The 72,089-nt window shown below is 37.5% G+C and overlaps 3 protein-coding genes across 8 annotated transcripts; all 3 read left to right on the top strand.

Moving 5' to 3' along the window:
- Positions 1–17,801: 17,801 nt before the first annotated feature.
- On the top strand, positions 17,802–26,367 carry LOC103436086 (methionine aminopeptidase 1A). 5 transcript variants are annotated; one of them, XR_011582754.1, is made up of 25 exons: positions 17,802–18,013; positions 18,465–18,515; positions 18,755–18,919; positions 19,131–19,206; positions 19,326–19,373; positions 19,526–19,570; positions 19,861–19,960; positions 20,186–20,237; positions 20,332–20,373; positions 20,786–20,847; positions 20,931–21,029; positions 21,502–21,575; positions 21,659–21,728; positions 21,815–21,880; positions 21,974–22,062; positions 22,582–22,718; positions 23,570–23,621; positions 23,716–23,757; positions 24,160–24,221; positions 24,305–24,435; positions 24,871–24,952; positions 25,036–25,105; positions 25,192–25,257; positions 25,351–25,439; positions 25,960–26,367. XR_011582754.1 is itself a non-coding variant. In XM_029105636.2 (16 exons), exons 1-16 carry the CDS (start codon positions 17,943–17,945, stop codon positions 22,657–22,659), a joined length of 1,188 nt encoding a protein of 395 aa, XP_028961469.2. In that variant the 5' UTR covers positions 17,802–17,942; the 3' UTR covers positions 22,660–23,026. The 5 variants fall into 5 exon arrangements, 1 of the variants encoding a protein (XP_028961469.2); XR_011582757.1 differs by lacking the exons at positions 24,160–24,221; positions 24,305–24,435; positions 24,871–24,952; ... (2 more) ...; positions 25,351–25,439; positions 25,960–26,367 and having other exon boundaries at positions 23,570–23,625; XR_011582755.1 differs by lacking the exons at positions 23,570–23,621; positions 23,716–23,757; positions 24,160–24,221; ... (4 more) ...; positions 25,351–25,439; positions 25,960–26,367 and adding an exon at positions 23,245–23,376.
- LOC103409258 (methionine aminopeptidase 1A-like) lies at positions 22,884–26,367 on the top strand. Of its 2 annotated transcripts, XM_070824695.1 has the most exons (10): positions 22,884–23,012; positions 23,570–23,621; positions 23,716–23,757; positions 24,160–24,221; positions 24,305–24,403; positions 24,879–24,952; positions 25,036–25,105; positions 25,192–25,257; positions 25,351–25,439; positions 25,960–26,367. In XM_070824695.1, exons 1-10 carry the CDS (start codon positions 23,003–23,005, stop codon positions 26,035–26,037), a joined length of 642 nt encoding a protein of 213 aa, XP_070680796.1. In that variant the 5' UTR covers positions 22,884–23,002; the 3' UTR covers positions 26,038–26,367. The 2 variants fall into 2 exon arrangements, with proteins under 2 accessions (XP_070680796.1, XP_070680797.1); XM_070824696.1 differs by lacking the exon at positions 22,884–23,012 and having other exon boundaries at positions 23,352–23,625.
- Positions 26,368–40,082: 13,715 nt separating this feature from the next.
- LOC139197718 (uncharacterized mitochondrial protein AtMg00820-like) lies at positions 40,083–40,769 on the top strand. The gene has a single exon (XM_070825670.1). The coding sequence runs from the start codon at positions 40,083–40,085 to the stop codon at positions 40,767–40,769; it is 687 nt and encodes a 228-aa protein (XP_070681771.1).
- The last annotated feature ends 31,320 nt before the right edge of the window (positions 40,770–72,089 follow it).

The raw sequence follows: 72,089 nt of genomic DNA on the forward strand, positions 1-72,089 counted from the left end.
ACGGGTTTGCCGAAAACTGGGCAAACTTTAAATCATTATAACTTTCTCATTTCTCAACCAGATCACACGATCCAAATGTGAAAATTCATCTACACATCATGAGGAATCGATTTATACCTGTTTTGAGTCCAGAAGATGGCTGAAAATTGTTTGACTCACGCCTAGAAGTCTCGACCCAAAACCTTGTTCTTCAAACTCGAGGTTAGGATTCGTTTTCAATGAAACAAAACTCAAAAATGGGTTTATAGTGGTGAAGACATGCTGATAATGGTGGTTTTGGTGTTCAACAAGCCAAATTTTTTTTGTGATGATGGTGGTTTGTTTCACGGGGAGAAAGGGAGAGCCGAAAGACAGAGTGAGAGAACTCTAGAGAACTCTAGTGAGAAAAAGAGAGCGAGAGAGAAAAGGGAGGAGAGAGAGTTCCAAAATTTTTGGGTGCCCACGTGGCACTCACCCAATGGTTAGACAAAAATATCACATGTCCAATTAATTATCAATTTACCAAAATATCCTCGACGTTCAAAACCTTATAAAATCTTTATTATAATTCTGAATCACATGCTGTTTGCGCCCACGCGTTCATATCAATGAGTACTATCCAAATATATAAAGATAAGTGAAAAAAATACTTAGGGATCAAATATGCTGTAAATATAAAAGTGTCGAAACGAAGAATATGAAATATGGAATACGTAATTTTAAATAGTGAAATCTGGGAACGGGATTTCACATATTTCCCCCTTACAAAAATTTCGTCCTTGAAATTTCCATTGTCATCCCTCAAAGCAAAAGGTACGCTAACTCTTGCCACGCTAAGAACCTCCCTGTGATGTCGTAGCTTCATTAATTTGAGGTCCAACTCCCTGCTGATTGACTTTAGGTCGTCGACCTCTCTGAAGAATAGACCTCTGCTGACCTGAGCCTAAAGGTGCTCTCAATGACTTACCCTGAACCGAATGTGCAACTGGACCACTAACACTGGCTGTCGTTGCGCTTGTATCAATACCTGCCGCCTTTGGGCACTCGCTCATGAAATGACCAACCTGGCCACATTGAAAACATATCAAAGTCTCATCTCTGCGTCGACCGCTATGTCGACGTTCACAGTGTGAGCAAACTCGAGATATGGTAGTTTGAGACTGCGTCTGTGATCCTACCCCAGAAGAACCATGGGATCTACACATACGAAAGAGACTGTGATGACTCAACCCAGTAGAACGATGAAAATCTCTCCCAAAAATAGCTGGAGCGTCACCTCGTACAAATCCACGATGTACTCCGTGAGTAAAGCCATAAGATCCACCAAACATAAATTCAACGCGTCGTCGGGCCTCACCCGAAAATGTATCAGATGTCTGACCCTCTAACCGGGTCCTCTTCTTCTGATCCTTACTCGCTTGTGCATCACGCTCCTCATTAATCTCTGCAGTGCGTGCTAAATCAATCTCCTGGGCGAATGGACATAATCCCTGGACAGATAACATATTCCTGATACTAAGCTTAAATCCCCGAATAAGTTTTTTCATTTTTTTTATCTTCAGGAAGAGGCTGAGAAAATCGATTAAGTCTACCACATACTCAGCAACCGTATCTTTGCCCTGCTCGATAGTAGCAAACTCCGCCTCGAGCTCGTCAAGACTCTGGGAAATACTGCTTGTAAAATGCCGTTTGAAAATGATCCCAAGTAATAGATCCACCGGCTGCCAATACAGGACGAATGATCTGCCACCACTCGTAAGCTTCGCCCGTCAACATATACGCAACAAGATCTACTTGCTCCTTAGATGAACAACGTAAAACCGTGAAAATCCTGACTATCTTATTCATGCAAGACTCAGCCGCCCACGGATCAGTAGAATCATCGAATGAAGGAGGCTTGTGAGTGCGAAACTCTCTATACAAAGACTTCCCACTAGCAAAAGTCGCAAGAATGTGAGCTTGCATAAGCTGAGCCAAATCATCAATTGCCCAAAAAGCACCATCGGGTCCCCTATAGTCGTGGTTAGCCTCCTAATCAGTACTAGGAGCTCCGTCATCATCGGGAACATTATCCTCAATCGATTGGGTAAAACCATGTGGAGTCGTCATCGTACGTCTGAAGAATAAAATAATTTAACGTAAGTGAATAAGTAAGACTTGGGACGAACCCACACTGCTTACGTAAAGGTCTAGCTACCCATAACCTACCCAAGGTTTCCTCACTCTAAGGTAAAGGTTTAGGCATTTAATACCTAAGCTCTGATACCACCAAAAGTTGTCATGCCCTGATCCCGACATACGTCCAGGATCGACGCGTGACGGAATACTGTAGGGGGGATGCCAGGAAATAAAACTGAAATATTGAACTGAAAATAATAATAATCACATATGTTTAAGGAAAAATATAGGGGTAACCTAACACTCCAAACTCTTATAACTCTGTCTGCTACCCCAAAGCTCCTCGTATCTAATAATACCTGCACAATCGCCCCTACATCATTAGAATGGTGCACTGGGTAAACAACAACCCAGATAAGCCGCAAAGCTCATGTGAGTGACAATAATTTGTCCAACGGCTCATCTGAAACAAATCACAAAAACTCACAACCTTAAACTCATACAACATAATGAAAAGTAGAGCTAAAGCGACACAGTTCGGCCGAAGCCTACATCTCTGAGGCTATCTCAATCCAAATTCAATCCGAAGAATCAACAAAGTAATTAATCGGGTTTCTGACCTCTCAACGGAACCATAACACCAGTCAGGATTTCAGAATAATCAACAGAACCATAATACCAAACGGTATTCCGGACCACTCAACGGAATCGCGGAGTAAAAGGGATTCCGGACCTCTCAACGAAATTTGAGTGGATACGATTCAGGACCACTCAATGGAATCGCAGAGTACAATGGATATCAGGCCACTCAATGAAATCCAAGCTGGATACGATTCCTGACCACTCAACGGAATCGCGGATCATGAGGGATTCCGGACCACTCAACAGAATCTTGACAAAGTAGGGGACCGGACCACTCAACGGAACCCCAGCATAAACCCAGTTTCGAATCACTTAAGAAAACCGAGCGGAAGGCGAACAACCATAATGTACAATAGCTCAAAGAAATGAAACAAGGCACAAGTTACTCAATTTACAAAAGCTCAACGAAGTGAAACAAGGCACAAATACTAAATTTAGAGCGAATCAATGAAGCGGGAAATGAAACAATATCGAAGCAACAATTCCCCATCACAATAGGTTAACGGTCCACTACTAGCCCTCACATTTCATCACAACATGCCAATCATACAAATCAAACTATATCAATGGCTAAGTATTAAAAATAACAATTCAATAGAAAACATATTTATAAAACCAAGTCATATCCACGCAGGATAACAATTACGAAAACAGGGTAATCACCAATATCACATATATTAAAGTCACTCACCTGGAGTCCGCACTAACGTACCCTAGCACAAGAATTGACAAGAATTGAGACGTCACGCACTATCGTCGCCTAAAACAAAGTACAAGTCCACATTTAGATTCCTTCAATAATTCACATACTCAAAAACTCCCATGTCTCCCACAACAATATTTAATGAGAATCAAATTGTCGTTCAAAGGTAGAGTCCATGATCCTACGTCACTTGCTCCGTAAGATCCAACCACTAGTTTTCAATTCGTAAGTTCCTAAGGTCCTTAAATGTTACGTACTATAATGTATCAAAGTTTGGTGACGATCCAACGGTCGGATCATCGATTGCTATAATGTTCAAGTGGCGGACCTTAACGAAATTTCGTTGGATTCTGTAGATTTTCTGGGCAATCTTTAGAACTCTATATCTCACTCGTTTCTCACCCAAATTCTATCCATAATATACCAAAACGAAGCTAGAGAAGTGTAGAACAAGATTATACCTTCTTGGAGTCCAAATGGTGGCCGGAGTGGCTGGAAAATGGCCTGAAAGACGGCTGTCCGCGGGAAAACTGGTAACTCGCAGGATTTTCTGGGCAAACTTTAAACATCCATAACTTTATCAATACTCAACCAAATCGAGTGATTCCAAAAAACAAATCATAGCTTGGAACGAGAAGAACAGATTGGTACCTTTTCCGACGGCTAACTCGCCGTGATTTGGCAGAAAAGTGATCTGGAAGGTCACGGGTTCGCCAGAAGCTGGGCAACCTTTAAATCGTCATAACTTTCTCATTTCTCAACCAAATCACACGATCCAAACATGAAAATTCATCTACACATCATGTGGAATCGATTTATACATGTTTTGAGTCCATAAGATGGTTGAAAATTGTCTGACTCACTCCTAGAAGTCTCGGCCCAAAACCTTGTTCTTCGAACTCGAGGTTAGGATTCGTTTTCAATGAAACAAAACTCAAAACTGGGTTTATGGTGGTGAAGACATGTAGATAATGGTGGTTTGTTTCACGGGGAGAAAAGGAGAGCCGAGAGAGAGAGTGAGAGAACTCTAGAGAGAAAGAGAGAATGGGAAAGAAAAGGGAGGAGAGAGAGTTCCAAAATTTTTGGGTGCCCACGTGGCACTCACCCAATGGTTAGACAAACATATTACATGTCCAATTAATTATCAATATACCAAAATATCCTCGACGTTCAAAACCTTATAAAATCTTCATTATAATTCCGAATCACATGCCGTTTGCGCCCACGCGTTCATATCGATGAGTACTATCCAAATATATAAAGATAAGTGAAAAAAAATACGTAGGGATCAAATATTCTGTAAATATAAAAGTGTCGAAACTAAGAATACGAAATACGAAATACGAAATACGTAATTTTAAACAGTGGAATCCGGGAACGGGATTTCACAAGTACGATGTTGATTAGAGTTGTTGAATGGCTATGGTATGACTATATTGATGTTATATGCTCATCATTGCAGCACCCAGTACTAGTGCTCACCTAGGGCCAGGGCCATTCTTTCACGTGTATGTTCGTATCCACACTGCACGCTTGCCTTGGATCCAAGTAGGTGCCAGTCATGTCATACATGTTGCAATAGGAAACTCCAACATCTTGTCGTACAGGTCACAATAGGCAACTCCGACTCGTATATGACCACGAATAGCGCAAATCTTCACATGATTGTAACACTAGAGCGTATATTATGATTACACCCAGTCCTGTCGTACAGGTTGCATTAGGCAACTCCGACTTGTGTGTTAGCATAAATTGATGAGCATTAGTTCAGTCCTACAAGGTGCATTAGGCGACTCCAACTTGTGTGCTAGTATAGATCAATGAGCATCCGATTTTATTATGCTACTATTGAGATGTTATGATTGGCATATTTCTTGAATTATTGTTGACTTGCATTTGATTTCATACTTATACGTAGTATGATTTTCTGGAAACTATACTATTTTTACGGTGAGGGGTTATAATGTTTTCAAAAGGTTTTCATTAAAACTTTATTTTCAAGTCCACTCACCCTTGTTTTTTGCCCCTCCAGGTTTTAGCTGCTGAACTTTTGTATCGATGAGGATTCTTGGTAAATCTCAGTATAAGTGGCTACCTTTGAGGGTATAATTCTTATCCTATCTTATTGTACTTTACTTATGCTCTGACATCACGTGTGAAATAGGTTCATTCCTGCTCATCGCGCACTCTTGTATTTAGGCACTTTTAGGTTTTAATTTATTCACATTTTCGATATCACTACACTTTATGGCTTTGTCACATTCCAAGTGTTGCCCAACACAACTCGATTCGGTGTCCTAGTGGACATTTGGGGTCGGGGTGTGTCAAATTAGATGGAAATGTCTTTAATTGGCTAATAGAGATAAACACAAGGACTAAATTTGCCATATTAAAATACAAAGACTAAATTGACCCAATGATTAAAACACAGGGACCATTTCAACTTTAAGCCTTGCCCTAAGGATATCTCAATTTGCTAGATTTTTTTTGCTCAATTTTGCTGGAATTTTCGGTCCATTGGGATTAAGCAATTCCAAGTCCTCTCAGACACACCCCGACCGAGATCAAGGCATGCTGGCCGTCACGTGAGAGTGACGTAGCCATGTGCACAGTGCGGAAGCAATAAAGATAAGAATTATACGAATAATTAAAAACCAATTTACTAGAGTGCACTACTAAACAGAACATGATAAGAGTTAGTTACCAGTAAACACTCCTAATCAGAGCATAAAGTCTAGGTGCAATCCAGTAGGACAAGTACTAATTATACAGTACCAGGAATGTCCTACTATTATTTAGATAAGTCAGAACTGCCGACATCCTCAAGCCACCAACAACAAGCTTACTTAAAACTTGGAGGGGCGCAAAACAGAAAACGTGAGTGGGCAAAAACAATTGTTTTACAAAATCATTTCATTTATCAACATATCTAACCACTCGCTGTAAAACATGTATAATTTTCCCAGAATCAAGATATAAGCATATACATATACATATACATATATATATATATATATATATATATATATATATATATCTGAAATCATAACAATTCAATTCATGCTTCACATAATCGTATTCATATGTATGCCATGCCAAAATATAACAAAGTAAACAATCCAGGTAAGAATGATTTCATAGAAATATGATATGTTAGCTGGAACCCCTGTGGTAGTCTGTACGACTGAATTTATAGCTCAAAAGTAAATCTAGTCGGAGTTACTACAATGACCTATATGGCAATATACTGCATTTAAGTCGGAACCACTAAAAAGGGGTATGTACGACAAGATTGGGTGTAATATAATTATGCTCAATTCTATTCTTTCATAATAGTCGGGCGATAAATCCCTAGTCACCTACGAGTCGGAACCATAAATAAGGTCTGTACGACAAGACTGTGCACTTAAGTTGGATCCAATATGAGCATATAGTGCGGAAGGTGACATAAATAAACAGGCATGTACTTCATATCTCTGGCTAAATCACAATCACCCTAGGTGCAGTTTTATAAGCTCAACATTATTCAATCACATATCACATCATCGATGATTCACATAATCAAACATAACTTACCTGAACTTACATGTGCCTCCACAACACCACATTTGTATATATATGCAGCCATGAAATGCATATTCATAATATAAAAGCATTTGGCATATTATTTCAAAGCATACATTACTTAAAAAATGCATTTCTGGGAAATATATCAAGTATATAAATATATACTGAAAACAAGAGCCCACTCACTGGTATGTCGAAGGGTCGTAGGCCCCGAGTCGCCCGTGGATACGCTCGTCCTTGGGATAAGTCTCACTTATATGCGAATTAACTATAAAAACGTTATTTTAAAGCACATATACAAAACTAGCTAATAACTTCTCATACAAAGCTCAATTTTGGTATTTGAATATACCAACGCGACCTACACAACCTCACGAACATCGTGATATTTTTAGAGTAATTTTTCTGTGCCTTACGCGCCCTTATGCGCCGGGGAGGGTACGGCCTCACGCGCCCTCACGCGCATCACCTTCAACCTCTAGACGTCGGAATAGTGTCACCGGCGCCGGATTCTGGCCAGACCTGCAACTACCTATTTCTCGCTCATTTTTGCACCATTTTCACGCAATTTATACCAAAATTAAGCTCTTAACTTGTAGAACACAATCATACTAATTTAAAGTTCTAAAAGTCACAGGATCTCACTGGAGAATTCCAAGAAAAACTGGCCAAACTTCGTCCACACGATCCCGACGTCCAAAAACTTCAAACGAAGCATTCCGAGCTTCCTTAGGACCTCACTAAGCTTCCTACAAGCTTCAAATTCCCAAAAAATCCATAATTACGTGTGCATGAACAATGCACAAATCGGGGGTTATGAAAAACTAGGGTTTTCGAAGGTATCCTTACCTGAAATGGGTACCAATCGACTCGTCTGAGCTTCACGAGCACAATGGTGCCAACTTTGACCATGATCCATGAAGTTTCAAGGGTTTTGGGTGATTGTTCGTACGATTTCGAAGGAGAGAGAGAGAGTGAGAGTCTGAGAGAGATGAGAGGGTACGGGGGAGAGAAAAGAGAGAGTGTGTGTGTGTGGCCTAGGATTGGTCAACCACAAAAAATACCATAACTTAATCCTAATTAGTTCCAAACAATTAGGATTTAAGAATATTGACCCAAAACCACACTTAAACCACATTACACAACAAACGTCCAAGGGTATTTTCGTCAATTCACGCCGTCGATAATTATATATTTGGGACGGGCTGTGACACTCTCTCTAAACACTAATAATGAAAAAAAAAATTTATAGCCTACAGTAATAAGTTGAATCGCTGTTTTCTTTATCATCATCTCTATTTTTAATAAAAATTATTTTCAAAGTAATAATTATTTTTTTAAAATTTGTTTTTATCCACATGGTCTTCTTCTTGTCCCTTTTTAAGTGTTTAATGATTTATAATTTTTTATATAATTATAAAGTTTTTCTTTGTTACTTTTAAGTAATTGATAAGGATAAATTAGTAAATTTGTAAGTAAAATTTTGACTCAAGGGGTTATATGAAAGAGAATTAAAACCTAAGGGGGTATTTATGTAATGTCTCAAACGTGAGGGGGTTTTGTGAAAACTCGATAAACCTCAGGAAATCTTAGTGTAATTAACCCGTAGAATATAACTTAATAATTATCTCTCAAATTTTTGGCATTAAATAATAATAATTTTGTTTAAAGAAGGATAGATTTCAGGAGCTTTGTATATTATTTTTGGAACAAATTGATAGATTAAAGGCAATTCCTGTAATTTTCAATTCAGAAAAAAGAGACAGTTTAAACGTGGAACCAAAATTATATGGACTAGTTTAATTAAAAGTATAACAGCTAGGAATGTGTTGGTCTAACATGTTTAAAAATCAAGTGCCTATATCAAAATGTCTCTATTTTCTTATTGGTTTTATTTGACGATTGTAATTGTATTATGTTTTTCTTGCTTTGGGTATGTAGGGGATGTGCTTTTAGGGAACTTTCATGAAAAAGTTTTGGACTAAGTTTATTTTAACAAAAAATCATGTTATAACTTTATTTAATGAAAAATACCTAAATTTTAATGAAAAAATCTTAAATTTTAATAAAAAGGACAAAAGAACTTAAATTTTGAAAAAGACATAATTTTAATATTAAAAATTTAAAAAAAAAAACTGACCGCGCATCCTCACACATCCTGTTTATGAAACTTCACGGTACTATACTATTGATGAAACTTACAACATTGTTTATGAAACTTAGTACACTGTTTATGAAACTTAATGGTACTACACTGTGTATATATGTATATTATTTCTTTTGTCTTAAGTAGGTACGAGTGAAATCTACATATATCACTTATATATATATATATTATTTATTATATACATGAAAATACACCTTACGAGATTATAGTATCAGACGTGTGTTTATGTTATCTTGCTTTAAAAATGGGTGTCATCGTTGTTACAATTAGCTAATTCATACATAATATAATATGTATATGTATGTTCATGTACTTTTTCTTATTTAGTTATGTTTAGTGGGTGGGGGTGGGGATATATATATATATATTGTTCTTGTCATATCCCAACCCGGGCCCCCACCACATCACGGGCTCGACTTCACCGTAGCACGATATTGTCCGTTTTGGGCCCCGACCACGCCCTCACGGTTTTGTTTCTGGGAACTCACACGAGAACTTCCCAGCGCATATATATATAATTATATATATATATAGAGAGCTTCAGAACTGAAACGAGAAGGTGAAACTACCATGAGTATTTGATAGAGTTCGGAATATAGAGTAGAAGGTTTTTATATATAAGGGAAATGAGTAAGAATCTGCAAACTGAGAGATGGCTTGTAGTGTTCAATCAACAGCATGCTATTTATAGAGGAACTCCAGTTACCGCGATAGTTGTGTGTAATTGAGGTGTTGGTAAGGGACACTGCTTGTTTGCTTTGGACTCCAAGTAGGGGAAATAAGGCAGACATTTACAGAAATTGATTTTATTAAATTTCGTGAAGTGTTATAATATTCTTGATCTTTTTGGTTGATTTATATGTTTGAGTTTAATTGGCTAATTGCTTCAGTTAAGTGTTTACTTGTTATTGGTTATGGAATTATTGTTGGAATGCTATTCGTTGAGAATATACTGTGAAATATGTGAAAGGTAAAATGACATCATTTGTGCATCATTCATATTGATGTGGTTGGATTTTCAGTGTTCAAATTGGAAGTATGGAAATGAGGGTAGTTGGAAAGGATCTTTTGTGTAGTTGAATATATTCATTGTGAAACCAGTTCCAGGCGAGCCCGATGTGCACAGTAGAATAGGATATCGACGGGAATTGTCGATGTGGGTGATTTGGGCTGGAGATCAATGAATTAGATAAGATGACTAGCAAAAGGGGTTTATGAACTTGGGATATCGTATGGGGGTTGGTTTCTGTAATGGAACATTCGAACCACCTCTGCGGGGGTAAAATGCATGGTATGGGACGTGCAAGTCTGCGTGTTTTATTATATTAATTAACATGGGTAGCCGAAGAGGTTCAATTGCATTCATGCATTATTTTATCAATAATGATTTGATATTCGGCTATATGATTTCATGACACATAATTTAATATTGTCAATTTACTGTGATAAGGTTATGTCCCTACTGAGCGACGGTGGTTGTTGCTCACCCCTAACCTATTATTTTACTGATGAGTTATTTGGCAACACTGGTGATAGACGAACTAAGGTTGTGTTAGACGAGGGATCTAAGAGTGTTGATTTATTATTTATGTACACCTTGTAAGAATTTTGGAGTTATTTTTAATAAGAGGAGTTTATTTTCCAACCCGTGTCAATTTGTATTTATTTATTGAGCTTTTAACTCACGTTTCGGATTCGGGTTCGAGTTTTATTACCGACTCCGGGTCTGGGGTGTGACAGAAATCCTGCTCTCGCCCAAACTCGCTTAACTTCGGATTTCAGATGGAACCCGAAGCCAGTGATCTCCCAAAAGGCCTCGTGCTAGGTAGAGATGGGAATATACATATAAGGCTTACATGATCCACTCCCCTGGGTGATATGGGATGTTACAATTATTATCCTTAAATAAAATTATTAGATGATTTTTTGTTAAAATGCAAAAGTTTTGAAACCTTTTTCATAAATTTTCCTTAATTGTATTATGTTTTCGCTTCGGGTATGTAGGGGATGTGCTTTCAGGGTTATTGTTTCTTTCAATTGTTCTAAATGAAGAAAGTTAGGCTAACCGGGTCTTAATTGTATTTGTAGAGATTCTATGTAAAATTTTGATTCAATTCCCTCAAAATCTCTTGGGAGAGGTGAGATTTGTGGATGCTTAAAATACACTACAAAATCTCTCAAATTCCCTCTAATTCCTCAACTTTGTAAATTCTTTAAAATCAAATTCTAATTGAATACACCTGGAATGTTATAAACTTCTTTAAAATCTTAATGGAATACACCCGGATTTCTAAGGATTTTAATAAACTATCTTAAAATCTTGATTGAATACGCATTAAATTTCAGAGAATCACTTAAATTCCTGATTGAATACCCCTATATTCATTAAAAGAATTAAAATCCCTCAAAAACTCAATTGAATACACCACCCTAAAACTCAAATTTTAGTTTCTAAACCTATCCTAATTTGCTCCAACACTTGGGCCACATATGAGTTTTAACCCAAAACTCATTGTTAGGGCAAATTTAGGCCAGAACTTTCCCTGGGTTAGTGGCTAGCTCACCATATATGTGTATTTTGTTTGTTTTATATTTATAAATTCATTGAATTCAACAGCTACGATCTTATGATCAAATACAACGGTAAAAAAAAGATTCAATTGTCCAAATTTAAATCAATGGCTAAAATAATAAAAAAAAATTCTTTTATGTGCTTCATATTCTTTCATAGTGTTCCACGAGTTTCATAGTGTCGGTTTAATGATTTTTTAATATTTATCGGAATCTAAATATTTTTAGGTTAAAATGCTTATAAATTAAATTAGGATAGTCTACATAATTATCCTAAATTTATTCTTTAATAATGTCAGGCTAAAAATTTATCCTAAATGGGTTGGAGCAGAAAAACTGCTTATTGTTGTGGCTTATTTTATTAACAGGGACAGAAAGGGCCGGCAGCATAGAGAGAGATGTGTTTGTAGGGTTGTGTAGAGGATGTGTTATCCCCCAATACAGTACCTTTATTTATAGTAATAAGGGAGGGAATAATCCTTCTCGTCCAAGGAATACAAGTCCTAATAGGAAGAATAACTATAATCAAATCTAATGACACACCCCGACCCTAAAATCAGGGTGTGCTGGCCGTCACGTGGGTGTGACGTAACCAAAAGTGCGATGCGGAAGCAAAAAGGTAAAAGAAATACGAAGGAATAAAAACCAACTACTAGCAATAATATCCAACTAACGTGCTAGAGAGAGTTTAAGTGTGAAATACACACAATCAGAGCATAAGTACTAGGTGCAGTCAAGTAGGACCATTACTAAATTACAACACCCGAAGGTGAGTCCTACATTTAAGTAGTCTATCAGAACGCCGTGGAAATCCTAGTGAGCCACCAACATTGCTAACTAGAACCTGGATGGGCGCAAAACAAGATTTAGTGGGTCAGTAAAACAAAGCTTTTCGAAAATATTTCAATTAACAACACTTCTAACCCCTCGCTGTAAAACCTGTATACTTTCCCAAAAAATAGTATATATATAACCATATATAATAGCAAATAACTCAAATCACAAGTCTTTAACACTTTTCAGGAAATATGCCATGCTATGCTTCAAAACATAATAAGGATGCAACAATATAACAGGTGAAATAAGGAATCAACTGGAGACCCTGCAACTGTCATGTACAGTTAATTCTATAGCTCAATATCCAATCCAACCGGAGTCACCAATTGTGACCTGTACGGCGTTACTCTGCACATAAATCGGAACTACCTGAAGTAGTATGTACGACAAAAATGGTGTAAGACTCTAGTGCTTCTCTCATCAACAGCTGTATAATAATCTAAAGTCACCTACAAGTCGGAGCCACCTTTAATGGTCTGTACGACATGTCGGAACCACCTCTAATGGTCTGTACGACATGCACCTACTTGGATCCAAGGTGAGCATGTGGTGCAGGGTGAATAATATAAGCACTAACACCAGGGGTGCAGGTTATGGGCTCTAAACACAATTCAAATCATCAATAAATCACATGAACAACATAAAACTCACCTGATACTCACCTGTGTGTCCACAACACCATTTCATATATATGCATCAAATACTAATTCATATTCATATATTAAGTATGCATGGCTTTTTAAAACATACTTTCATTTAAATTCAATTTCTGGGAAAAGTTAGTAGTATATAGGTATATACGGAAAATAACTGCCCACTCACTGGTATGTCGAATGGTCGTAACCCCCATGACGCCCTTAAATGCGCTCGTCCTCGGGATAGGTATCACCTATATGCGAAACAACTATAAAAACGTTATTTTAAAGCACATAACCAACAATACGTAATAACTTCTCATACGATGCTCAATTTGGGTATATGAATATACCACAGTGACCTGCTCGACGTCGAGGTATTTTTAGAAAAAAATTTCAACGCAGCACGCGCCCCCACGTGCCGGGAGAGGCACGGTGCTACGCGCCCCCACGCGTGTCATCCCCTACCTCCAGATGCCGGAAAATCTCGCCGGCGCAGGAAACTGGGCAGACCTGCAATCACCATTTTCTCACTCGATTTTGCACCATTTTTCACGAAATTTTCACCAAAACTTCACAAATTTCGAGAGGAAGAAGGCTATACCTTTTAAAACTTCCAAATCCTTCGAAAACTCGTCGGGATAATTCACCAAAACCGGCCACCTTCGAACTAGGACTTCCCGACGTCCAAAACTTCCAAACGAACGTCCCCGAGCTTCGTGGGAACCTCCTTAAGCTCACTGTGAGCTTAAAATTCCCTGAAATACAATGTTTTACGTGTGCATGAACAATGCACATTTTCGGGGTTAGGGTTTCACGATGATTTCGAAGGTCATAAGTTCTAAAATTAGTATGTTTGAACTCAGGGACTCAAGATGAGTTCGATTCTTACCTTAGAACCTTCGATCTGTGAAGAAATGGCATAGAACAAGCTTGTCCGTACGTGCACAGTGACAAGGTGCAGAAAAACCGAGAGAGAGAAGGGAGAGAAAGTCCACGGGAGAGAGAGAAAAGGCAGGTTTAAGTGTGTGTGGTCCACATTAAACCCTAACCACACAATTGAAAACATAACCTAAGTTCCAAATTAAATTTTCCACAAACTTAGGAAGGACAATATTAATCAAATGTACAAGTCACACACACACCTTAGAAATCTTTAGGGACAATTCCGTCTTTTCACATCAACGATAAATGTAAATTCCGGGACGGGCTGTGACATCTAATCTAGGATTTACACAATCACATTTAAATACAAAGTTTATAACACTTATGGCTTAAAACATAAATTTTCTGAATTAAAAATTTTAAATTTGAACCAAAAGATTGGAGATAGTTTTGACTAAAAAAAAAATCAATACACAAAATATATCACCTGACTACGTTATTTTTCCAAAAAAAATAAAAGTGAAATTTTATTTGAACCCTAAAAACTTCTTTCCATACCCAACTTAAATATTTTTGCCATTAAACTCTCCACTTTACCCCTAAATTAATGTGAGATAAGAAAAGTATACTGAAAGGAGATGAACCCATATCAACCCCACCAACGCCCGATGTCTTATTCACTGAGGCGGGTGAATCTTTTGTGTCAACGTCTTCTCTTTTCAGGCTTTTTTTCCATTCTCTCTGTTTCCATACTATATTCTCCTTCTCCTCCTCCTCTTTATTGCTCACTTCCTTCAACCGACAAATGCCGAAAGCAAATTGGGGCCTACATAGTTTTCGAGTGTTACAGAGTCGGTGACGTGGAGAATCACAACCAAGGGTACCTCTATGTTGTATGGAAGACGTTAGATGTCAAAGCTTGTGGAAGGTAAATGGGCTGCCATGGAAAGCAGAAGTTCCCTTGAAAAATCACCAGCAAATATCTGGTGGGGTTTGAGGGAAAAAGATCCTCTCCGGATGTCACAGCCTGTCCTGAGATTTTCTTATTGAGGACGTGAAATGACGGAATTACCCTTGACGGGTATTAAGGTATATGTGTATGTGCTATATTATTTGGACTAAATATACATCCCTAAACTTTTAGAGAAAATAATTTAAGTTGGATTAAAATTGGTTGTATTTTGTGTGTGGTTAGGGATTGTTTTGGACCATACATACAACCTGTTTTCTCTCTCACTCACCCCGTCTCTCTCTCTCTTCCCTCACGGCTTTCTCTCTCTCCCTCTCGAACCATACGGACAAGCATAGAACCTCCCATTTCTTCACGGATCGAAGGTTCTAAGGTAAGCATTGAACTCCCCTTGAATTCCTGAGTTCAATTATACTAGTTTTAGGACGTGAAATCCTCAGAATCGTCGTGAAACCTTAACCCCAAAAATGTGCACTGTTCATGCACACGTAAAATCTTGCATTTCAGGGAATTTCAAGCTCACAGTGAGCTTAAGGAAGTCCTCACGAGCTTCGGGGTACGTCGTTGGTAGGTTTTGGACGTCGGAGGACGGAGAACGGAACGTTTCAATTTTGGCCGGAACTCTTGAAGCTTTTTCCGGTGAATCCCCGGCGAGTTAGGGGTCGAGGCAGGTATGGATGTGTTCATCTCGTCAAGATCTTCATTTTGATATAAAGAACGTTGAAAATGGTGAAGAAATGAGGAAGTTATGGACGTTTGAAAACTGCCCAGTTTCCGACCACCGGAAAAACCAGTCCGGCGACTGGTTGAGGAAGAAGACGCGCATGGGGGCGCGTAGGTCCGTGCCACCCACGGCGCGTGGGGGCGCGTGCCACGTCAAAAAATTATTTTAAAAATTTGTCGACGTCCGTGACGCCGAGTAGGCCACTGTGGTATATTCATATACCCAATTTGAGCACCGTATGAGAAGTTATTACGTATTGTTGGTTATATGCTTTAAAATAACGTTTTTATAGTTATTTTGCATATAGGTGATACCTATCCCGAGGACGAGCGCATCCAGGGATGTCACGGGGGTTACGACCCTTCAACTTATCAATGAGTGGGCAGTATTTCTGTTTATACCTATATACTATTAATATGTTTCCCAGAAATTGAGTTTGAATGAAAATACGTTTTCAAATGCCATGCATGCATGATATGTGATATATGAATTGATAATTGATGCATATATATATGTGAATTGGTGTTGTGGACGCACATGTGAGTATCAGGTGAGTTTTATGTTATTCATGTGCATTGTTGATGTGTATATTGTTGATAGCTCATAACCTGCAATCATGGTGTTAGTGCTTATATTATTCATCTCGCACCGCACGCTCACCTTGGATCCAAGTAGGTGCATGTCGTACAGACCATGAGAGGGTTCCGACATGTCGTACAGACCATGAGAGGGTTCCGACTGATAGGTGACCTTAGATTGTGTACATAGATGATTGATGAGAGAAGCACTAGAGCGTATTATTACACCATTCATGTCGTACAGACTACTTCAGGTAGTTCTGACTTATTTGCAGTGTAGTGCCGTACAGGTCACCGAGGTGACTCCGGTTGGATTGGATGTTGAGCTATAGAATTAACCGTACATGACCAACTGTAGGGTCTCCGGTTAATTCATTATTTCACTTGTTACATTGATGCATCATTCATTCTGTTTTTGAAATTACAACATGGCATACTTTCTGGTTTTTGAGAAAAATTGATGATTTGAGATTTATGAAAAGTATTATGCTATTATGCTATTTTCTGGGAAAGTATACAGGTTTTACAGCGAGGGGTTAGAAATGTTTTAAATGAAAGGTTTTCGAAAAGTTTTGTTTTACTGACCCACTCAATTTTGTTTTGCTCCCCTCCAGTTTCTAGTTAGCAGTTGGTGGCTCACGAGGTTTCGTTTCAGCGTTCTGACAGACTTCTACATGTAGGACTCACCTGCGGGTGTTGTAACTTAATTATAGTCCTATTTGACTGCACCTATTGCTTAAACTCTGTTTATGTGTGCACTCACACTTTAACTCACTCTAGCATGCTATTTGGTTTTTATTCTTGCTAGTGGTTGGTTTTTATTCTTTCGTAATTCTCTTATCTTTGCTTCCGCACCGCACTTATGGTTACGTCACGCTCACGTGACGGCCAGCACGCCTTGATTCTAGGATCGGGGTGTGTCACCGGATCCCTTCCTTCTAATCCACCAAGTCCGGAGATCCAGACCATTGAAATTTAATCTAACGGCTAAAGTTATTATAACTTTTAAAGTGGACATCTGTTTAAAGTAGACCCTTGTTTGTCCCCATTGAATCAAATTTCAATGGACCGGATCCCCGAACTTGATGGATTAGGAGGAAGGGATCTGGAGAGGATTCCTTTCCTGGTTTGAGGTGGACAGTGGGTGTAAAAAGACGTTTTGATTTAGTTTTTTGTTTTTCTGTTTTATACAAGGATGGATTAGGAATTTGAATAAAATACTTTTAGAATTAAGTGTAAAAAGAGGTTGAATGAATTTTAATAAAATTTTCCAAAATAAAACTCATTGTACATTTCAAATTTTTTATATTTAGCAAACAATACAATTATAAAGTGTATACAAAGAGTTTTTCCGAGTATAAATAACGGCCAAAATAAAAACATTAATTTATTAAAAAACTATAAATACGGAAATCTCCAACATTTTCCCTCTCAACTAAAACCCTAGCCTGACAGTCTTCGTCTCTCTTTGACCAGTCTTATACAGAATAACCGAGCAATTGACCTCTCCGGCAATCGCATCTTAAGGCTCTCGAGAGGCGATTGCTGCAACAATCGAATGCGATTATGGCAGGTGGTGATGTCGCCGAACCAGCTAGCTTGTCCTGTGCCAGTTGCGGCAAGCCTGCCCATCTTCAGTATGTCAAATTTTCACTTCCAACTTTTCAATTTCAGCTACTTCTTCCTCTATCTGTTAATTTCTGTAAAAAAGTGAAATTTTTTGTACTTTTTTTTTTTGTGGTAGATCAAAGACTGGTAACAAATTTTGTTATTTTAGTGAAGCTATAGCGTTAGAGGGTTAGATAGTTTAGTTGTAGGCGGATGGGAATCGGTGGGGATCGAAGTCGCACAGGGGCATAGGCATAATTGCTTTCCACCACTGCAGCAACAAATTTTGTTTGGAAAAAGTGAATATGTTTTAAAATATTTGGAAAGTTTGAGGGAGTAGAGAGTTTCCATTTCAATTGAAAAATATTTAATCTTTGTGCTTCTAATTGTGTAAATTGCTTTGATTATTAAATTAAAAAATGGTACTTATTGTGGGTGATTTGTTACATTCTTGAGTGGTACTTGATTTTTTGTATGCAGGTGTCCCAAATGTGTGCAATTAAAGCTCCCTCGCGAAGCTGCTGCTTTCTGGTTTGTAACAACTTCCTTCTTTATATAAATGCCAGTCCGATTTTGATACAATTTTAGTGGAAAAATTTGGTGGTATGTAGTGATTGTCATTGAGTCGAGCATTTCAAGTGTTTAACTTCATTAAGGAGTTTTGAGACATCGACACTTCGATTTTACAAATTAGATTGAACTTGTTGATAGAAGCTTGAAAATGATTTATTCAGTGTTCATAATTGATGAAAATGTGCTTCTCTTAACAGCACTCAGGATTGTTTTAAGGCTTCTTGGAACTCTCACAAATCCGTGCATCTAAAAGCCAAGTCGTCTGAAGCTGGGTCGGGTACTCCAGAGGAAGAAGGCTGGCTATATTGCTTGAGGAAAGGACAAGCTCGAACGGCAAAGCTTCCGTATTTTGATTGGACTGGGTATGTTTTTTATGATTTTCTTTGCATTTTCATTCATATTAATTGTTGTAGATTCATAGGCTTTATGGTTCTGATGCTTGCATTATTTCTTTTAGGATTAGAAAATTTTGTATCATGTTAATTGCTGATAACATTGGATGAAACAAATTTTGTATCATGTTAATTACTGATAACATTTGTTGAAGCCGTTGTTCATTCCTCTCTTGTGCAGGGCACTGAGGCCGTATCCTATATCTAGTAAGCATATAGTACCTGCTCATATTGATCTGCCTGATTGGGCATCCGATGTAAGTTGTTGGAATCATTTCGAATGTATTTTAAATGGCCAATTTGAGTAGATACTATGCTACATTTTGTTGTCATTTCTGTCATTTTAATGTTGGCCTCGTATAACAAAATATTGCAGGGGATTCCAAAAGCTGAGCCCAATAGTGATCTGCAGCGCGTTGTTGAGGTAAGCGTTTTCTTGAAACCCTCTTGAGTCATACATAAGGAGTAGATCTATGTGTTATTGAGTTAGACTTTCTACTTTTTATATTGTACTTTTCCTTTATACTCAATTCATTTTCTTATTTCAAAATGATGAATGATATATTCATTTTGAAGATCAAGACGGCGGATCAAATTGAGAGAATGCGAGAAACTTGTCGAGTAAGATTCAATTGCTTCTTTCTTTCTATTCCCCTTAATTTTGTGCTAATGAAGCAGTGTGAGCCTTCTTGATGCTGTATTATTTCACTTTTATTATCTGTTGTACTTTCAGCACTGCAAAAAAATTAACATGTGCTATTTATCTGAATGTGAGACAATGTTATTATACCGTTTTGAATATGTTCAAGAAGAATTTTCTGTGTTCAGTTTAAATTTTAATTAATCTTGCTACGACATGTAACTTTTAATTTACTAATATTATGATGTTCTTGTCATAATCGTTTTGTTAGATTGCAAGGGAGGTTTTAGATGCCGCTGCTCGTGTAATACGGCCTGGTATCACAACAGATGAAATTGATCAGGTGGTCCATGAGGCTACTATTGCTGCTGGTATAGAATGAGTTTCCATTTTATTTAGAATTTCAATTACTATGTTTCATTGTCTATTATTGTAACTGTCTATGCCTTTACCTTTCAAGTGTATGGCCAAACCTCATTGATCTGTCATATGCTTTGGAATGGCCATGTGGTTATAATCATTACTATCTGCATTTTTATATTGTTCAGAATAAAAAATTGTGGGTGTAATGATGTTTCACTTTTAACTCAACGCAGGTGGATATCCATCTCCTCTCAACTACCATTTTTTCCCCAAGTCTTGCTGCACGTAGGTACTTTTTGCGTAAATATTTTTGTGAAGTTTCTTGAGATTGTGTGGTACTGACCTTGCAATTGCATCTTGTTATCTCTCTTCATTGCAGGTCAGTCAATGAAGTAATTTGCCATGGTATTCCTGATGCCAGGTATGCGTTTGAGATTTTTTTTTTATTTGAGATTTTGTTTTTATTTTTGTTTGGAGGATAGTATTGAAAAGGAATATGGACATACTCTTACTGTTGCCTATATATGTATTTATTGAAAACATTTGTTGGTGTATGTTGTAATTTTGTTTCTTGCCAGTTCAGTTTTCGGTCCTGAAATGCTATTGTTATGGAACAACACTTTGGTAACTTTAATGGACTGGCATGAGTTTGTATTGCGTTGGGGTACATTACCTGAGAAAACGTTTGCTTTTTGCCTGCATCTTTTTCTTTGTTTTTTCTTTGTGTTTAAATTTGCCCAGAACTTGAAATTTGTGTCTACTTTAGAATAGTAAAATCCCTTGGTTTCTAGCATTATGACCTTTTTATGTTTAATGTGAAACTTTTGCTCCAGGAAATTAGAGGATGGTGATATAATCAATGTTGATGTGACTGTGTATTATAAAGGCGTCCATGGTAATTTGTATTCTAGACATTAACATGTAGTTCAATTTTGAAAACACGTGTTCTATTCTTGAACTGCCGAACTCATATTGCAGGTGATTTAAATGAAACATACTTTGTGGGAAATGTTGATGAAGAGTCTCAACGGCTAGTCCAATCTACTTATGAGAGCATGGAGAAAGCAATATCCATCGGTATGTGTACAGTATGATATACCAATTTTAAGATAAATATCTCTCCCTGATCTCCCTTTTTAACGCATCCATCACTAATTATTGCTTTAACAATCATGCAACTCAATTATATCACTGAAAGTCATCACACCTTTTATCAGCTACCTAGTATTCATTTATATGGTATACTTATCGTTTTATCTGATGTTGCTTTTTATTACTTTTGGTACCATGGAAGTTGTAACTTATAAGTAATCATTGTTAAAATGTATTTGTGGTTGTGTTTGCTTAATTGTATCAGTAAATTCTGTGAAGATTTTTTAGTTATAAGTGCAATCTTGTCACCTGACCTGATGGCAACTGAAATGTTGAAAAGTCAACCTATTTAACCCCTATTTGAGAGTGCACTCTAGTAATTTCAATCGTTGTTAACAAAAAGCATAAAAGGAAAAGTAGATTTCTAATTTATTTATTTATTTTTGTACAAGTGCAGTAAAACCTGGAATGCGATTCCGTGAAGTTGGTGAAGTCATTAATCGCCATGTAACTATGTCGGGATTCTCTGTGGTAATTTGTAGCCTGAGTTTTGAGTTGTGATGCATTTTCAATTTTAACAAATCATGCCTATTAATTTTGTATTGCACCAACAGGTGAAATCAATTTGTGGTCATGGTATTGGGGAGCTTTTTCATTGTGCACCAAATATTCCCCATTACACAAGTATGTTCAACAAAGAAACTTCTTTATATCTGAATTACACTTTTAATAGCTTGCACCTTTTACATACATTACCTTTACCCAAACAGGAAACAAAGCAGTTGGTGTAATGAAAGCTGGACAGACTTTTACAATTGAACCCATGATAAATGCAGGTATATTTCAAAGCTTGTTTTATGAGCACATGGGGGGTGATATGTTCGTTAATTGTTTGCTACATCTTAATAAAATAAATAAAACATGAACAGGGGTTTGGCGTGATCGGATGTGGCCTGATGGATGGACAGCTGTTACAGCAGATGGCCAGCGCAGTGCACAGTTTGAGCACACACTTCTGGTAACTATGCAGTTTATGTTCTATGTGTAGCATGCTTTCAACTTCTGCAACGGTGACTGCATTATAGTTATTGGAAGTGCTTATGCGGTTTTAATACTCAAATTCCATGGAATGATCTCTACATGTTCTTTTAACATTTCTTCCATATGTTTCTTATAATATCATTAGTGAGGTTTGTTCTAGGGTATAAATCAGTCAGCTCATTTGTGTAAAAGAAAATAAATAAGTCTTCTACTCAATATAGTAACGATGGATAATACTCGATTATTGATGGTATGAGGATAGTAAAGGTGATAGAGATCTTTGCAGCGGGAGATTTACAGGATTTAGATATCAAATTATCCCAACATTGAATTGCAATGCTATGCATCTATTAACAAATACACTAAGTAATAGTTGGCGTTGCATGGATATTAGTCCGAGTTAATCCTTGTTATTCACATTTGTTTGCTGAATTGCTATCTATACGATGATCTTGTATCTCTAATCTCATGGTTTATTCTTCCTACACATGCATAGGTGACAGAGACTGGAGTTGAAGTTCTTACAGCTCGGTTGCCATCATCACCCAAAGTGTTCCCTTGGTTAAATGCTTAATGACTGCGTCCGTCTTGGTTCATCGAAAGGGGTGAACAGACATAAGGATGTCATTCATGGTAATCATGCATTAGTAAGAGAAGAATAATCATTTGATAATGTTACTTCCACTGCCCCTTCTGCTGGGTCAAGATATCATGTGTGTAACTTACTGGTTAATATAGTTAAAGAGCTTAAGTTTTGGTTAAAGAGCAATAATTTGTTTTGGTCGTTTTGCAAGAGTTGTATGAATCATTCATAAACAATGGTCATTGTGAAGGAATTGTATCGTGTCCAACATGTATGATGCCCAACAGCTTGTGAATTTCTACAGAGTTTGCATTTTGGGAAATATTTTGTGCTAATGAAGCAGTGTGAGCCTTCTTGATGCCGTATTATTTCACTTTTATTATCTGTTGTACTTTCAGCACTGCAAAAAAATTAACATTTGCTATTTATCTGAATGTGAGACAATGTTATTATACCGTTTTGAATATGTTCAAGAAGAATTTTCTGTGTTCAGTTTAAATTTTAATTAATCTTGCTATGGCATGTAACTCTTAATTTACTAATATTATGATGTTCTTGTCATAATCGTTTTGTTAGATTGCAAGGGAGGTTTTAGAAACCGCTGCTCGTGTAATACGGCCTGGTATCACAACAGATGAAATTGATCGGGTGGTCCATGAGGCTACTATTGCTGCTGTTATAGACTGAGTTTCCATTTTATTTAGAATTTCAATTACTATGTTTCATTGTCTATTATTGTAATTGTCTATGCCTTTACCTTTCAAGTGTATGGCCAAACCTCATTGATCTGTCATATGCTTTGGAATGGCCATGTGGTTATAATCATTACTATCTGCATTTTTATATTGTTCAGAATAAAAAATTGTGGGTGTAATGATGTTTCACTTTTAACTCAATGCAGGTGGATATCCATCTCCTCTCAACTACCATTTTTTCCCCAAGTCTTGCTGCACGTAGGTACTTTTTGCGTAAATATTTTTGTGAAGTTTCTTGAGATTGTGTGGTACTGACCTTGCAATTGCGTCTTGTTATCTCTCTTCATTGCAGGTCAGTCAATGAAGTAATTTGCCATGGTATTCCTGATGCCAGGTATGCGTATGAGATTTTTTTTTTATTTGAGATTTTGTTTTTATTTTTGTTTGGAGGATAGTATTGAAAAGGAATATGGACATACTCTTACTGTTGCCTATATATGTATTTATTGAAAACATTTGTTGGTGTATGTTGTAATTTTGTTTCTTGCCAGTTCAGTTTTCGGTCCTGAAATACTATTGTTATGGAACAACACTTTGGTAACTTTAATGAACTGGCATGAGTTTGTATTGCGTTGGGGTACATTACCTGAGAAAACGCTTTGCTTTTTGCCTGCATCTTTTTCTTTGTGTTTAAATTGGTCCAGAACTTGAAATTTGTGTCTACTTTAGAATAGTAAAATCCCTTGGTTTCTAGCATTATGACCTTTTTATGTTTAATGTGAAACTTTTGCTCCAGGAAATTAGAGGATGGTGATATAATCAATGTTGATGTGACTGTGTATTATAAAGGCGTCCATGGTAATTTGTATTCTAGACATTAACATGTAGTTCAATTTTGAAAACACATGTTCTTTTCTTGAACTGCCGAACTCATATTGCAGGTGATTTAAATGAAACATACTTTGTGGGAAATGTTGATGAAGAGTCTCAACGGCTAGTCCAATCTACTTATGAGAGCATGGAGAAAGCAATATCCATCAGTACGTGCACAGTATGATATACCAATTTTAAGATAAATATCTCTCCCTGATCTCCCTTTTTAACGCATCCATCACTAATTATTGCTTTAACAATCATGCAACTCAATTATATCACTGAAAGTCATCACACCTTTTATCGGCTACCTAATATTCATTTATATGGTATACTAATCGTTTTATCTGATGTGCTTTTTATTACTTTTGGTACCATGGAAGTTGTAACTTGTAAGTAATCATTGTTAAAATGTATTTGTAGTTGTGTTTGCGTAATTGTATCAGTAAATTCTGTGAAGATTTTTTAGTTATAAGTGCAATCTTGTCACCTGACCTGATGGTAACTGAAATGTTGAAAAGTCAACCTATTTAACCCCTATTTGAGAGTGCACTCTGGTAATTTCAATCGTTGTTAACAAAAAGCATAAAAGGGAAAGTATATTTCTAATTTATTTATTTATTGATTTTTGTACAAGTGCAGTAAAACCTGGAATGCGATTCCGTGAAGTCGGTGAAGTCATTAATCGCCATGTAACAATGTCGGGATTCTCTGTGGTAATTTGTAGCTTGAGTTTTGAGTTGTGATGCAGTTTCAATTTTAACAAATCATGCCTATTAATTTTGTATTGCACCAACAGGTGAAATCATATTGTGGTCATGGTATTGGGGAGCTTTTTCATTGTGCACCAAATATTCCCCATTACACAAGTATGTTCAACAAAGAAACTTCTTTATATCTGAATTACACTTTTTATTGCTTGCACCTTTAACATACATTACCTTAACCCAAACAGGAAACAAAGCAGTTGGTGTAATGAAAGCTGGACAGACTTTTACAATTGAACCCGTGATAAATGCAGGTATATTTCAAAGCTTGTTTTATGAGCACTTGGGGGGTGATATGTTCTTTAATTGTTTGCTACATCTTAATAAAATAAATAAAACATGAACAGGGGTTTGGCGTGATCGGATGTGGCCTGATGGATGGACAGTTGTTACAGCAGATGGCAAGCGCAGTGCACAGTTTGAGCACACACTTCTGGTAACTATGCAGTTTATGTTCTATGTGTAGCATGCTTTCAACTTCTGCAACGGTGACTGCATTATAGTTATTAGAAGTGCTTATGTGGTTTTAATACTCAAATTCCATGGAATGATCTGTACATGTTCTTTTAACATTTCTTCCTTATGTTTCTCATAATATCATTAGTGAGGTTGTTCTAGGGTATAAATCAGTCAGCTCATTTGTGTAAAAGAAAATAAATAAGTCTTCTACTCAATATAGTAACGATGGATAATACTCGATTATTGATGGTATGAGAGGATAGTAAAGGTGATAGAGATCTTTGCAGCGGGAGATTTACAGGTTTTAAATATCAAATTATCCCAACATTGAATTGCAATGCTATGCATCTATTAACAAATACACTAAGTAATAGTTGGCGTTGCATGGATATTAGTCTGAGTTAATCCCTGTTATTCACATCTGTTTGCTGAATTGCTATCTATACGATGATCTTGTATCTCTAATCTCGTGGTTTATTCTTCCTACACATGCATAGGTGACAGAGACTGGAGTTGAAGTTCTTACAGCTCGGTTGCCATCATCACCCAAAGTGTTCCCTTGGTTAAATGCTTAATGACTGCGTCCGTCTTGGTTCATCGAAAGGGGTGAACAGACATAAGGATGTCATTCATGGTAATCATGCATTAGTAAGAGGAGAAGAATAATCATTTGATAATGTTACTTCCACTGCCTCTTCTGCTGGGTCAAGATATCATGTGTGTAACTTACTGGTTAATATAGTTAAAGAAAGTTTTGGTTAAGGAGCAATAATTTTTTTTGGTCGTTTTGCAAGAGTTGTATGAATCATTCATAAACAATGGTCATTGTGAAGGAATTGTATCGTGTGCAACATGTATGATGCCCAACAGCTTGTGAATTTCTACGGAGTTTGCATTTTGGGAAATATTTTTGCTCGCCATCCTTTTAAGTGGTTCTGTTGCCAATTTCAGACACATATTGCAATCAAAATACGATGCAACTCGGGGCTGAGACCGTGGAATTCAGGAAGAGTCTTCATCTTCATCATGTTCAAATTTGTCATTTTCAAGCACTGATGAGGAATCACTATCATCATCATCGCCATCATAATCACCATCTTCCGTCTGTTCATACGAGTTAAAAATCTTTTGGGCCAACAGGTAATACATGAGTTTTCTTGCTGCGTCGTCGTCGTTAGAAGCCATGATCATGGTAAACAAGCAAATAAATTAAACAGGAAGAAGACTTGCAAGGCAGAAGTAAACGAAAAGAGTATATTAACTAGGAACTTAGGCTTTCTGTACTACAGAGGCCCCCGATGTATGTATTTATAGGGCAGGGTAGGTGAGACTTCTGTACTTAATGAAACCTAATCGGACTAGGAGTCTCGGACTATTAATAATAATGGGAGTGGGATTTCTTGTTTGACAAGTTTCCAAATCCGACATGCAAACGGTACCACAAATTACGGGAAATTTTACTTACTATTCTTACATAATAATAATAGGGTGAACTGTCGATTTTGTCCTTGAATTATCATGTCAATGAAAATGAGGTGCCTAAATTATTTTTTCAATAAAATAAGTCTTTGAATTCATTAAAAATTGCTAATTTCGTACCTAATATTATACTTAAAGCTATTTTATTATTTTTTTCGTCAAATTTAGTCACATGACATATTTTAGAGGACATTGACACCATTTTCTTGCCCATAAGCTCTTAATGTTGTATATAGGTTACAAATCTAATGTCTAATTTACACTTCAAAATTAATTCCATACACTATTTTTCTAAAAAAATATGTCCTTAAACCATGAAAAACAACCAATCTATTTTCTAAAGTGTATCATATGCAAGTCACGTTATTTAAATTGATGAAAAATTGAATAGAATAGATTGAAATTTAATATTAGGGATGTAATGGGTAATTTTATTAGTTTGAGGACGGATTTTTCTGAAAAAAGTAATAATTTAGGGACTTAATTTTTAATAAGGTAATAATTTAAGGACTAAATCAACAGTTCACCCATAATAATAATTGCTTGGGACAAAGGTGGGATAAAGTAATTAGAACAGCTGATAATTGTACAATGAGAGGCTATTCTAGTTTTAACCTTTAAGCAAATAAACAGTTCTGAATATGAAAGTTGTACAGTGAAAACACGTTAATGGTAAATAATGGACAATGTGGTATTGTTTATTGTAATTAGCAGCTTGAGGCTACAATGCGGGAGGCTAAAATTTCTAATTTCCTTGTCCTTGTAAGTATATAAGTCAGTCCTTATCAACCACCGTGTACTTTCCTTTCAATTAACGTGAGCATGCATACAATAAATACAAACGATTTTGCCTTAATTTCCAATTTCTTTTTGATAGAATTATATTCGGGGGTGGATATCAAGCCAAGCTACAAAACCGATCGGCCATAATTAGGTATCAAACTTGTTGTGGAGCCTAAAATAATCTCAAAAATATTAGAATCGACACGTGGACTTTTGTTCAAGAAAGACTAGATTGCTCTAATTAAATGAGTAGACTTCTCAGATACTCCCACACACAACTCAGCACCCCTAAAGGTCCAAGCAGCTGAATACGATTGCTTACAGCTCACTTGCCCATTGCAAGGAAAAATGAAAGCATTAAAGATGAGGAATAAATACCCAAATCCTATCTTTAATACATTTCCAATTAAAGATTGACTCCATTAAAGTAAGTAATCCTTATTTAAATCAATTAGGGATATTTACACTATTATCTCAAGATATTATTTCATATTTAATATCTTGAGAATATTCTCTACATAAACCTTGGCCAATAGGATGTTGCCATGTGTATGGTAAAACCCTAACACCATGGCTGACCCTTCCTCTTATAAATACCTCTATCTCTACCAAATTTCGGTAAGTTTTTGCAACCCTTAAAAGCCCTAAACACTTACTCTTTTAAGAGAAACTAACTTAGACATCAGAGATTCATTGACCTAACCTCTCTCCTCCATGCCTTATGGGCACGTGAGGCTTAGATCTTTTATCAAAGGTGTTGATTGTTTTGCAAATGCATTTTCGTCAAGACTAAAGGCGAAAATTTGCATCGAAAAATTGGTGTTTTCGTTGAGAGCTAATTCAAATACTCCAAGATGACTCTCGCATTTGGTTTCTTGAATTTTCTACTAAGTTGAATTCCTCACTTGTTTATCAATTAATTTTTCTTAGAAAAGTTTATTCATCAATCCCTTAGAAAGGATACAATGGTAGGAAATTCAGAAACTACGACGACGTACATTTAAGGATTTGGACAGGAGAACGGGGACGAGGAGCGTCATCGCTGTGGAGCCACATTTGTCGTGGCCACCACTTTGCAACGCACGACAAGGACCACTGCAGCAGTAGCCCAAGTTGGAGCCTAGACGCGTGCGACAGTGGCTCACCATGCTGCGCAGGAGCCTACGGCCTAAGGGCCAGAAGGCCTACAACGTGGTAGTTATAACAGTAGACTTAAGCTAGGAGGCCCAACCCATTGCAACAGCCAAGCTGCGATGGCAGCTTAAGCCAGCGAGAAGCAAGCAGTAGCCTAGCGAGTAGAAAGGGCTTACGGGTAGATGGCCTAAGCCCAGCTCGCCACCAACCAAGCCAAGCTCACCACCAAGCAACGACCCATGTTTATGTGCTGGCCCATGGGTAAGAGGCCTATACCACATCAGCTCAAGCCGTTAGCCAAGTAGCTCAAGCTGTAGCAGCTTGAGCCACAATGGCCTAAGTCTAGGACCAAGCCCACTTCGTTGTAACAGCAGCCTAGGCCTGCAAAGAGCAGGCGCCAGTCGAAGTTGCGACGCAAGCAGCGCTAGCCCAAGAGCAGGAGGCCCACTCGCAAGCACAAATGGCCCCAACACACAGCCCAACCAGCTAGGTAGGTTGGCCCACCTTGAGACCTGCTTCTGTAACCCAGATTGGCTCAAGGCTATTTTAGGTGATCCAAATTCCGACCATCAGATCGATGATCAACCCAAAGGTATTTTCACCCTATTTTTCAGCAAGTATGCCCGCTTCGGGCCTAAGTTTTGTACTTGCAGTTCATTACGCTTCCACCACATATAGAGACACCTATCATCCAGACTATTCCACTCCAAATGGTGAACATCACTTCGCCAGCAGGTTGTCGACCTAACCAACACCCTCGCGTAGCAAACCACCTTGGTGAATCAGCTTTTTGAGCACATTGAGGCACAGTGCGCCCCATACAAGGTGTCCCGAAGCAGGATAAGGGCAGATGATTGTAACTTTTTCCAGCGACGTCCTGGCAGAAAGTCGTTCAGCCTGCCACGAACCATGTGTTCGGGTAGTGTACACTCTCGACTTGGCCCTTAGAAAAATGTCTTCTTCTGCCTTAATGCACAAAGAAACATTCATTCTCGACTTAGCCCACGAGTTAGTGTGCATTCGAGGTTCCAATGGGCTCTTTGGACATTTTAGGTGAATCGTCCATATAAGGTTAAACCCACAAGGAAATCCTAATGCTAGGCATTAGAGTAGGCATCTGCAAGATAAATCGAGGAGAGCACGAGAGCATTTCAGCAAAAACTCAACTGGTAACCCTTGCTAAGCATGACTACGAATAGCTTGCTCACCAGCCAGAAATGAACCGCATGCACCGCAATCGTGGTGCAGATGAGTAGGACATGTGGAAGAGCAACATAGATAGAAGGTCAACACTAAAAGCAGAGGCAAATCCATAAGGAAGTATAAAGGCTCGTAGCAGAGCAGCTGCACGGATTCTAGAGCATTGAAACCATTGAAGAAGCTTAACCCCGTTAGAAGCACATCCAAAAAAGATCTGAGCAACCCTAGATATGAAATCCCTCACTACTTTAAAGGAGAGCAGCAACACTCAATCATTTCCTCTCACGACCTAACCAGTGATGCAAGCTTTTTTTTCATGATGATTAGGAATACGCGACGAGATAGACGAAGTGCGAGAGAACATTCTAAGACTTGAAGAAGTACCTAACATGACTTCCTCTACTATCCAACCCGGACACAGAGGGGGACTTGTACATCTATCTGGCGGTATCTGAAGCAGTAGTGAGCTCTACCCCTATACGAGAAGAGCTGGGGGCTCAACTACCTGTATTTCACAGTTAGAAAGCTGTACTTTTAGACGCATGCAATCATTGTCATGACCTAGTATTTCATACAATCTAGACACGCTATGATAAAGGTACATACATCAATATACATTCCGACGAACGCAACAACTTAGCCCAAAGCCACGCTGGGGGCAGATGAGCACTAGAAGGATGCATCAACTTAACCTGCAAGAGAGTTCCTTCAATTATCGGGATCAGAAGCATGCCTAGTCCTCATTACCTAAACGATTCCATATATGGAGCAGCCCAACGCCAGTAGTCAAGCACTGTCTCCCGCTGCGCGCAACTTAGCCCTATAGCGGCCCAATACTGATAGTTGAACATTACCTTCTACCGTGCATAACATGGCCCAGCCGGCCTCAACTCTTTAGCTTTTAGCTATGCCTATCATGCACAATGGTTGCCAACCATAATAAACTTGTCATGAGGCTCCCTGCAGCGTCGACTAGGCTAACAACGTTTCGAGCTTCAAAACATCCAACAATGTAGTAGAATATAAGGCTTTACCAGCAGCCCCTGGCTAGTGAAAGACTTAGAGGTGAAAAAGCTCACAATCCATTCAGATTCATTCACAACGATGATTTCTATGCTCTCCAGTGTGAGAGGGTTATTTCAGTTATCCAGTAGTCCAACTTTCTTCAGCTACATTCACAACGACGATTTCTATGCTCTTCAGTGTGAGAGGGTAAACCAATCCCCCGACACCCATCTGCTTATGCTCTCTACTGCGAGAGGGTAAACTAATTCCTCGACACCTATCTAGGTTTGCTCTCCAGTGCAAGATGGTAAACCAATTCCCTGACACCCATCTAGGTTTGCTCTCCAGTGCGAAACGTTAAACGTATTCCTCGACACCCATATGGGTTTTCTCTCCAACATGAGAGCGTAAACTACTTTAGAATATCTAAATGTGGATGGGTTGTTAGACTACTTAGTTACCCTAAAATCTTAGACTACTTACGTTGGGACACTTCTAAAATTGGCCACAATAAAATTTTTCCTTAAAAGACTTAGCCAATTGAATGATTCAATTCTGCGGGAACCTAGGTCTTTAACCATAAAAGACGCTAAGTGCAGGATCCCTGCCTATGAAAGATTCGCGTGACTAGATTGTATGCCCACGACGTACAATCTTCATGAATGTAACTCAGATATAAAGTGTTGTAATACTAGTCAAGCAACTTGCATAATCAGTTTCAATTGTTGCCCAAGAGATCTGTATCGAGCTGGGTGTAACTTAGAAGATCAAGGGGCCAGCAGCTCGGAAGGATACGGCCACTGAGTTACGATTTCGCATACAACGCCTCTGAAAGCTATGGCTAATGCCTAAAGTGGTCATGCAGGTCGTTTGCTTCTTAAGTAAGACGCCTGGCCGATGACCCAATGACTGGCTACCCTTGGTAATCTGTAAACCGAGACTAACACCTACTATGACTACGCGGACCTACCTGCTTATTTAAAAGTAGCACTTCTGACTGACGGTTTATGATTTAAGTTTTACAAGAGTTAAAGCTGAAATGTATAACTACAGTGGCTACGTGGATTCCTCTATTTTATACGAGAAGCATGTGTATGGCCACTGGCTCTATAAGTTAGAAATTTCACAACATGCCTTGGGAAGGCCAAGGCTCATGAAGCTGTTAAAGCCGAGATTCACAACTGTAGCAGCTATGTGGACTTGTCTGCTTTCTACGAAAGCCACAAGTGTGGCCGCCGGCTCTATAAGTTAGAAACTTAGCATATTTTCTCTTGCACGTAAAGCTCATTGAGCATCAAAACCAAGACTAAAGCCTAAAGTGATGATGTGGGATCGACTGTTTCATTGAAGTAGCTAACCCAGCAGCCCGTCCTATGAAAAATTTTTGCAAGTCGCCTCAAGCAGGCAAGGCTCCTGAAGCCCCGAAGCTAAAACTAAAACCTAACTGATGATGTGGGATCGACTGCTTCCTCGAAGTAGCTTGCCGAGCTGACTGTCTTGCAGTAAAGTTTTGCAAAAGATATCGTGAAATAGCAAGGATGAAGCAAAGCAAGGAAAATTGTTTATTAAATTTGTAGCAAATTGATAAATCAGCTTGAAGGCCAACAAGGTTCAAATAAAGCAGAACGAAAAGGAAAATAAGAAAATTCCTAAGTCTAAGCAAAAAGACTACTCATTAGCAGCTTACATAATCATTGGTTTCTCAACTGCCACGCCTTTAGCAAGCACACCACTCTTAACAGCCAAAGCTTCCATCATCTCATCCTCAACCGCCCCTACCAAACCCTCAGCTGCTCTACCAAAGGCAACCTTAAACGAGAAGTCAATCAGATCAACTAAAGAAATGAAGAAAGTCTCGAAGTCCTTCTCGGAAAATTCATAATTTGACAGCCTACCCTAGATATGGTCTACATAGCCAAAATTGTAAAAATTGACCTAAGATGAAGCAAACACCACTTATGATCACATTTTCTCAACGAGTCGAGCAACCTATGGTGATAACTCAGTTGCTCCACACCACACGACACACCTGACTAGCCCATGTCAGATTCAAGCCCCTGGAGGGAGCTCGAGCCCCATGGTTCACTTTGCATTGTGCCCTAACGCCTCAAGTCGTAACCTCAACTACATAGCTATCTTTGGATCCAGTTGAGTTGAGCAGCCCAACTCGTGGCCTCTACTATGCCACCTCCTCGACCCACACCGAGCCAACTTTTGGCCCTTGCATGTCGACGACTGCCCTTAGTAGCACGACCCCAACGACTGCCCCGCGGCAGCACCACCCAAAAAGACAGAGAAAATTACCTTTTTCATACCTTGGTGCAGCACAAAGAAGAAGAAGAACCACGAGAAATGACTCTTTGCAAGGGCAAGAGAAGAAGATAGTTAGGGGAGGGAGAATAAATTTCCTCTAATTTCTCTTCCTTGTTGGAATGAAGATTGTTCTCCAAATTTATTTAATCCCCTGCTTAAGGCAGAATTAATAGGTATTGGGGGAAATTGGTTTCCTTTTCCTAGAAGAGTCTATCTCCAAGTCAAAGAAGGAGATCTACATCAAATTGGAAAACAACTCTATACACCCATGCAGCTTAGGACTTCTACACCAATTGCCCATTTTCTACATGTAGCCTATAATGTGTGGGGGCATTTGTGGAGCTTAAAATAATTTCAAAAATCATAGAGGCAGCAAGTGGACTTTTGCTTCAGAAAGACCAGATTGCCTTCATTAAATGAGCAGACAAGGAAAAGTCAAAGCATTACAAATAAGGATTAATTACCCAAATCCTATTTTTAATACATTCACAATTGAAGATTGACTCCATTCAACTAAGTAATCACTATTTAAATCAATTAGAGATATTTACACCATTATCTCAAGATATTATTTCCTATTTAATATCTTGAGAATATTTTATCTATAAACTAGGGCCAATAGAATGCTACCATGTGAAGGGTAAAACCCTAACACCATGGCCGGTCCCTCCTCCTATAAATACCTTCATCTCTACTATATTTCGGTAAGCTTTTGCTACTCCTAAAAGCCCTAAACACTTACTTTTTTCAGAGAAACTAACTTAGGCATTGAAGATCCATTGGCCTAACCGCCCCCCTCCACACCTTGCGGGCTCGTGAGGCTTAGGTCTTTGATCAAGGATGTTGATTATTTTGTAGGTGCATTTTTGTCAAGACTGAAGAAGGCAGAAATTTGCATCGACACTTGCCACTTATGAGAGTTGAACATGAGAATTCTTACTTGGAAGTGAAAAGAGACTGCAAATTCAACAAAAACATAAAACAAAAAGAAAGAAGCAGCAAAATATTAGGGAGTGAACTAACGAAGTGATTTGTAAAGATATTGAAAGTTGGTTCAGCTAGCATACTACTTACAGAGTACAGAATCTAGCTTCTTTCTGAGCTTAACAGTAATTGCATCTACATCAACTAGTAAAAAGAATTACATAATAAACTAATTAAGTAAATAATATTTTTGCTGCTTTAATCGAGAGGATGAAGCCTCGTTGGTCCTGGTGGCAAAAAACTGAGGACTTTGCTGCAGTAAATAGGAGTGATCAATGAATCAGTCAGCTTACTCTTGCAAACACGACACTCCTTTGAAAAGCTGCAGATGTTCAACCAAGTGTAGAGACAAAGGTCAGCAGTAATGCCCGCAAGAAGTCACAATTGGATCTTGTGCCAATTTCAAACACAAATTGCAATCAAAGTAGAAAGTAAATCGCGGCGGAGAGAGTGGAATATGAGGAGAGTCTTTATCTTGATCATGATCTTGATAATGGGTAGAGTTTGAATCATCCAAAAGCAAAGTGAAACAATCGCTTTTCCAGCTATTGGACTCAAGTTCTTATTCGTATGTGGTACTGGAAATATCGTTTGAAGGTTTATTAAATCCCATGCAAAGTTGATCACGGTTATCTTTTGGGACTAGCGCTTCTGTGCACATATAGTGACAGTAAGGAATCACTATCATTCTCATCATCTTCATCATAATAATCAGATTTCGAGAATGACAGTGAAGAATTACTGTCATCAACATCATCAGAATCATATACGACAAACGCATTTGTGGCTTGCATATTTGTGTTGCACTGTGGTTATTGGCTTTGGTTTCTGGGATTAATGTGGGATGGAGAATCTCATGCAGCAACAACAAACGCATCCGCGACATTAGTACTTGTGTTGCACTGTCTTGGCTTTAGTTTCTGGATTAATGTGGGGTCGAGAATCTCATGCGGCAACAAGAAATGCATCTGCGACATGAGTACTTGTGTTACGGTATTGTAGTTGGAGAAATAGAGAGTTAAGCAGCAAAGAAACAGAGTTAAACAGCAAGAAGGCGTGAAAGAAGACTTAACAAGAAGAGAAACTGTTAACTGGAACCTATTGTAAAGGGACCCAATGTATATAGGAAAAGTGGAGGCTAGAAACTAGTCCATGATTGGTTGACCAAATGGCGAGATTACCACCAAATCCGAAAGCGTTAAGGCCAAGTTTATGCATGCAAGCGGTGTCAATTGCATGATAAACACCTTGACATCTCATTTGCCACGTACAGCCGCAAGACTGCTCACAAGTAGCTCTAATTCAATCCTAAATCATTTCATGCCACGCCTAGATTGTAGCTCCCAACAGTCAACAACTAGGGTGCTTATTGGGCACATCTAGAACAACGTCATAAAAAAAAAAATAGGAATAAGGTTGGAAAGAAAATCATGCGTTTAAAATGTAGTAATTGAAAAAAAATCAAAATTAATCTTATGAATAATATTTTTAGATAAATATATTTTCAAAATATAGGTTCTCACAAGAGATTATTTTATAAAGTCCAAAAATTCTTCAAAGCCTTAAAATGAGTTATATTCACCATTTTTTCAACCTCATATAAAGCTCATCACTAGAAGTGCTCTAAGAATCAGATCCTGCTACTGTAGAAGTAAAACACATGGGCTCACGGATTAGACTAAAGTTAAAAACATAATAGGAGACAGCTTTTCAGATTAGTGAAGGGACAGGGAAGCTTTGCAGAAGGGATTCTACAAACAATCATAAAAACTTAGGTAAAAACAAATTTGGGCCGTTCTTCAAAAAAAACAAGAAAAAAGGGCCGTGGGGCCCGGGAAAGATTAAAGTTAAATACATGGATTATTTTAATTTTTTTGGAAGCTATTATTAGATCAGTTTTGTTACCTTGTACAGATATATAATGTATAATCCGTTTTCAGAAAATGGTATTCAGAATCAGTTATCATAACAAAATTAATTATCATAAAATGATATTAAGAATCATTTTTCGTAAAATGATATTTAGAATCAGTTTGCACAAGGGAGTAATTAGAATCACTTTTCATAACGTTGCACAATGGGCATAGTAGTTCCCTTAAGTATAATGTTGAGATTTTAAACATCAAAATTCATAATGTTGCACGATGCGCATGGACGTTACTGATTCAGTAGCAAAATGTTGATAATGCATACACTTTGATTGTCGGCCATGTTTGCTTCAACTTGATAGTTTTCCGTACACTGAAAGGTTCCACATCAGAAGCTTGTCACTGTTGACATGAACCTGTTTGTTAATGGTAGGTAAACAACGTATCTAACGGGTTAATACAAAAATTTCTAAGTAAAACACCGAAAAAGTAACTTTCATTGCCAGGGTAGGAGCAATCTTACCAATCCCATTGAAAGGTGTTGTTGCAGATGTAGACGGAAAGTATTGGCCCATCCAACTTTTGATGTCACAGATGGTAATATTCATGCCTTCAGCAAAAAACCAGGCAGAACGGTTTTGCTCAAATGATTGAATGAGAAGCCGAAGAAAGAGTACATACGACCACACAAGTAAAAGCCTTCAGTCAAAATGGCATGCATCCTTCTGAATACATTTGTTTCCTGAGCAGAGGGGTTTGCTGCCATAATTTCCTTCAAAATAGGAGCACCCTCCGTGTTGAGAATTAAGCTGCCTACTAGCCTTGGAGTTAATCTGCAGAAGCTAAATCTGCAGTTGAAATCGAAAGGAAGCTGAGAAGTTTTGAAGAAATGAAGAACTTGCTAATTTAGAAGGAGCCGTTAGATTCAAATTACAACTGCTAGTTTCATTTCCAGTTTTAGAAAGATTACATCTGGTGTTCTTATCTTTTTAATTGTACTATGCTTCCTCATCTTCTTCCAAGTGGATGGATGATATCCTCCGATAACCATTAATGGCCGGAGATGAGTTCTAGGTCTCTAGAGTGTAGGATCTGTTTTTGACCAGCTGTGAGGAATATAGTCCTTGTAATCTCTTTTGTTCTAATTAATGAAAAACACAGACTCTTGCTCCCCACTCTCTCTCTCTCTTGAAAAAACACAGATTTCTTCAAACTACTACTGAAAGTTTCAACCTTTATAAAAAATTATCAACCTAAACACCATGCCTGGTACAATTTCAAACATGGTATCAGAGCACTACGTCTGATTCTGAAGAAATGGCGTGATACTGTGAGAGAGATCCATTAAAAAAAAAAATTCAGAAAACCTTAAAGGTGGTACCTTTATAACCATTTGAGCTGTGTTACCTGAGAAGATGGCTGGATCAAGCTCATCCGGTGGTGATTTACGAACACCACAATTTAATGGCTCAAACTACGATTTTTGGGCCGTGAAAATGGAAACCATTCTCATAGCCTATGATCCATGGGATGTGGTTGAAGCTGGCCTTGCTGAACAACAAACTCCCAGAGAGGAAGTTTCTGAGGAAGAAGGAGAAAGCGAGTCAGAGCACATTCCAGTTGAAGGACCAGTTGTCTCAAAGGAGAAAAATATCAAGAATGCCAAGGCTCTAAGTCTAATTCAAGGAGCAATCACTGATGAACTTTTTCCTAGAATTCGGAATGAGAAGACTGCAAAAGGTGCCTGGGACATCCTGAGAAGAGAGTTCAGAGGAGATAAAAAGGTAAGAGCTGTGAAATTACAAGCCATTAGAGCTGATTTTGAATATCTAAGGATGAATGATGTTGAATCTTTGGATGACTACCTGGCTCGGTTCTTTGAGATAGTAAACAACTTGAAATCTCTAGGAGAAGATGTAACAGAGAAAAGAATTGTTCAAAAGCTGTTGATGAGTCTAAGTAGGAGAAATAAGTCCATAGTGTCAATCATTGAAGAAACCAGAGATCTAGACACTATTAGAGTTGAGGAAGTCCTAGCTTCAGTGAAAGTCTATGATAAAAGAGAAGATTTGCATGATGAAAGAGATAAATACACAGGTACTGAGAGGGCTTTCAATAGTCTTAAAGTTAGAGGAAATGGAAATAGCACTGGAAATTTCAAAGGGTCTCAGTACAAGACAAATCCAAAATGGAGTCAATATAAGAAGGGAAAAAATTGGTCTCAAAATGGAAACTGGAACAATACCAGTGGTTCAAGCTGGAACAACAACTTTGCGGGAAACTGGAACAATAAATCCAATCCACAGAACAAGCAAGGGAGTAATAGTCAAAGTGGTGTAAAACCTCAGTGCCAAGTTTATGAGAAATACCATTTTGGTGTGTGCAGATATAAAGGAAAAGCCAAGTGTGGAAGGTGCAATCGATTTGGTCACTTAACTAAGGATTGTGACAATGGTAAACAAGTTGCAAACTGTGTAAAGGAAGAAGATGCAATCATAGCAACCATGTTCTATGCTTGTCATGCAAGTTCAATTGCATCAAGCAAGTTTGTGTGGTTTGTGGATAGTGCATGCAGCAACCACATGACCTCTCAAGAGTCCTTATTGATTAACCTTGATAAGTCAGTGACCTACAAAGTAAAAATGGGCACTGGAGACCTTGTTCAAGCCACAGGAAAAGGGACACTTGTAGTTAAGACACGAAAAGGGAGAAGGTACATAAATGAAGTGCTGTTAGTTCCTGGATTAGATGAAAATCTACTGAGCATAGGGCAAATGATGGAGCATGGGTACTACATTCTATTTGGAGGAAACTATGCATTAATATGTGATGATAGTAGTCTTGATAATGTTGTTGCTAAAGTTGCAATGATTGGAAATAGATGTTTTCCATTGTCTATGGAATCTGTCAACTCAGTGGCAAGGAAAGCAGCAATACAAGAAGATCAATGGGTTTGGCATAGAAGATTGGGCCATTTGAACTTTACTAGCATGAAAAAAATACAGCAAACACAAATGGTGTTGGGTTTACCTGATTTCTCAGAAAAAGAAGGAGTATGTGAAAGCTGTGTGTATGGTAAAAGTCACAGAGAACCATTTGAGAATGAGAAACCTTGGAGAGCAAACAATCCACTTGAATTGGTGCACACGGATGTATGTGGTCCAATGCAAAATGAGTCCATTGGAGGGAACAAATACTTCATCCCATTCATTGATGATTACTCAAGGATGTGTTGGGTATATTTCCTCAGAAACAAGTCAGATGTGATAAATGTGTTCAAAAAATTCAAAGCATTTGTTGAACTTCAAAGTGGATTCAAATTGAAGAAACTAAGAAGTGACAGAGGTGGAGAATACACCTCACATGAATTCCTTGAGTATTGCAGTGATCTTGGCATGGAGAGGCAACTGACTATTGCCTACTCACCTCAGCAAAATGGGGTTGCTGAGAGAAGAAATAGAACCATTGGAGAAATGGCAAGATCAATGATGTCTGAGAAGAAAATTCCTGTCAAGTTTTGGGCTGAAGCAGTTGGCACTGCAGTGTATCTGCAAAATAGGTGTTATACCACTGCAGTCTAAGACAAAACACCATTTGAAGCTTTCATAGGGAGAAAACCAGGTGTAAAACATCTGAGAGTGTTTGGAAGTATCTGTTACAATCACATTCCATCAAATCTTAGATAGAAATTTGATGACAAAGCAAGCAAGGGAATCTTTATGGGGTATGGCAGTTGTGAGAAAGGCTACATGATCTATAATCTTCAAACTAAGAAGATCATACTCTAAAGAAGTGTTGTATTCGATGAGAACAAGTCCTGGAATTGGGAAAGCAAGCAAGATGAAATTGTCTACATGCCTCTCACCATTGGAAATGAAAATTCTGAGATAATTGAAACTGAAGAATCCCCTCATGAAACTCACATCATTGACTCTCCAAATCTCATTCAATTAGTCTCAGATGATGAATATGTCCCTGGAAGCAACATTGCCAGTACCAGTCAAGGTTTAACACCAAGCAATACACCAGTAAAGCTGAGAAGCTTGGAGGACATCAATGCAAGATGTCATATGACCATTATTGAACCTGAAACCTATCATGATGCTATTGAAGACAAAGCATGGAAGGAAGCAATGGAAGCTGAGATTGAAACTATTGAAAATAATGGAACTTGGGAGCTGGTGGAAAGGCCTGCAGACAAACCAGTCATAGGAGTCAAATGGGTGTTCAAAACCAAGTTGAATCTGGATGGAACAGTTCAAAAACATAAGGCTAGGTTTGTGGCAAAAGGGTATGCCCAGAAACCTGGTATTGATTATAATGAAACATTTGCCCCAGTGGCATGGTTAGATACAATTAGAACCTTGATTGCACTTGCAACACAAAAGGGTTGGAAGCTGTTCCAATTAGATGTTAAGTCAGCCTTCTTGAATGGAGTACTTGAGGAGGAGGTTTACACTGAGCAACCAGAGGGTTTTGAAGTTGAAAATGCAAGTCACAAGGTCTATAAGTTAAAGAAGACTCTCTATGGTTTGAAGTAGGCTCCTAGAGCCTGGTACAGTGAGATTGACACTTATCTCACTAGTTGCAATTTCAAAATGAGCACCAGTGAGGCTACCTTATATACCAGAACTGATGAAGAAGGAAATATGATCATAGTCTCTATATATGTTGATGATATAGTGTACATTGGAAGCAGCAATACATTGCTCAATGAGTTTAAAAGAGACATGATGCAAAAATATGAGATGACTGATTTAGGACTCTTACATCATTTCTTGGGAATGAGAGTTCTACAAACTGATAAAAAGGGTTTTTATTCATCAAAGCAAGTATGCAAAGTCTTTACTCGTAAAGTTTGGCCTGGAGGATTGTAAGTCAGTGACAATTCCTCTACCCACTGGTGAGAAACTGAAGAAAGTTGATGGAAATGAGTTGGCTGATGAAGGTTTGTTTAGGAAAATTGTTGGCAGTCTGTTATATTTAACTGCAACCAGGCCTGATATAATGTATGCTGCCAGTTTGCTATCAAGATTCATGCATGGTCCCACGAAGAAGCACATGGGAATAGCTAAAAGAGTTCTCAGATACATTTAAGGTACTTTCAGCTATGACATTGAATTTACAAGGGACAAGGATGCTGTTTTGATTGGATTTTGTGACTCAGATTGGGCTGGCAGTGAAGATGACAGTAGGAGCACATCTGGGTATGCATTCAGCTTTGGTAGTGGTACATTTTCGTAGGCCTCAGTCAAGCAAAACACAATTGCATTGTCAACTGCAGAAGCAGAGTATGTCTTAGCAGCTGAGGCAACAGCTCACGCTATCTGGTTAAGGTTTGTGTTGGATGATTTTGGTGAAATGCAAACCGAAGCAACACCATTGTTTTGTGACAACATGTCAGCAATATCGATGGTAAAAAATCCGGTCTTTCATCAGAGAACCAGACATATAAACAGGAAATATCACTTTATTCGGGAAGCATTGCAGCAAGGATCCATTGATGTGAACTGATGCAGAAGTGAAGGACAGTTGGCAGATATATTTACAAAAGCCTTGCCTAAGGATCGATTCAATTACTTGAGGATGAAGTTAGGAGTTAAGCTAGTAAGCAGCTTAGGAGAGGCTGTTGAGAATTAAGCTGCCTACTATCCTTGGAGTTAATCTGCAGAAGCTAAACCTGCAGTTGAAATCGAAAGGAAGCTGATAAGTTTTGAAGAAATGAAAAACTTGCTAATTTAGAAGAAGCCATTAGATTCAAATTACAACGGCTAGTTTCATTTCCAGTTTTAGAAAGAATACAGCTGGTGTTCTTATCTTTTTAATTGTACTATGCTTCCTCATCTTCTTCCAAGTGGATGGATGATATCTTCCGATGACCATTAATGGTCGGAGATGAGTTCTAGGTCTCTAGAGTGTAGGATTTGTTTTTGACCAGCTGTGAGGAATATAGTCCTTGTAATCTCTTTTGTTCTAATTAATGAAAAACACAGACTCTTGCTCCCCACTCTCTCTCTCTCTTGAAAAAACACAGATTTCTTCAAACTACTACTGAAAGTTTCAACCTTTATAAAAAATTATCAACCTAAACACCATGCCTGGTACCATTTCAAACACTCCGACCTCAGAACATGAGAGTTGATTGTCTGCATATCTTCGTCCATAAAAATAACCCTTAAAAAATGATCAGCAACTTCCTTATATTTTTTAAGAACCTTATTTGAAAGTCCAACCTCTGGCCGAAGACAATAGGCTTTAGTTGGTGTGATAACCAACCCCCTAACTTAAAAAACGTCGTCCAAATGCTTAGGATCCTTGAAAAGCATAGGATTCTTCAGCAACCAATCTTGGACAACTTTAAGTGTCTTACAGCATCAAATTCTGGGTGGTTGTAAGTGCGCAAGTGCTTCAATGCAGCCACATTGACATATTTTGGTTGGCTCCTCAGTAAATCAAAGAAACAATCTGACAACTGGTGCTGATTAAAAATGCTTTTGTGCATTCTGCATTAACCAAGAACATTGCCTCAAAGGAAATATCATCCTTGTAATGAACACAGAAGAAAGGATCAGGAGCAGGCATTCCAAAATCAGGTTCATCCCGAACCTTAGGAGGCTATCTTAAGCAAATCTCCACCACCATGTGTTCTCTAAAATAACTCATGACCTTGTTTATCTTTGCACCATGTCGGGTGGGTATTGAAACTTTGTAAAAATTGCAACGCCAATAGCCCCACTAGGAGTAAACTCTCTGGTCCTAATCCAAGGATCATCATCATCTGACAGATCATATGGGAATGGTTCGACAATGTCATCATCAGCAGTTCTATATGAAACTAAGGGTGATTAAGGCTGTAGAATTATCAAGAGAAACGGCCATACCGCCTACTTCCAACAACACCGATATTGTCCCCAACTTGGTAATTACCACCTGCACAATCTGTCAGGTGTGAGTTTTTATCACAAAAGGTCTCGGTATTAGTTGGAGTGAGATTAGAGTATTTAAACTCTTCTTTTTGTTATTGATAAGGTCGATGTGGGACATTTCAACACGCCTTCTCATGTGAGACCCAATTAACAGGTCACATGTGGAAGATCCACACATCGATAACCATGTGGAGCCAAGGGGACTTACCTTACACGCGGGGCCAAGGGACCCACCATCATAGCGCGGGGCCAAGGGGACCCACCCATCACGTGGCAGTACGGTACGGGCCCGCTCATTGGTTCTGATACCATGTAGAATTATCAGAGAAACGAGTCATACAGCCCATTTCCAACAACACCGATATTGTCCCCAACTTGGTAATTACCACCTGCACAATCCTTCAGGTGTGAGGTTTTATCACAAAAGGTCTCGGTATTAGTTGGAATGAGATTAGGCTATTTAAACTCTTATTTTTGTCATTGATATGGTCGATGTGGGACATTTCAACAAAACCAGCAGTAACAAAATTACATGACTTGTGGTATGTGTATTGCTGGATTTCAGAAATGTCTCTTACCAAGAACTGTACCATAAAATCACATTTGATTACTGCATGCTTCCCTGTCCCTTTAAATGAAAATGCAGTGGTAAAACAAAATTTGCACGTTCCAACAAGACAAACCACAATAAAGACAGTAGCACAAGGAGATCCTCTCTAAGCAACAAAAAAATTCATCAACAGCATGAGGAGGTCTTCTCCAAGCAACAAAAAATTCATCTTGGCAGACTAAATTTCCAATCTCAAAAAGTACATCAGATATCATTACCGGCATATACTTTTGATCCTTGAAATATTGATTCTCAGAGCCCAAAATTACTTTCCATGGTTTATTGTTGTAAAAAAGTTGAGAACGTCTTGCTGCGTCCATAGCATATTTCACTGAATCACGAATGATAAAATGCACAAATGCATGAGGCTCCACCATGACATAAACATTTCTTTCTAAAATACTGGAAGTATTAATGATTGAAACATCTGGAAATGAGTCTTCAAGGGTCCAAGAAGTTTTCAACCACCTACCTACATTCCCAATGTTATTTTCCAACTACATTACAAGATCACTCACCTTCACATGCCTACCAAATCCGCCAATGCATAGTTGAGTTACCGCTTCATATTCCATTTTCTCTACAATATCCAATAAAAAATAAAAATGAAAATGAAAAATCGGATCCGTAAGCCTGATATTATACGTGAGTAGATACAGTAAAATAGAATAATATTCATTCAGAAAGTTCAGAATAATATTCATACAAAAAGCTCAACCAAAGTCATCATCTATAACAAAAAACCAATAAAAATAGTAGGGTAACGCAAACTAAATGACATAAAAGTTGATAATTGACTTATTTCTTATAGATGACACATCATTTAGTTTCCAAATTTAGTTGACCTACCATTAAGGCTCCAAATTCAATCAGTAAATCAAACTGAATGAAATAATAACAAACACAATACAAGCCAACAATATGGTTAGACTACCTTAGACCCACAACAGACTCCCACACGCACAACACAAAGTGTTGGTGAAGCGTCATGTAATTCAATGAAGAAAGGTGAGGTTCCATGACAAAGCTAATAGGCAATATGGAGAGTAGCCCAACCTCTTATAAGCCCAAGTAAGGTTCCTCCTACCATCTATGTGAGATTCATATTCTCAACAAGCCCCTCACGAATTTTCAAGCCTAATACATGGACAACACAATGGGGTGACGTAGAGCGCATGTTTGGCTTGAAAATTCACCACATGTGAAGGGGTGTGTTGATAATGAATCTCACATTGATGAAGGAGGGACCTTACATGAGCTTATAAGTAAGTTGGGCTACTCCCCATATTGTCAATTGGTTTTATGGTGGAACCTCAACTTTCCTCGTTCAGAACATCATATGTAACCATGAAGAACACTTAACATTAAATAATCAAAATCGGAAAAGAAAAACAAAACCATCTTCATCTCCAGCACAACAATCTAAATAATGAACCGTGAAGTTAAACTAACAAAAATACATGATCAGATTCATCAGCAAAAAGAAAAACATGTTTATAAAAATCCGAAACAAGAAATTGACAACAAAAAAAGAAAGAAGAAAAAACCCTTGCCTTCTTTAAGAAGTTCCCGTTTTGTGACTCTGAATAGAATGGAAAAGGGAGAGTGAAGAATTGACGAAGAACAAAGGCGGTCAGTGAAGAGTTTGATGAAACGCCACAGTGAAAACGTGTCAACTTTGATTTATTCTTCAATCTTTTAATGGGTACTTGTTAGTGCATTGGAAGCCGAAACACCCTTACATGTTGTTGATCCTAAAAACTATCTAGCCTATGTAGTTCATAACTCGAGTAATTAATGGGCTAATTATGTCCTTCGGTCAAATGCGAGGCGTGCCAACTTGTTAGCTGTAGTAAAATGAATGTTGATGTGGCGTTAGGCGCGCTGCTGACTTATTGATCTCGTGACTGCGGCCGAATAAGAAACACATCTCAACCTTCAGGTTCTAGAGCCTAAAGACAAGGATGCTAGTTCTACAAAGTTCACATACGGCTTTCAATGAGCCGAATGTAGTAACTTGGTAACACCTCACTTCACCGAGAAGGTTGATGAAATGACATCTTCTAATAAGGACTCGGAAATCCTTGTGGATCGAGACTTGGATAAATAATCAGTCGGTCTTGAAGTAGTGCTATTTATCTAAACTGAAGGTGCTCATCGATCGACTGATTCTACGGCTCCAGTGCTATTTATCCAAACAGAAGATGTTGCCGGTTGCCTCCACAATGCTGTTTATCCAAACTGAAGATATGTTGGCGGGAAAAAAGAAAATAAAATTCTTAAGGTCTTAAAGAGGTTGTTTGCATAGGGCAGTTGTGTGTTGATTTAGAGGGGCCCTTGTAAGGAATACAAATACACCATAGTCAAAAATCACAGAAATGCTAACAAGTCACAAACACAAGAACATCAATTACCAACATAAAGATAAATATGAAAGACATACATGCAGCACTAGATGATGAAAATGATGCCATGATAGCCCTATGAAAACGGTTAACCTTATCTTTTTGCAATACCACGAGTGCTCTCAAACAATAAGGCTTTGACAAAGAATGAGCAGGGTATTGCGAGAGCAGTGATTAACATTTATATTCTCAATGTTCTCCTTATTGATCTTTTATTAGATCAGCATAGAACACAAACATCATAGTTTGTATCAAACATGTGTATAAACACATTCCTAGTACACACATGAGTCCGTAAAACTTGGACCACATTTAGAACTAGTAATCCTATAAGAAACAGGTTTACTTAAAGCTTATTAACAAGACTTCTCCATATCACATTCGGACACTATAACCGGCTCCAATGTCATGTTCATACTCATACTCTAACATTCTCTCCCTTGAGTATGAAACATCCCACTTGAGTATGAAACATGACAACCAGTTTTGTTTGAAACATGGAAGTGTTCACCAAGTCTGAATTAATCATTAAGATTATCTTCACTCACAAGTCTACCTATACATTTCTAACAGAACTCCATCTGCACACTTACATAATTTATTCTGGAATACATAACACTCAATTTGTACTTGTAACCATGTGAATCTTGTAGCAATCTCAAATTATATTACCCCACTCATTCAAGCTAATCTTAACCTGTCAAAATCAAGAGTCTGAGTATCAACTAATAAAAGTTAACCAACCACCATTCTTACAAAAGAACAGAACAATAGTTCTCTAAAAAGCGTCAACAAAATCTCAAATTGATTTCTTGCAATCCAAAATATCATAAGCAAAATAGTCTTTTGGAATAATAAATCAGCCAAAAGGAAAAATTGAACACTAACTGAAAAACCAAAAGAAAACCTCAAGCTAGAAACTAACTGAGTAACTCATACTAACAACTAACTAAACATCTTAAAGTCTGTAGCTCCAGTAACCAAGCATTATTGAAGAGGCATCAATAGTAGTCTCTACGAAACAACAGCTCCAATCATCATGAATATATAGCCACTGGGGACTTTCTCTCATCCTTGTTTGCTACAAGGTATGAATATGTAAAAACAGTCAATTCCAATGAATTCTCTCAACCATACACCACCATATGCCCTTTTGTTCTTTACAAATACCTTAAAACTTTCTTTGCATCACCCCAATAAGCCTTACCTGGATTTGATTGAAGCATGCCTAATAATAAACCAACAATGAATGCCAAGTTTGGCATAGTGAAAATGTTAACATACATAAGGCTACCAACTAATGAAGTATAAGGCTTTGATTAACCTCAAGTTCATTCTTAGGACACTGATCTTTGCTGAATTTATCTCATTTGTTAACTGGAACATCTGCTTTGTTACAATTCTCCATGTTGAATCAATTCAGTACCCTTTCAATATAACCTCTTTGAGATAAACCAAGAAGTTTTATGTTTCCATCTCTCACAATTTCGATTCCCAAAACATAATGAGCCTCACCTAGGTCTTTCATATCAAAATTGGTACTAAGAACAACCTTAGTTTCTTGCAGTAACTGCTTGTTTGAACTAGCAAGGAGAATATCATCAACACAAAGAATTAGGAAAATGAACCTAGAGCCCTTGAACTTAATATAGATGCAGTCATCTAATTTGTTTTCTGTAAACCCTTGTGTAATAATTACTTGATCGAACTTGAGGAACCATTGTCTTGAAGCTTGCTTAAGTCCATAAATTGACTTATTAAGCTAACACACCATATATATATATGTGTGTGTGTATGTATGTATGTATGTATGTATGTATGTATGTATGTATGTATGTATGTATGTATGTATATCTTCCAATAAGTCCCCAAGCTGTTTTCACATCCATTTGGTGCAATTCCAAATCAAAGTGAGCTGTTAATGCCATGATGACTCTCATTGAGTCTTTGGAAGAAACCAGTGAAAATGTATCATTGTAATCTATACCGTCCCTTTGAGTGAAGCCCTTTGCTACTAACCTAGTTTTATACCTCTCAATTCTTCCAACAACATCTCTTTTGGTTTTATAAACCCATTTGCATCCTATAGGCTTGATTTGTGATGAAGAATCCACGAGGGTCTAGACATTGTTCTTGAACATTGAATCCAATTCTTCCTTCATTGCTTTTTGCCACAAAATGACTCGAGGACCTTGCATTGCTTGATTGCAATTCACTGGATCATCTATGTCTCCTAAATCAAACTCAGCTTCTTACAAATAGACATAATCTTGTGAGATAATTGGCTTTCCAACTCTCTCAGATTTTCTCAGTGAGGGTTGGACAAGTAACTGATCTAAATCTCAAGTATGATGAGCTTGAACTTGAATATTATGATAATTGAACTGTTCATACAATTCTTGAATATCTGGCACAATCATAGTTTCATCTATCTCATGGTCTGAGTCACAAGTAGATGCAGGTAGCTTTGGCGATTTGGAACCAATTCATAATTCATCAATGATGAAGTTCCATCTAGTTGCTCAAGTTCTTCAATAACAAAACTATCTTGAACAAGGTCTGATACATCTTCATCCTCCATAAACACTACATTGTGAGTTTCTTGTACTCTAGTATGTGCTTGAGGGCAATAGAACTTAAAGCCTTTTGATTTTTCATAATATCCAATGAAAAAACATGAGTGGCTTCTGGAATCCAACTTCTTTTCATTTGGATTGTAAAGTCGTGCTTTAGCTATGTAACCCCAAACATGAAAATGATCAAAACTAGGTCTTCTACCTGTCCATATTTCAAACGGTGTCTTTGGAACTGCTTTCAAAGGAACTCTATTAAAAATATAGTTTGCAGTTTTCAAAGATTCTCCCCAAAGAAACCCTTGCAATTTGGATCTAGAAATCATGCTCCTTACCATTCCCATCAATGTTCTATTTCTTCTCTCTGCTAGTCCATTCTGTTGTGGTGTCCCCGGGGTGGTATATTGAGCCACAATGTATGAAATCCAGTCCCCGGATTTCACTATTTAAAGGTACGTATTTTTGTATTATTAATTTCAACACATTTATATATACGGTGTATGTTTTTTTGAGAAGCCCCTCGATTGCGTATTGTTGTAATAAAATATAAAATAAAAACTAGAGCTGCCAACTAGCAGCTAAAGAGAAAAAGAAAAGAAAAGAAAAAAAATGAGGAGAGGCTGCCTGATGGTAGGGGAAAAGGAAAAGAAGAGCGATCGGAGAAAGGAGGGAAGTGGGACGAATCAGAGGAGGGGAGAGGAAAGGAAGTGCCCAATCAAATATGGGGAAATGAAGGAAATGAGGGAAGGTGAGAAGGAGGGGGAAATCAGGTTCCCCTTAACCCGCGCCACCCAACCCGTTTTCTCCATATTTTCTTGTGGTTTTCCATTGAATTTCCAGCGAATTGGACCAATTTATCATGCCAATCATCATCTCTCCACTCTCTCTTCCATTTCCACCCAAAACCTACCTCGCTTGAGTTCCGAGGGTGTTCTGGTGAAATTGGCCGATTCCAAAGGGTCTCAACCACCACCGCCGCCACCAATAGGCTCCCCTCAAACCCAAGAACAAAGCCCAAGCCGTGGTAAAGGCGTCGAAGCTCGCATGGAGGCTGAATTGAAGAACACCCAATTCTAGGGTTTCGGTGGTTCATAGGCGATTTAAGGTGTTTCCTGGCTAATTGGACTTGGGGTTTCGGTGGTTCATAGGCGATTTAAGGTGTTTCTTGGCTAATTGGACTTGGCCACAAGCATGAAACTTGCTCCACTCATTGAGATATACTTGCTTGTAAAATTTGGTAATTTTTGAAAATAGTTGAATTTTTCCGGCTAGTCGGGGCGGCCTGTGGGCCGAGACCCCATTGGTTCTCCTAAACTAATTTGGATACCCTGATTCCATATGTGACGTTTGATTGACGAAATCTCTTCGTATGACTATAGTTTTGATAGAGACCGCCACTTGGACATTAAATGAATCGACGATCCGACCATTGGATCGTCACCAAACTTTAATATGTTATAGTATGTGATATTTGAGGACACTAGGAACTTATGGATCGAGAATATTACATACTGATCTTCCTGAATAGGATTTGTAAGTTAGTAAAATAAAACATCGACCGCCACTTGAATTCGTGATTGGCGGAGATCCGACCGTTGAATCGTATTGAAATATTAGTACGTTGTTCTAAAAGCATAATGTGGACTTTAGGAAGTTACGGATCTGAAATCCAATGGGCGGATCTTTCGAATCGAATTATGTAGAGTTGTGGACTCTACCGTTGACCGAGAGTTGACTTTTGGTCAACATGTCTCGAAACGTTCTAGATGCTAAAATTTAGTACCATGGGAGACTAAGTGAAGTTTAGTGGGCCTACATTGATTAGAGAATGGTTTGAAAATATGTGATATGGTTATTACCTTAATTCCTCTTATTAATATCATTTGTGAATATGAATTGGTCTTATAAATGTGATTTCTATTGAATTGTGATTTTCATATATTTAGCCATAGACCTATGTTTATTAAACATGATTTGGCTTATGTACTGATGGTGGTTCTGATATATGTGGGTTTAATTATCTTTTTTAGTAATGTGAATGATGTGTATAATTATTTTATGACAATGCGATAGTAGAATCATATTAGAAGTATTTTGTAGAACTTATATACTTGTGGGACATATTAGTTGGTGGCCATGAGATGTTGATGGTGTAGGTGACTATGTTGTAACTCATAGGGGTTGAGGTGTTAATAGGTTATGTGTTGAATTTACTGCACCATGTAGCAGTGGTACATGGATGGTCCTGCTTGGTATATCCGCGTTGGGGGACGATACATATTTCAGGGGTGATCATGCTTGGTATATTTGTGTTAGGTGATCATGGCATGCACGATTAGACTATGCTTATGGTCTTGCTTGGTTTATCTGCGTTGGGGGACCATACGCATTCTAGAAGTGATCATGCTTGGTATATCCGCGTTGGGTGATCACTACCTAGAGCTATATGATATAGTTCTGCTTGGTATATCCGCGTTGGGGGACTGTCAGGGGTGATCAGGTTTGGTATATCTGCATTGGGTGATCATTGCCTATGTTATTAGACTATGCATATGGTTCTGCTTGGTATATCCGCGTTAGGGGACCATACGCATTCTAGGAGTGATCATGCTTGGTACATCCATGTTGGATGATCACTACCTAGAGCTATATGACACAGTCCTACTTGGTATATCTGCGTTGGGGGACTGTTAGGGGTGATGAGGATTAGTTGTACTTGGCACATGTGAAATAAGTGATCATAGTTTAGTTAGATTCTGTTGAGTGGTTCGGAATCCTTGCTCTTATTGATTTCCATAAGGTTAGTCTAGAACCCTAGATTCGAGTGAGTAAGAATTAACCACAATAGACCTTGTGAAGATAAATTAGAATTACCATGTTTATTACTTATAATCCAAGTAGGGAATTATATTGAGTTCCTTAATTAAATTCGGGAAATTATATGTTATTTCATTGATTGATTAATGTAGCTAGATGTTAATATCGGGCATCTTTGATGTTGATTAATTGACGTGATTGTGGAATGATGTTGGGTATGATTGAGATTATTATGATTAGATTAGTTGATCATTGTGACTTGAGAATAATATTGTGCTTCGTTGGTTCTTTGATATGTTACATACTATGAATTGCGGTATTATGTGAAATATAATGATTTATATGATGGATGAATTAGAAAGCATCCGTGTAAGAATGGCTTAGCTGTGTGCATGGAAAGGTGATAATTGTTGTTTGGCATAAGGTTGATGTGTAGTGTGGTACTCTATGACTTTTGCTAAAATTATTCTATGAAAAGATTAGAGTTTGAAGAATGATGAACTACGAATGGCTTGATCCCTATTAAGGGTACGGAGGAAATCTAACGATGAGGTTAGATGCAGCCATAAAGTATACGAAAAATTATTACGCAATTTAGACCTTGAGTGGTGCTTATTACATATCCAAGAGGCAGGGTATGTTAGATGTACGAGTAATTGGTGACGTCATGTGTCAATCCTGGACGCAGGTCGGGATTGGGGCATGACACAATGCCTTATTGCTCAAGAAACAAGCAAATGACCCCTTATGTTACATTTTTCTGTGTACCTACCAAAGTATTCCACTCCCTTATCTAATCTAACAATTTTAATCACTGTATTTAACTGTTTTTCAACTTCACTTTCAAAGATTTTAAAGCAGTTAAAAGCTAAGGACTTTTCACTAATCAGAAAAATATGGCAGTGCCTTGAGAAATCATCAATGAAGCTTACAAAATATGAATTCCCACATATGGTTTTCACAAGGAAAGGACTCCCTTTAGCATCAAACTTTCTCACATTAGTCATTTTTCCCTTTAAGCAATCAACACACTCAGATGCATTTTTGCTTTCTTTTAGTTGTAACATTCAAAATATCAAGTGATTAGCTATAATTGTGCACTCTAATCTCCACAGATGATCATGTAAGAAAACTTTTCCAATTAATGAACCTTTCCTGGAAAATTTGATACAAGTATCATCATCAATGAAAACATATTTCCATTTAACCAATTTTGATGCATAAATTAAGCTTCTTCTCATTGTAGGAACATATAAAACATCATTCAATTGCATTATGAAATCAATGGTTAATTTTAGTCTAACCACTCCTACAACTTCAACATGCACTTTTGTTCCTTCTTCAACAAAGACATTGAAAGAGTTGGTTTCCTTTTGTTTTTCAAAACCATGCAATGAGTTTGTGATATGCACTAATGATCCATTATCAAACCACCATGAATTACCAGGAATTTCAATAAGATTCGACTCCTCACAGACATAAACATTATCCTTTCCCTTAGCTTTTAACCACTCCTTAAAAATTTCACAATCCTTTCTATAGTGACCCTTAGTTTTACAGTGATGATATCTAACTTTCTCTATGTTTTTTGTCTTTACATTAAAATTGGTAGATTAGGGGAATTGAAATTTTTAGCACTCACAACATTTATCATCAGGCTTGAATTTAAAGGTTTTACTAGAATTGAAGTTCTTTCCTTTGGTGGCTTGCACAAAATTGATAGATTTAGCTTCCTTGTTATTCTCTTGCTTTTGTCGATTTTCTTCTTGCACACATTGAGCTATAAGTTCATCCACTGTCCAAGTCTTGTCTTGTGTGTTGTAAGACACCTTCAGTTGGATGAACTTCAAGGGCAAGGCTTATAGGATCATAAAAACAAGTTGTTTTTCACAATTTTCATGTCTACTGAATTAAGTTTCTCAGCTGCATCAGTCATTTTGATGATGTGGTCTCTAATTGATCCTCCTCCTTCAAACTTATAAGTAGTGAGAAGAGTCATGTGTTGAGAAACCTCTCCCTTTTGTGATACCTTGAATTTGCCTTCAATAGCCTTGAAATAATTGTTGGATATATGTCAACAATTTGTGATAATTTATATATGCTAATAAATAATAAATGCGATAAGAATTAACAGAATATAATTTAGAATACGAATTATAAAAACAGACAACTTGAAGATCGAGGCTTGCGTACCGCAATGTCCTTGAAACAGAAATTTCATCCCTACTCTGTGCTTGTAGTGTTGGAAATGTGCCCTAAAACCAATCATATGATGATACTTTACGGACATTTCAAATGTTAAACTAATCTAGTTTAACATATAAAGGGCAAAGATTATTGTTTGAGCCGTCTCATATAAATGTTATATGCTTAAACGATAAAATCCAAGGAATATGTGATTGGGAGAATGCAATCTAATGAAGTTAGATTAATGAGACCATTCTTTCGTAGACACATCCTAAATGTTCCTGATCATAGGATTACCAATTGGGCATTGACAGTCCGTTAAGATCAGTACGTACTGTGTCTTCTCTCAGGGAGAGTGACTAGTCTCGAGTCATTGGTGTGTGTGACATCAAGACAAGTACGTAGGTGCTCAATAAGAGAATGAGTTCACTGAACGTGATCAACGAAGAGTTCTTATATTCCATGTCACATGAGAACTCATGGTTGGGATAATGCAAAGTAGTCCTTTGACCTGAGGCATCACAGTTGTCTTGTGGTTAAGTCCTTAATCTTTGATTATGTCTAATTCACCCCCTAGGGGTGTCACGGCATCGTTGGGGTTAAGCCACTTAGCTATGGAGACAAGTAAATGCGCAACAAAGGATCTCTAACCTTCAAACAGTTGAGGGAGAATACTCTATGATATGATTTGGAATCTCTGGCCAGAGTATGAATGAGATTGGGGAATGCGTTCCAAATCACATTCAAGGAAATCATATAAGCAAACGATTCACATTGGATAGTAGACATGAGTAAATAAACTATCATACCAAACAATGTGGTCAAGAGTATTAGATTAGAGAAGGACCGTATTGCATTTGTAATCCCGAACTGAATAGGTTCTCTAACCTCTTCTGATTAGCTTGGGTAACCATGACATGCTGCTAGGCGTCAACCATGGTTTGTGGAAGCCCTATACGTGTATAACCACTAAAGGGAGAATTGAAAATTGTTTCAATTCACAATCGATGTAAAATTGTTTTAATCGCCCACTGCCTCGCTAAAAGGAACCTAATGGATCGCACACCATAAAAGGTGGAGATTGAAGATTAAACGGAAATGAGTAAGAATGATTAAATGGTTTAATCATTTATTTATGGCAAGGATTAATTAATATGTTAATTAATCAAACGAATAAGTTCGTTAAAGACCTCGGGATAGTTTTGGACCTTAAGGCCCAATGGGCTTCGAACGTCAAGCCCATTAACTTAAGTTGTATGACAATTTAATGAATAAAGATTCATTAAAGCCCAAAAGCCCAAAATTCCTTAGGTGGCCGGCCATATGGTGATGAATTAGGGTTTTGGTTGTTTAGGTCACTTAAAGAAGTGACTATATAAAGGACTTTATAGCCAAATATTCATTAATGTGATTAAGGGTTTATTTTGGGTGAAAATGGGTGAGAATTGTCTCTCCATTTTCTCTCTAAAGAGGCCAACACCTTGGAGGGTACATCTAGCAATCCTACTACTCCAAGGTCACTCATTTCTTCTACAATCTAACCTTGGTGAAGAGACTTAGAGGTTCTCAATTTTGGGAACTTGGAGAACCTATTCTTCCATCCAAATCCATGGATCTAAGAAGCAAGGAATGAAGGCCCTATCTCTTTGGGTGATTAGCCTTTGCTTATGCAAAGAGGAATCTACAAAGGTATTAATTTCAACTCACTTTGTTTTGAGTTGATTATTGGTTCACCAAACTACTAGGCTTTGAATTTCATGGTAATGTTTTGTTTTTGAGTGCATGCAAGCATGATTCCGCCTTTAATTGTTAATTGCATGCTATATGATGTTGCTCAAATGAACATGGTTTTCAAAAATAAATCCTTCAAGTGGTATCAGAGCCTAGGTCTAGTAGTTGGTGAATCCTTTTGGGTTTTGTAGTTCATAAGTTTGTGATTTAAAAGTTGTAATTGTTACAAGCTTTATTCTTGCTTCTTTGAATGTAAATTTTGTTTGAAAATTTGCCATCTCAAATGTTGTAGATGTAGTTCATATGAGCATGAATATTGGAGCTAAAATTTGGTGCCATGATTTTGGGAATTTTCGGCCAAATCCAAAGGGTGATTTTTTGGGTTCATGTTTGTCTTGTTAAAATGGTTTTAAGGTGACTTTTGGAACCCCTAAGTACCCTAGGATGTTAGCCTCATTTTGAATGATGAAAATTTGAGTTTTTTGGCTTGAAAACATTCATGGAGCTCTTATGGGTTTTCATGGATGTTCTTCATATGTTCTTGATGTTCTTGCCAAGAACACAAAGGTTTGTGTTTTGATTCAAAGTTTTGATTTATTTCATAAAGTTTATGATACATGTTTTTCAAATGATTTATCATGTATTTAAAGTGTTAAATATTTGTATAAATGATGATGGAAACATCAATCATCAAAACATATATTATTTTTATGAAAGTATTTAAAGTGTTAAATATTTGTATAAATGATGAAAGAAATATCAATCATCAAAACATATATTATTTTTATGAAAGGTGAAAGCACTACTTGATTGTTTTTGACAAAACTAATAAATCAAAACACCCACCACTCCTTTTTATCCCTAAAAACCGGCCACCCTAATAAAATAGGGTATTTTTGGGGCTTTTATGCAATTACATAAAGTTTTGATACTTTTGTGTATTTGTACTTTGACCCGAAAGTTTACGTTTTGACGTTAAGGCCTAAAAACGCTAAAGGACAAATTGTTTTGCTCCTTTAATGAAGTTTTTGAATTTATTTAAATTTTGGGTTCTAGTTGTATTTACATGAAGTAGTGACTTTTGTGTTTTTACAAAGTGACCCCAAAAGTTTATGTTTTCGCAATATGGCCCAAAAAGTTGTGGTTATTGCATGATGGCCCAAATAGGATGAGAACAAAATTGTTTTGTCTCTTTAAATGAGAATTGGATTTTCATTTTGTTTAGCTCCACTTAAATCAATTTTATGGATACAAAAACCAAATGAAAATGTTGCATTCAATTAATTAGTTAAAGCGTTAATTAATTAAAGGATGATTATGAACCTAAGCCTAATATAATTGAGCTATGTGAAAGGCGTTTCAAATTTGTTTGAACCATGGGAATGTGTAGATTAGATTTTGGTTGTAATTTGATTTGATCAAATGTTGTAAAAGGGCATAAGTCCTTCTTTACTTTAAGGTAATTTGTTTTATGCAAATGTTGTAATGAGCATAAGCTCATCCTTTACTTTGAAGTATTTCTTTCTTGCTTTATATGATATGCATGAAAATGAAGTAATTGGGTCCAACGCCCCTAAGACAACACGCCTTAATGTGATTAAACGCGTAACTAAAATCAATCTCCATCCCTAGACCGAGATTCAACACAAGGCTCGTGTTGAATCTAAACAAAGGTTCATAGTCATCCTAAGGCCCTAAGGCAACTATATAGTCCATTAAATGAATGCAAAGGTTATGATAGTAGTATCATATACTCTTGCTTTAAAAACCGTTTTATAAGCATAGTGGGAGTATTATATACAACTAAAACAATCCAATGGACCAATAGTTGTAATAGGACCAAAATTGTTTTAATAGAGATTAAAATGTATATTTGTATGTGATGAGACCTAAAACCCTCAACCAAACCATTATTAAGTTGATAAGCGTGAGAGTGCTTAGAACACTCTTTCGTAGGCCTTCCACCGTGGTGGCTCCAATCGTTTATGACTTGTACACCGGCTTCACCCTATCATGGGGGAGTACAAAGTGCATGCTTATACTCAGGAGGAATCCATAAACATATGATGAGGTTAGTGTAGGCAACAAGGATAGCCGACATCGTATCATCGTGAGGCTATTCTTGAACCCCTTCACAAACTAAGCATGGTGGGAATGACTTAACTAAGTGCAATGGAACCAACATCATATCATTGTGAGGTTACATTCTCTAGAGGCCAAATAAGATGGGTACTTGCATTAGTTGCAAATGAGTAAGCGTACTCTCTCATTATTATTGTTGCTAGCCATATATCGTATCATCGTGAGGTGGGCTTGGTAATAGTGAGCCTCCCATAACCTACTAAGAGTTTCATCCAAAACTCTCGAATTCCAATGAGGGATATGGAATTTGCCAAAAATAGTGGGTGATGCTATTTGATTTAAAGACCCGAATCAAATGGCTTAAAATCAATCAATTTATATACGTTATGTATTTGTTTACCAATATATTTGCAAACGTTATCCAACACTTGACAAATAAAAGCCGAACGTTTAGTTTACGGACTTGGTACTACAAAACCATAGATTGTCTTTAATGGCTTCTAAATGTACCTAAGTAGTCTCATCCTCACAATCTTCCTATTGATAATGTATCATTAGAAGAATATGTTAGAAAAGGTCTATCATAAAGAGGACAACACTTTTAATGTCATAATTCTTCAATTACAAATTGTTGTATGAAGAAATAAGAGTTGCTTTGAACAACCCTTAATCAATGCAAACACTTAGTGCTTGTTTCTTTGTTACATGAACAAGGAACTTGAGAAGAAAGCACAAAGGCTTGGACACTTAATGTGCCATGATTCTTCACTTCCAAATGTTGTATGAAGAAATGAGAGTTGCCTTGTACAACTCTTGAAAGTTTGTAATTATGTTTAGAACATAATGGTTGGTTGACAAAAATAGTCCATTAACATGGACTTATGATGATTTTGAATCATTGAGTGTTGAAGTGTTAAACCACTTAATGAGACGGAAACTAGGCAAGGACTTTACCTTTGTTTCCCTATCCTAATGGTTCACTAAGTTTATGGTAAACTATGTAGTGAACAATAACCACATACTCTCCAAATTGTTTGATGTGTATAACACAATTGAAAAGGGTTTCAAGAGAGATAGTGGGAGTTTAGGGACCATGACTAATGTAGTCAAAGGTGAAAGTCAAATAAAGAAGATAAATAACTCCAAGGGAACAAACTTTCTTTATGAAAGGATGGACATTGGAAGGGGTATTTGCAAGAAATGTCTTGCAAGTGTCAAGAACACACCTTTCGAAGGTGTTGTAAATTGTTCTTGAATAGTTCAAAACAGTTGGTTCTTCTACTTGAATGTATGATTCCGTATTAGTAACTATGTTTTACAAATCGTTGTAAAAGTGTGACTAATAAGAAGTAGAAGATATATGAGAGAAGAAAAGGTGCTTCACATACGGAACGTGAATAAGATATAGATCTCTGCGAAAGCAGATAGTACTTATTTCCTCATATGAACTACCAAAGAAATTGGATTATAGTAATCTAATTGATTGTCTCTATAGTAGAGATAATATGGTAGTGTTAACTGTTTAGAAAATAATGATGCTTAAAACCCAAAAGGTTGCAAGGTAGTGACTAATCCCAACTAAAGTTGTGATACCTCTAAAAACATAAATTACGAGTTGGTCATAGATGGACGCTTTGGATCGTTAGATCCGGATCCAATACCTTCTTGTTAAAATTGTATGGAGGCGAAATGTTCGAATCTTTATTCTTTTGGAAAGAAGAAAGAATCACAAAGTTGTTGAGGTTAATTCACTTAGATGTTAGTGGCACTTGTCCACAACATAATACTACTCATGTTATATGACATTCACCGAAGATCACTCTCGGTTGGACTATAGTTTATTTTGAATAAACACAAGTCCGAATACTTTGCAAAAGGTTTCAAAGAATTCAAGAAATGTAAATAGATGAGTAAGATATCTAAAGTATTTACCTCCTTAGATTTGATCCAAGGAAAGGTAACACTTTAGATGAGTTTCCTTGAAAGATATCAAGGAAAATAGCGTCATAAGATAATGTATTTCTCCATTAGGAGAAGAACGAACTCGAATAAGATTTAGTTCGTTAAATGTTATCTATTACCCATATATAGGATATATACTTCTAAAACAATATGATTGTCAATGAGAAGATCTTCCAATATTTTCATGACTCCATAAGATGTAGTTGGAAAAGAAAGACAAATCTTAAGCATGTTAAAGATTTGGGGTTGTGTGCTAATAAGCAATATTCGTTTGATAACAATCTTGTAGGATATCCTTAAAATAACTTTTGGATATCGCTTCTATAAACCAACTAACAAATGTTGTTTTGTTGGGAAGTTCATTGTAATCCTACAATGTGATTTGCCTAAGAGCAAATGAACGAGAGATAGAACTCAAAGAATGGGTTCTTTGAGAAACAAGGAAGTAATCAACAAATATAACAACCTAGTTCCTATACCACAAGCTCCAAGGTAGTCGATAAGAATGAAAATCCTTATGACTACATTGAGTGCATATACGATATATACTCAAGGAAATGGTAAAGTACCATTTGACTCGAAATAATGAAACCTTCATAGCTAATTGGTAGCTTAAGGTAACTACAATCAAAGAGAATGGTTGACTTTGAAGAAACCATCTTTGAGGTAGGCTTGGTTTCAATTAATTCGAAGATTGCTAGCTACAACTAAAATGGTGATTCAATGTTTTGACATAATATGGGTTTCCGAAACCATTATTAAGATAGTCTTGATAATATATGTCCAAAACTATAAATCACAAGACATGTAAGTTGTAGAGATCCATCCATCATGGATCTTAGCAAGTTAGTGGGAGCTATTTGCATTTTATGAGGAAAAAGAATCAAATCGTTTGATTTCTCATCAAGATGTAAATGAATCTTTTGTTTACGAGTTTTACAAAAGATTAGTGGGAGTTAATCATGTTCCTAAAATTTAAGTATATATGATATATTAATTTTGGAAATAAAAAGAATACTTCTTCGTTAAAGTTATGACTTTAATACATTATATGAAGATAGAATGTATATGGGAGATATAGTCTAGATACATGGGATGGAAATCTATAATGATATATTTCATGATATAATTGGATTATATCAATCCCTAATAATAGACAATGGATGCTAGGAAGTTTCTCATATGATGATAAACTTCAATAAGAAGGACGATTCTAGTGAGACTAGCAAGTTGCCCTTCTCAAAGGGAACGTACCCTTTGACTCCCATAGAAATAATGCGTAAATTGAATCCTTTATGCATAAGCAGAAAGGTGATTTATGTATTTCATATTGTATGAAAAACATTGATATGAGTTGTACCTAGAACGGTACAAGACGATATCAGTGCAAGCCCAGGATCAGAACCGTGGCAACTGTCAAGTGAGTCCTTAAGTATTTAAGAAATACTTAAGGATAGATTCCTCAAAGAATGAGGAAGAATTAGAGTAACGTAATGGAAGCGTAAATGTATTAGATTATGAATCTGATACATCATTGGATGTTTCTTCATTATGAATGAAGAGATAAACAAATATCTCTTTATTATGACTAAAGAGATATTTGGATGGAAACATTAAAGTAATGACTTTAGTGTGTTCCATTATGAATGCAAGATATATTGCCATATAGAAGTTTACAAAAAATGTTGTTTGGATGGGAAAGTTCATTTATGAACTCTCTATTCGATTCCAACCAGAAAGTGTATGACACTAATGGGGCGATAGCTCAAGCCTGGGAATCAAGGTCTCATCAAGATCCGAACACAAATGAGAGACTGAACCACATGATTGAGAATCATGTATAATGGTGACGTCGTTATTCTCAAGGTTGCTTCTGTGGATAACACATATAGATATCCATTGACTAGGCCTACTACTCAGCCATTTATGAAATGACTACAGAAGAGGTATCATCACTGATGACCAATGCTGATTGGCTCTAGTGCAAGTGGGAGATTGTTGGAAATGTGCCCTAAAACCAATCATATGATGATACTTTACGGACATTTCAAATGTTAAACTAATCTAGTTTAACATATAAAGGGCAAAGATTATTGTTTGAGCCGTCTCATATAAATGTTATATGCTTAAACGATAAAGTCCAAGGAATATGTGATTGGGAGAATGCAATCTAATGAAGTTAGATTAATGAGACCATTCTTTCGTAGACACATCCTAAATGTTCCTGATCATAGGATTACCAATTGGGCATTGACAGTCCGTTAAGATCAGTACGTACTGTGTCTTCTCTCGGGGAGAGTGACTAGTCTCGAGTCATTGGTGTGTGTGACATCAAGACAAGTACGTAGGTGCTCAATAAGAGAATGAGTTCACTGAACGTGATCAACGAAGAGTTCTTATATTCCATGTCACATGAGAACTCATGGTTGGGATAATGCAAAGTAGTCCTTTGACCTGAGGCATCACAGTTGTCTTGTGGTTAAGTCCTTAATCTTTGATTATGTCTAATTCACCCCCTAGGGGTGTCACGGCATCGTTGGGGTTAAGCCACTTAGCTATGGAGACAAGTAAATGCGCAACAAGGGATCTCTAACCTTCAAACAGTTGAGGGAGAATACTCTATGATATGATTTGGAATCTCTGGCCAGAGTATGAATGAGATTGGGGAATGCGTTCCAAATCACATTCAAGGAAATCATATAAGCAAACGATTCACATTGGATAGTAGACATGAGTAAATAAACTATCATACCAAACAATGTGGTCAAGAGTATTAGATTAGAGAAGGACCGTATTGCATTTGTAATCCCGAACTGAATAGGTTCTCTAACCTCTTCTGATTAGCTTGGGTAACCATGACATGCTGCTAGGCGTCAACCATGGTTTGTGGAAGCCCTATACGTGTATAACCACTAAAGGGAGAATTGAAAATTGTTTCAATTCACAATCGATGTAAAATTGTTTTAATCGCCCACTGCCTCGCTAAAAGGAACCTAATGGATCGCACACCATAAAAGGTGGAGATTGAAGATTAAACGGAAATGAGTAAGAATGATTAAATGGTTTAATCATTTATTTATGGCAAGGATTAATTAATATGTTAATTAATCAAACGAATAAGTTCGTTAAAGACCTCGGGATAGTTTTGGACCTTAAGGCCCAATGGGCTTCGAACGTCAAGCCCATTAACTTAAGTTGTATGACAATTTAATGAATAAAGATTCATTAAAGCCCAAAAGCCCAAAATTCCTTAGGTGGCCGGCCATATGGTGATGAATTAGGGTTTTGGTTGTTTAGGTCACTTAAAGAAGTGACTATATAAAGGACTTTATAGCCAAATATTCATTAATGTGATTAAGGGTTTATTTTGGGTGAAAATGGGTGAGAATTGTCTCTCCATTTTCTCTCTAAAGAGGCCAACACCTTGGAGGGTACATCTAGCAATCCTACTACTCCAAGGTCACTCATTTCTTCTACAATCTAACCTTGGTGAAGAGACTTAGAGGTTCTCAATTTTGGGAACTTGGAGAACCTATTCTTCCATCCAAATCCATGGATCTAAGAAGCAAGGAATGAAGGCCCTATCTCTTTGGGTGATTAGCCTTTGCTTATGCAAAGAGGAATCTACAAAGGTATTAATTTCAACTCACTTTGTTTTGAGTTGATTATTGGTTCACCAAACTACTAGGCTTTGAATTTCATGGTAATGTTTTGTTTTTGAGTGCATGCAAGCATGATTCCGCCTTTAATTGTTAATTGCATGCTATGTGATGTTGCTCAAATGAACATGTTTTTCAAAAATAAATCCTTCATGTAGTTCTACGGACGTCTGCTTCACCAGGATTCAACGATCAAGTTAAAATTCCAGCACCGGAAAATTTAATTTCTGGCGAATTTAGTGTGGTTCTCTCAGTAAAAAGGTTTAGGAATGTAGAAGATGAAGTTGATTATTTTCTATATTCTAAATGCCATGCAGATGGATGTATATATAGCAGATGGATGCCTGTTTGCAACAGGTATGAAAATGGGGTGTGACTGTTAGGAGACATCTCTTCGGAAGGGTGTTTTGCTCTGTGTTCAGAAAGAACTCTCAGACTTCATCTGAAAGGATGAGTCTTTTCATAAAAAAAAAAAAAATTAATTAAATTTGAATTTAATTAAAAATAATTAAGTATTGAAGAAGTTATGAACGTTTGAAGTTTACCTAGTTTCCGGCGAGTTTTCCAGTTTTCCCACGAACCAGTCATCTTTCAGGCTATTTTTCGGCCATATCGGGCAACCATTGGGCTTCCAAATAGGTATAATCTTGTTCTGCACTTTCCTATCTTCATTTTGATATATTACGGGTCGAATTTGGTTAAGAATCGATTGAGTTACGAAGCTTTGAAAATTGCCCAAAGAGTTTTTAACGGAAGGACCAAAATCATGGATGGTGGACAATCTTAGGGACCATTTCTATTTATTATGCAAATCTCAGGGACCATTTTGGATATTTAGCCTTGTATCAAACATGTGTATAAACACAAACCTAGAACGCACATGAGTCCTCAAAACTTGGGCTGCATTCAGAACTATTAATCCTACAAGAAATAGGTTTACTTAAAGCTTATTAACAAGACTTCTCCATATCAAATTCAGACATTATAATCGGCTCCAATGTCATGTTCATACTCATACTCTAACAGCCCTTACACGTTGCACAGCGCCTCATATTTATAGCAGTGAAGTATTTACTAGCCAATCCATGCAATTCCGACCCAAAGCAGAATACTCCTCTGAGATAGCTATCGCATAAGCCTTTGTCATCATCTTGATATCCTGGAATAGTTGGCAACTGCATTTCTTTCTGTTCAGACTAGATACACTAGTCTTATGATAAGGCTCATATTTAGAATTGTTGCCAACTTCAAATTCCTATGCGCCACGCACCATATCTTATCACCCATTCACCAGATCATCTACGATTCTACATGCATGGAAATGGTCTCCTAATTTCCTACGTACATGCATGAATCCAAACATTTTATCTCCAAATCCACGTGCACCATTTTGAATGTGTGCAGCATCAGGATTACTACTTGGTGATAATCATCACCAATCTTGTTTATCAAATCCCACTTGTAGCTTTATACCATTCTGATGATCAACAAATCCCTCTATCATCCAAAATACAACCTGCATGCATGGTTTTCTGTTATGGAATACAAATTCAGTCCTTATCCTCATTTATCCCAAACCAATTGGATCGACTAATAATTAATTTTAATAGAATTCCACGCACAAATCAACTTTGTAAACGCCAAAGATATTTCCAAAGTAATTACTATAACAGTAATTACATGAAAATTTCTTTCATCTCCAGAGTCATCCAACGACTTCAATGCAACAGGCTGATGGTGTAAAACTGGGTCCAAACACATGTATCTTTGGAGTTCCAAGCTAATGCATCATCAATGCATGAGGCAATTCCTAACTCGCCCCCTTCGGAACCGGAAAGGTTGGATAATTGTGGTTTGGCACTAGTTGTTTCTAAATTTGGTATTCTTCTCGTGTTTCCTTTGGCCATTGAGTGACTATATATTTTTTTTACATTTTTCACACTTCTACATTAAATTATTAAGATTTTTTATTAATTTCGCACTCAAACAATAAACATTGTTCATGAGGGGTTTGGAAATCTTATTTATTATATATTAGGACCCGTCCCCAATTTTACAACATTGTTCAAGAGTGAATTGACGAAAATGCCCCTAAAGGAAAGATTGTTGACTTTGGTTGACCATCATTTTGTGACAAGTATGAGCTGACCATCATTTTTTTGACACATATGAGCTACTATTTTACCATGTTTGCGTAGTACTCGTTGCTACACTGGTGTTAGTACTCGCCCGAGCTAGGGCTAGTCTTCATGTGTATGTTCACATTGCACCGCACGCTCACTTTGGATCCATTGTAGGTGCCAGTCCTATCCTAGATTGCTATAGACAATTAGGACTCGTATGTAATGCGCATAGTGCTAGTCTTCACGTGATTGTGGTACTCGAGTGTAAATCATTATTAAACCAGTCATGTTCATATTAGAATATCTCTGCATGAACTCATGTGTTAGCATATGTCGATGAGCACTTGATATGATATGTTCGTTTATGCGAGATATTGTGATTATCGGATGTTATGTACTTATTTACGAAATATTGTGAAGTATTGCATTCTCAAGATATTATTGTTTATAGTAAGTATTTTCATACTATACGTAGTATGAAAACTATACTTGTTTTAAGGCGATGAATTATTATGTTTTCGAAAAGGTTTTACAAAACTTTATCTCCACACCCACTCACCCTTATTTTTCGCCCCTTCAGGTTTTAGTGGCAGAGCTATTGTGTCGACAAGGATTCTTGACAAATATTGGTATAGGAGATTACCTTCGATGATATAATTTTTATCCTACTTTTACTGTACTTCACTTATGCTTTGTCATCATTTGTGAAATTGGTTCAATCCTGCTCACATGCGTACTCATGCATTTAGTCACTTTTAGGTTTAAATTTATTCATATTTTCCACATCACTACACTATATGGCTTTGTCATCTTTCTGGTGTCAGCCAGCACAATTCGATTTGGAGTCCAGGTGGACATTCTAGGTTGTGGTTATGCCAAATGATCCTACAAAGATGCAGGTAAGTTCAGGTGAGTTATTATGTGATTGAAATGGTGAATTATATGAGCATGCATAGATTCATTTAGAGCTCATCATTGTTGTACCCCCAATGTTAGTGCTCCCACCCCAGGCTAGGGCACAACCTTCACGTGATTGTTCACCTCCTGCACCGCATGTTCGCCTCAGATCCAAGTTAGGTGCTAGCTTGTCGTATAGGTCGCATTAGGCGAGTCCGACTTGTAGGTGACCCGCGCATAACGCTAGCTTTCACGTGATCATATTCACATTTTCCACATCACTATACTTTATGGCTTCGTGACCTTCTTGGTGTTGGCCAGCATAACTCAATTTGGAGTCTTAGTTGACATTTTGGGTCGGAGTGTGTCACTACACCTTTTGGATAATCATTTGTGATAAACATGTCAGTTTCAATTTATTTGTTCAAAATAATTAGATTTAAATATTAAGTTCACAATTTCAATTTCATTTGATTCAAAATTACTAATTATTGTTTCATTTTTACGAAGATGTGGCTAAGAGAGAAACATTATGCAACAAAAATGGAAAACGTCTCCAAATCCATCTCCTGCTAAAAAGCATGGAACATTAGATGAGAACTATGCTTAAATAAGACTAAATCAAGTGGCTTTTGCAAAAATGATGCAACAAGTTAGCGATAAAAATTGCAGATGATTCTAATTTTCTATAAAAAAAAAACAAAATAAAAAAAGCCATCTACCCTAATTTTTTGGGAACTTTTATGAAAAGGTCTTGGGCTAAGTTTATTTTAATAAAAAATCATGCAATAACTTTATTTAATGAAAAAGAATTAAATTTTCATGAAAACCCCTTAAATTTTAATAAAAAAGACAAAAAAAAAAAAAAAAAAACTAACGCGTGCGCAGGACCTGTACACTATATATGAAACTGAACATATTTATGAAACTGCATTATTTATTGATCCAATTTCATAAATAGTGCTTAGTTTTTTGTCCACTTCCATAGATAGTGTCTAGTTCTTGATCATGTTTCATAAATAATGCCTAGTTATTGGATCTAGTTTCATAAATAATGTATAGTAGTTGGTACAGTTTCATTAATAGTGTGTCTTTCTTGGTCCGGTTTCATAAATAGTGTCTAGTATTGGTCCACTTTCATAAATAGTGCTAAGTTCTTAGAGTTCTTAATCCAGTTTCATAAATAGTGTATAATCTAGTTTCATAAATAGTTTCCACCTATTGGTTTAGTTTTGGAAATAATGCCTAATTCTTGTTTTCGTTTCATAAATAGTGTCTACTTATTGGTCCAATTTCATACATGGTGTCTACTTATTGATCTAGTTTCATGAATAGTGTCTACTTATTGGTGAAGTTTTATAAATAGTGTTTAATTCTTGGTTCACAAACACGGAGATGAATTTCGGTCCGGAAAGGGTTCTGATGAGGAATTGTAAGCGAGTTCCTGGAACCATGTTGAGCCCGAGAGGGTTTCAATGAGGGAAACGCATGTTCGGATCGAGGAGAAACCTGAGCCTGTTCGACCTCCACTAGTGTGATCATCTCTTGTTCTAGCTCCTATGAGCTCATAAAACCTGTTGTCAAATCCAGCATTGGCGCAATCTTCTCATGTGAGGACGAATTCATAGTTGAAGGGGTTTGGAGTGAAGCCATTGAAGCAACTGAAGTCAAAGGCGAAGGACCCAAACAAGAGGGATATAAGTATGGAGGAGAAGCAAAAGTTGTGAATTGGGTTGCAGAGTTTGCCTCAGGAGAAGATGGAGCAAGTTGTGCAGATTATAAGGAAGAGGAATGGGCATTTGAAGCAAGATGAGGATGAGATTGAGCTTGACATTGAGGTCATTGATACGAAGACCCTTTGGGAGCTTGATCGGGTTGTGACGAATTGGAAGAAGATGGTTAGCAAGATAAAGCGGCAAACATTGATGGGCAACACCAACAACAACAACAATAGCAAGTTAGGTTTGTTAGTTTTTATTTTATTTTTTTATTAGTCTTTTGTCCTTATTATTAAATAAAGTTAGTGGGTGGTTTTTGATTAAAATGTAAAGATTTGAAACCATTTTCATTAGTTTTTTTTTATTTGTCTTATTGAAAACACAAAACCGAAGCGATTATTACTATTATTATTATTTTAAAACATCAGCCTTATTGAATACACAAAATTGGAGTGATTAATTCATTTTCCTTCAAATTCATTCTAGAACTATCTCACAGAAAAATCTTACCACAAAACACTAAATACGTCTCATTGATACTGATATTTTTCGTACTTTTGCAGAAATGATGCAAAACGTCAGTGACACAAATTATAGGAGATTGTTGACACACCCTGACCCGGAAAGACCACTTGGACTCCAAATCGAGTTGTGCTGGCAGACACCAAGAGGGTGACGAAGTCATAAAGTATAGTGATGTGGGAAAAATGTGAATAAATTTAAATCTAAAAGTGTCTAAATACGAGAGTGCGCTGCGAGCAGAAATGAACCCATTTCACACGTGATGTCAGAGCATAATAAAGTATAGTAGAGTGGATTGAGAATCATACCATTGAAGGTAATCTCCAATACCAAAATTTGTCCCGAATCCTTGACAATAAGAAAGCTCAGCTAAAAAAAAGCTGAAGGGTGGAAACAAAGTAAGGGTGAGTGGCCCTGGAAATAAAATTTTAATAAAAACCTTCTAAATCGTTATAACCCCTCCCTGTAACACCTGTATAGTTTAAAAAAAATCATACCACGTATCAATGTAAAATCAAAAGTATATCAACAGTAAATCCATAAATATACCACAATACTGCATCTCATGAGCAATATAAATAATCATGTGCTCAATAAATCAATGCTAGTACATAAGTCGAAGTCACCTATAGTGACCTGTACGACTCATCCATATCTCATCAATCAATGCTAGCACATAAGTCGGAGTCACTTATAGTGACCTGTACGACTCCCCTATATCTCATTAGTCAATGCTAGCACATAAGTCGGAGTCACCTATAGTGACCTGTACGACTCATCCATATCTCATCAATCAATGCTAGCACATAAGTCGGAGTCACCTATAATGACTTGTACGACTCATCCATATCTCATTAATCAATGCTAGTACATAAGTCGGAGTCATCTATAGTGGCCTGTACGACTCATCCATATCTCATCAATCAATTAGCACATGAGTCGGAGTCACCTATAGTGGCATGTATGACTCATTCATAACTATGCTAGCACATGAGTCGGAGTCACCTATAGCGACCTGTACGACTCATCCATATCTCATTAATCAATGCAAGCACATGAGTTGGAGTCACCTATAGTGACCTGTATGACTCATCCATATCTCATCAATCAATGCTAGCACATGAGTCGGAGTCACCTATAGTGACCTGTACGACTCATCCATATCTCATTAATCAATGCAAGCACATAAGTCATAGTAACCTATAATGACCTGTATAACTCATCCATATCTCATCAATCAATGCTAGCATATGAGTCGGAGTCACCTATAGTGACATGTACGACTCATCCATATCTCATCAATCAATGCTAGCACATAAGTCGGAGTCACCTATAGTGACCTGTACGACTCATCTATATCTCATCAATCAATTAGCACATGAGTCGGAGTCACCTATAGTGGCATGTATGACTCATTCATATCTATGCTAGCACATGAGTCGGAGTCACCTATAGCGACCTGTACGACTCATCCATATCTCATTAATCAATGCAAGCACATGAGTTGGAGGCACCTATAGTGACCTGTATGACTCATCCATATCTCATCAATCAATGCTAGCACATGAGTCGGAGTCACCTATAGTGACCTGTACGACAGTGTTGGAGTTGTCTATTCATTGCAACCTGTACGACTATGTTGGAGTTGCCTATATAGCTCATCTACCAATTCTTGCACATGAGTCAGAACCACTTAATGTGGTATGTACAACAGGCTGGGTGTAAATAAATACGCTCAAGTGCTACGATCACATAAAGGCTAGGCCCTGTCCTCAGGAAGAGCACTAACACCAAGGTGCAGGATAATGAGCATTAAATGCATAAAAACATAACCATACACATTGAAATCACTGTTATCAACATGTACTCACGTAAAGCTTACCGGGGCATCCGTAGCGTCATTTGGCATAACCACTTTAACGTCCCAACACTCTTAATCAGAACTAAATCCAGTGATAAACCAGAATAAAATCATGGTTAATCTTTACGCTGTTAACCATCATAACTTCTTTCCATAAAGAAACCAAGTACCATGTTAAATTTGGATTGTTTTATGGCTGCATCTAACAGTCTTGTTAGATCCGCATCTCATATTTCCAATTCGTAACATCCAAAGATATACATTGTGCTTCCAAAACATCATACTAAAGTTTCATTACGATCCAACGTTGGATCTCCTCCAATTGCCAATTCAAGTGGCGGTCAACGTTTTATTTTACGAACTTACAATTCCAATTTGGGAAGATCTGTACGTCAGATTCCCAATCTGTAAGTTTCTAATATCCTCAAATATTACGTACTATAATGTAGTGGCGGACCATAATGGGACTAAGTTCAAACGGTTGGATCGTCGGTTGTTGTAATAATTAAGTGGCAGACCATAATGGGACTAAGTTCAAACGATGGAATTTTGTCAATCAGACTTAACAAACGGAACCAAGGTAATCAAATTTAGCCTAGGAATGTCAGGGGACCTCTCGGCCCACGCGCCGCCGTAGGTGGCGGTTGGCCGCCTCGACTTGCCGGAAAATTTAACTATTTCTAAAATTTACCAAAATTCACAGAAATGCAGTTCTCAAAGAGAAGAACAACTTTCATACCTATCATGAAGTCCAAAAGTGAACGGAAGATAGTCAATTTTGCCTACAAAGCCGGCGGGTACCTAAAGCTTCCCGGCGTCAATTCGTCATCTACGGTGGTCCAATAAGGTCAAGGTTGGTTAAGATTTTCTCTTGGGATGATGGGCTACAAAGCCCAAATGGTGGCATCGGCCATTGCTTTGCCGATTCGTCGAAAATTTGAAAATGGTGTCCGGAGCACCGCGAGAGCCGTCAACTTTCGTGGTCTCAAACCACCTCATACAATGGTTAATCAAGGTGGTTCTTGGTTGGGTTTTGTAGAGGGGAATTAGAGCTTCGAGATGGTTGTGATGGCGTCGAAAAACTCCACCAGAGTTGGCCAGAATCGGCCTTGGAAAATGGGAGGTCGCGGAGGTGTGGGTGATGGGGAAGCTAGGAGCTTTCTCCCTTTTGTTTTTGTTTTTTTTTGATCGGCTGAGGCTTTCCTTCCTTTTATGTGATTGGTCCTTTGTGCCTAAAATTTGATTGGGCTACATCCTTGAAGGAGTTAAATTAATTTACAAACTGAAATATAAATAACCAAATTCAAAAGTTTGTAACTATATTGTTATCATCCGGACTCGCAAACAGCTTTCACTTATGCGTTCGCACCAACAAGTACTATAAGGATACGCTAAAAGAATAAGTCATACGTTCTTCTAGATCATGGTAAACGAAAGTCAAAGTCCTTCCCTCTAGGGCATTTTTGTAAATTCACACTTTTAAAATTAATAAAAACGTAAAATTAAGAACGGGTTATCACAATTTTTTTTTGTTGAGATTTTCTCCTGGGATGATGGGCTACAAAGCCTAAGTGGTGGCATCGGCCATTGCTTTGCCGATTCGCCGAAAATTTGAAAATGGTGGCTGGAGCACTGCGAGAACCGTCGACTTTCGTGGTCTCAAACCGCCTCGTACAATGGTTAATCAGGGTGGTTCTTGGTTGGGTTTTGTAGAGGGGAATGAGAGCCTTGGTGATGGTGTCGAAAAAAATCCACCAGAGTTGGCCAGAATCAGCCTTGGAAAATGGG

This window comes from Malus domestica, chromosome 07, assembly GCF_042453785.1.
Source record: "Malus domestica chromosome 07, GDT2T_hap1".
NCBI classification, from domain to species: Eukaryota; Viridiplantae; Streptophyta; class Magnoliopsida; order Rosales; family Rosaceae; genus Malus; species Malus domestica.

Excerpts from the sequence above, each read along its gene's own strand:
- LOC103436086 (XM_029105636.2), top strand. The coding sequence starts at position 17,943 with ATGGCAGGTGGTGATGTCGCCGAACCAGCTAGCTTGTCCTGTGCCAGT. Across the intron at positions 20,374-20,785 it reads CATGGTATTCCTGATGCCAG|GAAATTAGAGGATGGTGATA; the intron begins GTATGCGTTTGA and ends CTTTTGCTCCAG. Across the intron at positions 22,063-22,581 it reads AGTTTGAGCACACACTTCTG|GTGACAGAGACTGGAGTTGA; the intron begins GTAACTATGCAG and ends ACACATGCATAG.
- LOC103409258 (XM_070824695.1), top strand. Across the intron at positions 24,404-24,878 it reads GGAGAAAGCAATATCCATCA|TAAAACCTGGAATGCGATTC; the intron begins GTACGTGCACAG and ends GTACAAGTGCAG. Across the intron at positions 25,106-25,191 it reads AAATATTCCCCATTACACAA|GAAACAAAGCAGTTGGTGTA; the intron begins GTATGTTCAACA and ends TAACCCAAACAG.
- LOC139197718 (XM_070825670.1), top strand. The coding sequence starts at position 40,083 with ATGCCTCTCACCATTGGAAATGAAAATTCTGAGATAATTGAAACTGAA.